The sequence below is a fragment of the Lemur catta genome, chromosome 5 (genome assembly GCF_020740605.2).
Source record: "Lemur catta isolate mLemCat1 chromosome 5, mLemCat1.pri, whole genome shotgun sequence".
Taxonomy (NCBI): domain Eukaryota; kingdom Metazoa; phylum Chordata; class Mammalia; order Primates; family Lemuridae; genus Lemur; species Lemur catta.
The window spans coordinates 38,627,039-38,699,127 of NC_059132.1; positions in this window are offsets into that span (position 1 = coordinate 38,627,039).

Below are 72,089 nucleotides of genomic sequence, written 5' to 3' on the forward strand. Positions count from 1 at the left end.
TTTTTATAACTGCTTGTTATTTCTTATACTAGGATCCAATCTAGCTCACACATAACAGCAACTTGTTATGTCTCTTTAGTCATTTTTTCATCTAAACCAGCACTGTTCACATATGCAAATATTCTAGTAGCCACACAAAGAAATATAAAGAAACAGTTGAAATGAATTTTAAACATATATTTATTCTAGCCTATCCAAAACGTGATGATTTCAACATATAATCAATAAGAACACACTACTAGGGGAGTGTACATTTGCTTTCTTACGTGGTCTCTGAGATGTGGCACGTGCTTTACCTTTGCTGCGGATCTCAGTCGGGCCCAGCCACGTTTCCACGCCGACGGCCCCTGGGCCAGCGATGAACGTATTGAACATGCAGCTCTTCCCATCTCCTTCTTTTCATGATATAATCATTGAATTCTTAAATGGTGTTGGTGTTTTTGCATTTTACTTTTCCAACCAAATTCAAAGTAGAAAAGTAGTGCTCCCTTTAGTCAGAGGATTGGAATCACATTTTAATTTCAGGATCTGAAAGCTCGTGCTGGCTCTAGGCTATTAACAACAGCACATTTTGAGTGAGCCACTCAAAATTTTTTTCATTTTTTTTATGTCATTATTCACAGACCCTTCACCACGCACTTACGTGGTGAATAGTGATTGTTGTATGAGATCACAGCCAACAAACGGAAAACAGTGTGGCTGCTTTACAAATCTGAGCCCTAAAGAGGCACAGTAAATAAACAGAAAGTTTATTAAGTAATTGATAGTTTTAAAAGAAATGCAAAGTAGGAAGTATGAAGTTTCTTTTAAAACTTACCAAATGAACGGTTTTTAAAATCTTGAGACATTCTGGCCTGATAACAGCATAACAAAATTAGCATATTTGCACACTGCCCTTGGCATTCATTCATTCATTCATTCAACACATAATTATTGAGAACAAGAAACTACTCGAGGCACTGGGTGTAAATCAGCGAACACGCAAACCCCCTGCCTCATCTATCTTACGTTATGGTGGAGGTGGGTGAGCAAATTAATGTGACTCCACGTCATATGGAGGAAGCCTGGTGGAGCACTAGAACATGCCAAGGCGTGGGATCGGGGGGCCATAATTCCAAATAGGGCTCTCAAGGAAGAACTCATTGGGAAGGTGACATTTCAGCAAAAATTTGTAGCCAATGAGGGGGAGGGGCCGTACGGATGTTTGGGGGATGTCTGGGCCCAAGAGGAGGGGCCCCTGTGGGCACAGACCCGGTGCATGGAAGGAACAGAAGGAAAGCCAGGGTGCAGGGCAGTGAGGAAGGGGATCTCCAGGTGGAGGGCCAGGCGACGTTTGGGAGACGACGCACACAGCGCGTGTCGAGAGCAACAAGGCAGCGAGTGGACGCCCAGAGACGGAGCCCCTGCAGTACTGGGGTGGCGGGAAGATAAAGGCCCAGGAAGAAGCGGAGAAAGACTGGCCGGGCATAGGATGACACCAGCAGAGTGTGGTGTCCTGGGAGCCACAAGAAGAAAGCGTTTCCAAAAAGCAGAGAATTGGCAAATACGACTCAACGCTACTGATAGGCGATTACTGTGAAGGCTATCGAGGGACCATTGGGTTGGCTCTGTGAGGACCTTGACAAAGGCCATTTTAGTGAAGGCAAAGGCTTGGTTTGTGTGAATTAAAGGAAGACGAGATGACAGAGACTTGAGACCGAGTACAGAAAACTAGAGACATTTTCTCCAAAGGAGAAGAGTAAGGAGTCGGTAGCTAGAAAGGGAATTGAGGTAACAACAACAAAAATTAATGGAAGAAATGACTGCATGTTTGTATATTGCAGGGAATGACTGCTGATGGGGAGAGGGGGCTTTGCTGCAGCGGTCTCCTCCAGCAGGTGAGCGGGGCTGGGCCGGGGGCAGCTCGCCAGCGGGGAGAGGGGCTCATGTGCCCCACGCCACGGGGCTGGCCGGTGTGGAGACAGGGTCCGGGACGCACTCGGACCTTCTCTCCTGAGCTCTTCTGTCTTCTCGGTGAGACGGGAGACATGGTCACCGTCTCAGCCCAAGGAAGGGACAGGAGCTGTTGGAGGTTGATGAGAGCACCAGGGAGAAGTAGTTGTTAGGAAAAAGGAGGGTGGATGACAAGGGAAGTGCAGCTGAGGGCCCAGGTGCCAGAGGCCACCGGCCGTCTGTGGCCAAGAGCTCCAAGCGAGCCCTTCAGCGTCCCTGTGCCACGTCCTCCGCCCTCGCCTGGCCGCGGGGCGCGGCAAAGAGCAGGGCTGAGCTGCGCTTCGGCAGGGGACGGGGAGGGGACACAGGGGTTGCAGGGAACGGGGAGGAGACACAGGGGTTGAGGGCCGGCGCAGGGAGGGGACACAGGGGTTGAGGGCCGGCGCAGGGCTCAGACCTCTGGCAGAGACGGAACTCGGCTGCACACGGGGAGGAGAAGGCCACGAGGCCGCGAGGGGCAGAGAAAGGGGGCAGGTTCTCTTTCGCTCCTGTGAGGTTGGAAAATGGTTGGCATCGTGGTGTTGGAGGCTGTTAGGAGGATAGTCCTGGGGGGAGAATGGAAGCTTGAACCTGAGATGATGGAGGGGCAACTGTCGCTACGGCGTGGTCTGGCACATAATTAGGAGTTAAGGTCGAGGACAAGGCCATCGGGTGGGAAAGGACCAAGGAGCCGAGGGACCAAGGCTTGTCTCCGCGGACGCTGACACCGCACAGAGCCAGGACGCGAGTGGCACCGGAGAAAGGGAAGCCACCCAGGGGCTCCCGCGTTCAGGCTGCGGGGCCTGCCCTGAGTGTGTGGCTGACCCGTGAGGCTCGGCGTCATGCTTGCTTGTTGGTTTGCTTGGTTTTGTTTTTAGAAAAGAAGAAGGCACTATAAATGGAAATGAGGAGCAGAGGAGACACGCGTTCTCCTGCAGTCCAAGGGCGTGAGGGGTGGAGGAGAAAAAGCCACCCTGAGAAGGCCTCGCAGGCAGCAGCGTCCTGGGGGCAGGGCCCGGCTTCCCGCACAGGAAGACGGAGGGAGAGTTCAGTGTGGGTTTGGAAACTGATCTTGAAAAGCAATACGGCTTGTTTATTTGTATTGTTTTGTTTTGTTTTGCATTTCAATGAGTTTTAGGATATGCACACAGTTCTGCCTACAGCTTTACTCCAAAAAGGAACCCCAACTCACTAGCAGTGACTCCCCCCAATGGCCCCAGCCCCAAGCAACCATTAATCTACTTCCTATCGCTGCAGATTTGACGATTCTGGACATTTCACATAAATAGAATTATACAGTATGTGGTCTTTTGCAACTGGCTTTTTTCTCTTAAGCAGTGTTTTTGAGCACAATTTCAGAACATCTGTTAGGTTCAGATTTTTTTCATACCCTTTAATGCAACATCTGTGGATTCCACTTACACACTCACCACCCACAGAAGTGTGATCACACACACACGTGGGCACACACACACATCTATTGTTTATAATGGCAAAGAACTACAAACAATTATCAGGGGAATGGATAAATAAATCACGGCCTAACTACACAGACATCTTACTCCTTCATTGAGAATAAAGAATTTATATGTAATAAAATATAACCAAAATTTCATATAAATTAATAATAATATATGTCAGTGCATGCATAGAGAAGGAAAAGTAATTTGGAATATACAAATTATTGACAGAGATTATTTTGGGGAGCTTAGATCATGGAGAATTTTCTTTTTCTTTGCTTGGTAATATTATGAAGTTTGAAATTTGTACACAGTACATGTAACTATTTCATAAACAGAACAAAATAAAAATAAAAGCAACATGGCAACTAAGAATTGCAATTGGGGCATGGTGACTCATGCTTTTAATTCCAGCACTTTGGGAGGCTGAAGTAGGAAGATTGCTTGAAGCCAGGAGTTCGAGATTAGCCTGGACAACATAGCAAGACCTTGTCTCTACAAAAAATAGAAAAATTAGTCGGGTGTGGTGGCACATGCCTATAGTCAGTCTTAGCTACTTGGGAGGCTGAGGTGGGAAGATTGCCTGAGTCCAGGAGTTCAAGGCTGTAGCAAGTTATGATAGTGCCACTGCACTCCAGTCTGGGTGAGAGAACAAGATCTGGTCTCTTAAAAAAAAAAAATTCGTATTGTTTACAAAATTCAATTTGGGATCCTGAGAGTTTGTCCTTAAATGAGATAATTCAACAGAAAAAAAATGGTCTACATATGACAGTGTTTGATGGAGCACTATCCATAGTGGAGCACCATCTATAGAGGAAAAAAATTAGAAAGACCCAGTTTGATGGAAAATTATGCTGCTGTTAAAAATGTTTTTGTGAATACTGTAGAATTAGGAGAAGCTGCTTGTGAGGTTATAAAGGAAAAAAACAGAACACAAAATTCCATACATGATTATTGCAACCATACACACATACATAGATGCAAAGACTAAAATGGAATATGAAAAATGTTAAATTTTTTTTGCATGGTAGAATTGTCATCTCTCAAAATAAAATTTGTGTTTCTTCTTACTTTCTCAGCCCCGAGTCTGACAAACTCCAGGACCACATTAACCAGAGTCTAATCTGCTGGGTCGAATCAGATATCCATGTTTTCATCCCAGACTCAGTATGTTCCAAGCCCAGTTCACTTCTGCCACACTGACTTCTTCTGGGGTCTGCAGATCCCTCAGCACTAAAAAGAAATATGAGACCCCTTCCTCCCCACTTACCATATGTAATCAAAATAATTTAAAAGATTAAACCATAAAGTAAACATAAGAAACTATAAATTCTAATGTTTCCCAATATAACAATTTGGGTGCTTTTTTCCCTAAATTATCAAATTATTTTGTAAAATGTTGGTGCCTTCACTTTGCTGGTATCCTAAACTCATAATGAGGCTGCAATAGCCTTTCTCCAACTTCTTCATTTAGTTTAATGAATCATAATTGCCTGGGGAAACTCTGAAAATTGGAAGTATTTTCCCTACTGCCTTTTCTTTATTCCCTGTATCTCCGTAAGTCACTAAATCAGCTCATTCTTCCTTTGAACTGCCTCCTGGTGTTATGCATTGTCTTTATTCACATGGCACCATCCTAGCCTGTACTCTCCTCATCCCCACCCTAGGTCCAGAGGCAAGTCTTCTCACTTTCTTCCCTTCCTCCCGTCTTTCTTGGTTCCAGTTCCACGTACTTCTCAAAAATGCTGTCTTTAGCATTGTACTCCCTTTCTGTAGCTTCCCAATTGCAGACTTCTCAAGTCCAAGGTCCCTGCTTCCCAGCCTAGAACACCTTTAAAGCAGAACTAGTTTGCTCTCTCAAGTCACTTGTCCTGCTCTAGGACAGAACTCCCTGCCCCAGGGGCTGTCCAGCAGCAGCTCCCCTGCCTCTGAGCTTTGCTCCCTGCAGCTCTGCGACCTCGCATGACTCCTGGCTTTCCCACATTCTGCCCATAGTGTGCCTTCCATTGCTCCTTTAGCCTCTATTTGTACCTCTCACTCTAATTTATTGCACAAAATACCTATTTACTGTGTTACATATTTTGGTGTTGCATTCATTCATTTCTTCAACAAAAGTGTACTGAGCATGCTGTCAGTAGAAGAAGGATTTTTTAAGTACTTGGTTAGTTTTATCACACATGGTTCTCTAACTGCTTAGTATCCATATCCATGCCTCTTTAGTCTATACGTTCTTGCAGTAAGTGTAAACTACATAGTTTGTTACTTGTTGGATTATAAAGAGAGAACAAAACCCAAGAGGAAAGCAATTGCACATGATATATCATAAAGGAGATACAATATCAAAGAGTACTTGGACATGTGACTATAAAACATAAGAAAACTGTAAGCAAAAATAAATCACTCCATTGTATCGGTTCAGTTCCTTTTAACGTAGTTTGGCGCCACTGATAGTAAAAAATAATCAGATTTTTTTAAGGCACGGAAAGGGAAACTTGATCCAAATCTTAATGTTAAATTTCCTCAGACAATTTCATTTTATGATATTTAGGCACTGGGATATTATCAATTTACTTAGCAAATAGTGAATGAGATAATTTGTCAATATATAATCAGCAAATGTTCACCAGTCTTGCAATTAACAGTGGCATTAACAGTCATTGCTTTATCCCCAATAAATATGCTTCATTGCACATCTTTTCTTTTATTCTTGTTCTTTTTGACTCCAAAATGGCAACTTGTAATTATATAATGAGGAGTATTAATAACTTCCACAGATGTGTAAGCAGGGTCAGTATATTCTTCCTATCATGAAGTTCATTAGAATCTTTCTTCTTTCTTTCTTTCTGCAACAAAATCTGTACTTTTGAAAATATGAGAAAGCTTAGGGAAAAAGTTAGACTTCTACCCAGTTAGCAGCTCAGTTTTGTTCTGTTGCCTTTTTGCCTAAGTTTCTTTGTGTTCTCCTTCATTCTTCGCATCTTTTCCAAGGGCATTTCCTTCTGCTCCACCCATGACATTCCCCGATACCTACTCAGGTTTCTCCGTTTATTTAAAAAGTGTTTTTTCTGCTAATAAAAGTAATGGTACTCTTAGAAGAAGTCCTGATCATATTGTTCTTTAAGGCAGAATTCCTAGAAGACCCAATATATTTTGGTAATTTTTTCCCCAGAAATTCATACTAAATTATTCCCTCTAGGAATTTCTAAGTGTTCCAGGATGACATATTTTTCACTACACTATGTTCCTTTCTAGTATTAGGCCAAGAAACATGAAGCCATGCAGAGCTGTGTCTTCAGTGTGTTTTCATTTGCCCCATGGTCACGGCCCCTCTTTTGGCTGGTCCACCCAGGTCCACCCCCCCCTGCTAACAGCAAAGTCCTTCCCTGGATGCCCACATGTGTCGTAGCTGCAATTCGCTCCCAAAGGAATTGTCTTTGCCTTGGAAGTTGTCTTTTCCTTCTGCCTTTCCTACTCCTCGGTCATTGGTGCTGCCACCCACCGACTTCTCCAGACTGAGGACTTGGGACCCTCTTTGACACCTGCTTTCCCTCACCCTCCTCTGGCCCGTCCACCCCAGTGTCTTTGCGTCTTGCTCTTCCCGCCTCCTTTCCCTAGTCTAGTGTGTCTGCACTCCTGCATTCCAAACTTGTTTCCCATCACCAGTCTTTTTCTCTTCTACTACCTTTTCCTTCTTCGAATCCCGGGATGCCTTTGAAAGGTGGACACGAGTGTGAAACCCTCCTGTTCTCGCTGGGAGAACCGGGGCCAGCTGCTTTGGAGCAGGGCGAGGTCTCCTCACACACACATGGTGCGTGAGCCCTGGTCACCGTGGAGTGCCAGCCCCAGCCCTCCTGTCCACTCGCACACGCCAGCCACACACCGAAGGCCGTGTCCCGCACGCCCTTTTGCTCGGCCACTCCTCGTCCCTTGGTGGAATTCCTGGCTGTTTCTCTCATCTTTCAGTACCCGCCCAAACGCTGCTTCCTGTCTACAGCTGACCCGACTCCTTGGACCAAAATAATTTTAATTAAATTTTCCCGTTGCTGTAGTACCTACCATACTGTGTTATATTTATTTGTTGATGTGATTATTTCCTCCTCTGAGCTCGTTGAGGTTAGAAACTGAAGAGATCATCTCTGCGTCCCTAAGGCCACCGGTTCCCAGCCTGCAGCCTGCGCGCCAGTGTCCTGGGCACTCTGCACTGCTTTGGGGCCGCATGGGGTTTCCTCTGTCTTGCCCAGAATGCGACAGCGTGCACCGGCCTTTGTGGGCAGTGACTGACCGTGTTTGTAAACTACTCATAGCATTTGATTTAATCCTGTACAGATTATTTAGATTGTCTTAAAAACCATATCATGCAGTAGCCAGGAAAAACTGAAGCTTGAATATGTTCTGTGCAGAGGATGTCAGAATAGGGACAACTGAGATTGCTGATTATTCATGGTCAGTGGTTGGATATTTTGTCTCGCTCTTAAAAATGTTCAGTACTCAGAAACAAGCAATTAAGTTACAAACCCTTTGGAGAAACTGGAAGTATCTAGAGATAGGAAAAGACTGAGCCAGGCACACACCTATAGTTCCAGCTACTTGGGAAGCTGAGGCAGGAGAGAAAAAAAAAAGTGCCTTCTAGAATAATAATAAAGATTAATAATTGATCCATTGAATAGTTTCCATTATATTTGTAGGATATTGTGTAATCTCTTACATTTTAAACTATTAGCCATTGATTTGTTGGTTGTGGTCTTGCTGTTGTATTTGAAATTGTTTTGCAAATGCTGACCTTAACAGTTTTTCTTTTCTTTCTTTCTCTTTTTGATCATAACTGTAAGTGTTCTAGAATGGATAAGTTAATATGAAACCATCTTGCTGATGGTTTTACAACAGGAAAAAAAACTTAATTTTTTTTTTTTTTGGCCAGAATCTGTTTTTCTCTTACTGGTTGCAGCAAGGCTTCAGATTTCATTGTGTGGTGCAGAACTAGTAAGGTTCTTATCAACTTTAATTCTGGTGAACAGATCAATGACTTCCTGGATACTAATATCCTTTTTTTAGATTAATACTCTAAATGTATGAACCTATCTTATCAGATAACTTAAACAAGCAATCTCTTTGTATGTTAATTGCTATTGAGGGTTAACATTATTTATAAAATGAAATCAATATCATCTCTATTGCTCATTAACTGAGATGTTCAGGGCTCAACTCTGTTTTATTTTTCAATTAAGTTCTAGTATTTTTCCTTATTGGCCCTTGAAAACTAGCTGTGGAAACAAACTTTATGGTTCTGAAAATGTCAGTCAAGAAAATGGCCTCATGAAAAGCCCTATAATATATGAATATAAGAAGGAATGCAATGTTTAATCACTGGAAATCATGATATAGTTTATTTTTACACATCTATCCCTTATTTTAATTTTTTTCAGTGCATGACTTAGAATCTATAGGTCAGATAAAACTTTCTTTCAGTTTTTCATTTCATTCTCAGTGAATAAAATTGGCAGCCTCATGGTGCTTTTGTAAGAGCTGGTGGGCATGGGACTGATGGAAAGGCAGCCCCTCCGCGGTGGGAAGGGCCACTTCTAGAAGCCCTGGCTGCTGGGACCTGGGGGCCAGAGTCTTCCCTAGGTCCAGCCTTAATCCTTCTGCCTGTGGGGCCTGTGGGCAGCTGGTAATGACCCCAGAGACATCCATGTCCTACTTTTTGGAAGCTGTGGCCATGTCACTTTACATGGCAAAAGATACTTTGCAGATGGGATCACGTGAAAGATTCTGAGATGGGGACTTGACCCTGGGTTATCCCGGTGGGGCTCATGCAGTCACAGGCCCTTATGAGAAGAGAACAGGAGGGTCAGAGAGAGGGGAGCTGTGACAGTGCCAGCAGACCGAAGCAGCACATCGGGGAACGCAGGGGCCTCCAGACGCTGGAGCAGGCAGGGACAAGGCTGCTCCCCTAAAGCCTCCAGAAGCAGCTAGCCCTGCCAGCAGCTGGATTTTAACCTGATCAGACCTATTTTGGACTTCTGGCCTCCAGAACTATTAGATAACAAATCTGTGGTTTAGGCCGTCCAGTTTGTGGTAATTTGCTACAGCAGCAACAAGAAATCCATGCAGGGCAGGCGGGCGCTGGAGGTGGCGGGATTCTGACCCGAGTGCCAGAGCTGGTCAAGGGAGAAACCCTTCTGGCCACTAAGGCGGCCCGAGTGGTGCCTTGGAGGGGATCATTGGCCTGGGGAGGGCAAGAAATGTACTTCTGAGGGCGCCTTTAATAACCTGACTCATAGCTTCCGAAACAGAGGCCTGAAGAACAGGCCCCGGTTCTGCTCTGGCTGAGTGTTCTGGAACCTGCCTTTTCCCAGGCTCCTCCTTGGAAGCGTCCACTAGTGTAGGCAAGAATAACGGAATGTTAGAACCAGGTTTACCTGGGCCCTAGCTAGGTTTGCTCAGTCTCTTCCAGGAAAATGTTTTGGCCTTTAGGAGGGTTTTAAGCCAGGGGAAACGAAGGGGTCCGACTCAAGTATTACTATCACTTTGGTCAGCTACAGATTCATTCGGACATGCAGAAAAAAATTAAGTTGACGTCTTTGATTGGCAGAAAATAGCTCACAAAAAAGCTTGTTAGTTATGTGTCAGGCATAAAAATAAACCTTTTCTAATTTTTTACAGCAATGATAGTTGACTCTATTGCTATGCCCAGCTCACAGCTCTAAGAACTGAGGCTTAGAGAGGTCAGGCAATTTGTCCAAAGGCACACACCGACTTGGTGGCACAGCTACCAGGGACGCTCCTAGCCACTTCCCTACCATACCACACACCACATGGAGCAAATGGTGCCTGGGCCAGAGTGGACACCAATCCAGTTTGTTACTTTTACACAAACCAAATTAGTTGGCAGAAGCAGAACCACGGCTTCATAACACGCATCTCCCTCCCAAACCTCCCCTGCAGCTTGGTGCACCTCCTCCTTCACGGGGAGACATGACTACAGTCACTAGTAGACTGCACACCTGTCCTAAGACAAATCCTAGTTATATTTTTCAAGTCAACCTGGTAGAAAACGGAAGGAGGGTGGTGCATCTCCTTAGGTGCTGTTGCATTTAAACTGTCCCTTTACCCCAGCTCACCACCATTGATAATCAGGACAACCTGCTGGCCATTGCTCCTGTGGTTTGGGGCAGCAGGACTCACACAGAGGCGTGCGGTGCTGAATGGCGAGGCCTCCACCTGCCGTCCTCTATTTGGATGGGCAGGCTTAGTGGGGTGGAAATCTGACGCCCGCCAGTGCACTTGTCCTTAGGAAATGCCAACTTGCTTTTCATGTAATGGCCCCAGGTGCTTGCTTTCCAAATATCGAAAGTGTCAGGACACATCCACATGCATCCTTCCCAGGCTTCCCCTGCGACGTGGACGTTAGATATTCCGAGATGGCACTGACTAAACATGGGAACGGCACCAGGCTGCCCAAACTTGCATCTTTGGCAACTTGTCCAACACTAACTGTAGAGTGAGCAGCAATGCTGACAGTCAGTTCTGACTGGTTTGTTCCAGTTGGTTTGACTTTGTTTTTTGGTAAATAGCCTTAGTGTGTACTTTTTTTTTCCAGTATGAAAATGAAAATAACTTTTTAAGGCTCCTTGGGCTCATTAATCAATTAATACTAGTTGTTGCCATTTATCTGCTGCCTACTTTGTGCCAGGCAGTATGTTTGATGCTTTACATGTGTCATCTCACTTAATCCTTCTAACTACTCCCTGACATAGATGTTACTTCTGTCTGTGGATTGGAAAGCCAAAGGTCAGGCCACACTGAAGCTGAAAGTTGTGCGATTAGTAAATAAAAGAGACAGGATCTGAGTCTAGTTGTTTAAGTTACAAAGCTGAGCTGTTCCGCTACTACAGCGCCTCTCATGCCATTTGTTGTTTGAAATACTAAGGGTTGGGGTTTTTGAGGAGCCCAGACTCATAGTCTCCTCTGCTTACTTGCTCTTTGGAACATCTGTGGTCACATCATTGATGGGATTTTTTCTTTTAGGTCTAGTGATCTCTAGAAACATAAGAATTTGAAATGCGCTCAGGTATCCAGAGAAACCCAACCACCCTGCTCATACTACAAACAGCCCAAGACCTTTAATAACATGTGCAATGGATTCAGGACCAGTTTTCAGAGCTTTGTCTGAAAAAACTTCTATAGGAAACAGATGGGAGGGATGAGTCAGGGCTCAGTCGACCTCACAGAGGCTGCATCTTTGGCGTAAAACCCACTAAGCCGTCCCCTCAAGTGAAGAGATTATGAACCAGATGGGAGTGAAACTCGCCCTTCTCTCATTCAGGGGCTGATGTGTTCTCCGTTAGATCATTGCTCTACTTAGTGGAGGCCTCGGAATCAACTCCTTCCAATTTAGCATTGAATGTGGTTAAATACAAAAGAGGGGCAATCTTGCCCAGACATTATTCCAAAGATTATGTTTTCCTCATGTATAATTTAGTTTTTATCATAGTCTGTAATTTTTTCCATGTTGATATGATGGTGTCTAGCATTTCTCAGGGCTGTATCTTAAGGCATGTATCACAAGAATATCGCTGACATTTACTGTCTACAAATTATTTCCCATTAAGTTGTAGCTATCTCAAAAACAGATCAAACTGATGCTTTAAAAGAATATTGCATGCAGATCTTCCTGATCAGATGCCCCCCTGCATGGCCCATCTATTTTTGTATGAAAGGCAAGTGACAGCAAATGCTATTGCCAATGAATTATTTCTATTAAGAGAACTTTAATACTATGTTGTATTTCCAAATATGGCCATACTCTGAAGTAGTAATTAAATAACAGATTTAAAAGTATGTTTGGTCATATCATCACCTCAATCTACTCTTTTTGTTTTCCCTACAGTGAATTTTTAAAAAATGAATAAATAATTGTAACAGGGATGTAATTTGTATGCCTATTTTTGAAAGCAGATGGTTGATCTAGAGCTAATTTGTCCAATATGGCAGCTACTTAGGAATATAGCATTACAGTAGCTATTGAGCACTGTAAGTGTGGCCAGTTTAAATTGAGACGTGGTGCAGCTGAAACATACATGCCAGATTTTGAATGTAAAATGTATCAACATTTTTAAATTGATTACATGAAAAAATGATAATATTCTGTATATATTGGGTTAAATAAAATGTATAATTAAAATTAATTTTACTTTTTTCCCTTTACTTTTTAAAAAACGTAGTTACTAGAAAATTTAAAATTACACATGTGGCGGTAGATTTGTGCTCTCGTTCCATTTCTGGTTTTTCAGCAATCTGCAAAGTCAGAGTAACATTTTAACCCAGTTTGACTCTCAAGAATTCAGGGCCACCAACACTTACTATACTGTACCTTCGTGGCAAAAAGTAGTCAATTCACCTTCCAAATGGATTCTTTTTACAAGCAAAAAGTGACTTTCTTTGGAAAAGTCTGGCTATATAAGTTTTAATTGATAGTCACAATAATTAACTAGAGTATAATTAATTTACAATTATGATTTATAAATAACAAGCAGTAGAAGACTCTGAGAATGTATTTATATGTAAATTTATATATACCATAATATACAATGCATGTGACTTAATACTACATTATAATATACAATAAAACTACATGATTATATATCTATCTTCATGCTTACCTTCTTAGCTATTGGTAAATTGGCAGAACTTTAAAATATAAAATTAACTTCTTAACAGCTAGGCTTAATTATTTAGAAATTCTTCTCCTGTCAAATTACTAAAATATGAACACACAATGACTTCTAAAAATAATTCGTTCTTGTTTGTTTCCACGTTGGTAGGTATGTATCTCTTTCTTTCATCAGTTTCCCAGATTAGCCTCAAACAGCAAGTGTTCTTTGAACTGAAGTGAAGCTGGCTCTTTAATTCCAACAACTGCTCTGACAAGGTGATACAAATGTTCCTCTACCCATCCAGATGCCTGGAGGGCCAAGTCAGTGTGTTTGTGTACACTTGTCATTGACATAGGATGCTAATTTTTGTTATAACACTGATGGTTTGTTTTCATGCTTGTACAGACCAACAAGTTATGTTGCTGGTGACTTTCTCTCTATTCTTTGTGAGTTTTGCCATCATTTGTCTCTGCCCTCTATATAATGCTCCTGAACTTCTTTTTCTCCATTAAAGACAAAGTCTCGAGGGGGTACTCTGTCCCCTAGGCAACATTAAATCAAAACAGAGGAAGAGGAGAAAAGCTAGATCAGTTTAGTCAACATGATTAGTTTAAAAAATTAATATCAAGTGTGGAATATCCAGTGACAGTTTGGTAAAGAGTGGTTTTGTGAAGGATGTGCTTTTGTGATTAAAACAGCCATAAATGCTCCATTAAACAGTAGCTATGCTCATTATAGGCTAGAAACATTATGGCAATGGATTAGGCTTATTTACAAACTTAGATTATTTTTGGCTCATTAAAAAATCATGTTTGAAGTAGCTGGAGTATTGTACATGTGGTTTACGTGCCAAAGTGTTGGCCCGAGAGGGTATAGTGTTGCTTTAAGTCAGCACGCTTTAGCTGACCACATTGTATGCTCTGTTTCCACTGAAAAGAGGAACAGCCACGCTCACATGACTTCTCCAGATATGGACTCAGAGGTGACAGCTTTCCAAGAAGGCCACTGGCCATTGGCCTGGAGTCAAGCCCCTTTTGAAGTGTTCCACTGACCACAGCTCCAAAAGTTTCACTGAAATACTGCACCCCAAGAAAGAAGGTCTGGACTCATTTCAGGGAGGAAAAATCAGCAGCTTTTAGCGTGCGTGATCTCTGCAAGGTCCCCCCTACCCGCAGCCTGTGAGATGCATGAGCGTGGCAATCTGGACCTCAACTCTCCAACACGTCAGGTGATTCCCTTCCTCTCCTTGTCCCTTTGGCTTACTCTGCTTGCAGGACCCCAGGATACCCATGGGGAGAAGCTGCTCAAGGAGCCGGACTTGGCCAGAAGGAAGGCACCTGCAGCTCCGCAGATGCCGCAGGGACCACAGGCACAGTCCCTACCCCTCTGACCTGGAATCAGAGCCCCGAGCCAGGGGCTTCCCAAGGGGCCTCTTTCCCAGGCTGGGAGGGGCACCCCAGATACAAGTGGATCAGCCAGCAGGAAATCTCCAGGTTGGGATGGTTCGCTGGGAAGGGAGAGGCTGAGGAGACAAGCTGGGGCCTTCCGCTCTGACGTGTGTTCTGGCGGTGCCTGACTTCTCTTTCTCACTTTGCAAACTCTCTGCTGCACATATCTGGTATCCAGCACCCCACATATCAACTTTCTCCCCAGACACGGTCCCTGTCCTGCACCACCTCGTCCAGTCGGGCTGCTGCCGTTTTCACTTTCACCCGAGGATTGGCTTTGACACTTTCCTTACTTCTGCACTTCCCCACCACACATCTAATCAATTGCCACATCTTGCAAATTTTCCTCTTATTTTTTCTGTTTCCTCTGCCACCAGTACCTGGATCCAGCCCTTCACCAGGGCCAGCTTGGAGCACTACGATCGCCCCCGTGCCCCCTCCCTGCCCTCTGCAGGGTCCAGCTCCAATCCCTCCTGCAACCTCTGTCGCCAGGACACCCTTCCGCTGCGTGAAAACTTTGATTTCCTACCAGGTGAGCTCCAGCCTGGCGGTCAAGATTCCCCAACACAGGGCTGCAGTCCCAGTGCTGCCCTGTCCCCAGGCACCATCTGCACCCCAAATGCTCTGTGGCCATTCCTCCTGCCCCACGCTTCCTCACCGACATGCCACCCCCAGGTTGCTATCCTTGCTTCTACACGAGCAGTTGAGGCCTACCTGTCCCGTGAAGCTTCCCAGATGGTTCCAGCCCATAATGATCCCTTCTTACTCCTAACTCATGGCTCTTAATGCTTAAACCCCTCTTTGGCAAGTATGATACTTGGGTACTGGTTTTTGGCACCTCTCGTATTTCTGTCTTGAGAAATCTTCGTTGTCTCACACACATGTTCTTTTACTTTTCACCTATGTGCATCTTTCTTCCCCTACCAGATGACACATTCATGGCAGAAATTCCTTGTGATTCAGGGATTCGGGCGTCTTCAGGGCTTGTTCTCTGAGGGCTAACTTGGCTCCCTCTCACACCCTTGTTTGTGTTGCTTAATTTATTTCGTTCCTTCTTTGAACACCAATTAATAGTTTGTTTATGGAACGGATTATTTGCATAATTTTCCACTAAAGTAGTAAATGTTCTTCTAGAATTTCATTTTCTATTTAAAGCCCCTTTTAAATTTATTTTTTATTAGCTATTAGATTTTGCTCCATTCTTCCGACTGCTTTCCAAAGAGAGCGCATTCCCTAATGGGAAGGCGCGAGGCTCCTAAGCGTCTTGAGAGAAGCTGTTTGCGACCCTGGGGTGGTGGCTGAGAAAGCAGGATCTCCGTGCGGGCACCGAGAGCAGAGGCGGGGAGAGCAGAGAGGCCCGGCGAGTCTGGCGCTGAGTGAGAGGCGGGTGGGCCACCGTGAACGACAGCCCTGGGGACAGGAGTGCTGAGTGGAGCGTGTGACTCACCTCTGTCTTCACATCAGGGGTCTTCAGTAAGGCCACACGGCTTCCAGACGCTCTTGTAAGAATGTAAGTTGTTTGGGGGAATTCAAAGGAATGCTGACTTTCACATCTGGGTCAACAGAGTGCAGAGAAGCTGGGGAGGCTTGTCCATCCCCTGCGTCTCCCCCGAGGCCTCCCCACGCCGATCGCTCCAGAAGATCCTTCTGTTTTCTGACAAGAGACATGAAAGCGACTTATATTTATAGCGCACTTCACAGCTTACAAAATATCTTCATTGCAGCAGAAACTGTCTAGCAAACGGGGTGGAACTTATTAATTCCACATTACAAATTTAAAAATGGAGACTCAAAAGTCATCAAGGCTAGTAAGCAAAGATTCAAGGCCATGATCTACTCTTTCTATTTAAAATCCAATGCTATCTAAATAGTTTCCGTTCTTTCTCCTTTTTCCTCCCTTTGCTAGCTGGGCTGTGCAGGCAGACTTGTTCTGTAATTCGTGGCATTACTCTTTGAGTTGTCAATTTGCTTTTGGGAAAACCACTGCCCTGCCTTTCTCTGGCATACAAAATTTCACACTGATACTTCAGGCATTAACATGTTTGGCCATCTGGTCACCCTCTAGGTTTCAGGATGTGTGTATCAAACCTGAACTATACGTCCAAAATTATCTACACGCTAGCTCACGTTCTGCCTCTTGCTAAGTTCTGTTCTATGATCTCTCATTACTTAGCCATTTTTCATTATTTTTCTTTTTCTTTTTCATCAAATATACATTTTATAAAATATTGTGATATTTTTATTATTACTGTTTGCTTTCTGAACTCCATTCCACTATATTGGTTTGTAGATTGTCACTGTTCTTCTACGTCATTTGCCTTGATGTGTTTATTAAATCTTCTCACTCTTAGAAGCTCTTCTGAATCATAGACCTATGGTTCTCAGCATCTGTTTCTAGCTCCTCCTTGAAATGCATTATTAGATAGATATTAATATTTAAAAAATTTTTTATTCACATGATTTAATTATTTTGGCTAATCATTGTGGTTAATATTCTCATTGGAAATTTCTAATTATCTTTTAAAATGGAAATTATTACTTCTCTTTTAATTTTTTCTCAAGTATGCTGAAGATGATCAGAAATGGATCCTTAGTTATTCTATGCTCTATGATTAAAATAAATATGCTTTAAAATTAATACCATTAAAATCACTTGTTATTTGCAGTATAAAAATTTGTAAGCACCGAAATGCTCAACTTCTAGTGGAACTGTCAAATAAGTTATTAAAATCCATATCGTAAAGACTTTAAAACAGATAATAAGGACTATAAAGAAGAATTTGGCAATGTTTATACTGTTTAGCATGCCCGGTCCTAAAAGTCTAGTCTATGGAAATTATTGGAAATATGGGCAAGAACTTATATTCAAGGATGTCACCGGAGCATCATTTATAAATATAAAAAATTGGAAAGAGTTTAAAGTATAATTGTGTAATTAAATGCTATACAGCCATAAAATCATGTCTTTGAAGAACAGGTTTAAAAAAAGTGCTCATGATACAATGTTCAATGAAAAGATTTCAGGATACAAAAATATACGTATTATTTGATTCCAAATTCCTTCTATCCTCAATAAATGTGATTAACTTAGTATGAAACAAACTACTTCTCATTACATATGTGTGCTTATTTTGCTTAAGTGAGAATTATGGTATCATTCTAATTCTTTTGGTTTTCATTTTTAGTGTAATAACATAAATGGTATCTGTTTTATAGCATTTATTCAAACACAGAAAAATACATGGAAAAGAGATGTTATCTATGGTACCCTATAACAAATCCCCTGAGCAAAAGAGAACAGGTTAAGCATGGAGAGAGAAGAGGGTTTTGGGGTCAGTGATTCATTCCTGCTAAAAGGGCCATGCCCCTCCTGGACTCAGCTACGATTAGCGTCCCACCGGCGAGCAGGTGTGCAGTCCCAGCAGAAATGGGGAAGGCATTTCTCCAAAACCAGGTGTTCCAAAAGGAACTTGGATCTACGGACCCTTTGGTTGTGAAGTGCTTCAGAGAAGGGTGTGGAAGGCTTAAGGAGAAGTTTAAAAGACTTCCTGCACTCAGATAGTTTCTACTAAAGAGAATTTTGTGTAGTGAAGCCAATGAAACAGAAACAGATGGTTCGAAGTTTCTTTGAAATGTAGACAGATTGAAGAGAAGTTTGGCAAAAATACATTTGGGCTTTGGCCAAACTGAAAACATTTGGGAAATGGAATGAAACACTGGAAAGACGTTAATGTGCCCGACACACTCCCACCAGTGCGCCGTGACGGACGCACAGAAAGCACCGCGCTCGGAGGGCCGGGCCGGGCTTTCGGGTCCTGCCCCGGCTCACCCCGAGGGGGGACCCACCCGGCGGCTGGCAGCTCTGCCTCGGGGACCGCGACTTCCTGCGGGACCGAAACACCCTGGGAACCTGAAACCACCTGTGCAGATGAAATGGCCTGCGTGGCTGAAATGACCTGCGCGACGGTCACAGCAGTGTGGCCGCCATGACTTGTGTGACTGTGGTGACCTGAGACTCGCTGTGCGACTCTAACCACCGCGTGACTGAGATGGGCGGCGTGGCTGTAAGGGCTGTGTGACTGAAACGCCTCTGGGATGGACATGCTCTGCGCAAGCGGCCTGACCTGTGTGGCTGCAGCCACCTGCGTCCCCGTGCGGCTGTCCCGGGCTGGCCTTCCTGCTCATCACCTGTGACCGGACGCTTGCAGTGAGGACCCAGCATTCTTCATCAGAACAAGCCGCCCGCCGCCGTCCCCTCGCCTCTGTCCAGAGGGCCGGCGTTCAAGCCACCTCCCGTGGAGAGCGAGACGTCCCGCACACCAGGCGCTGCAATCTTCGCTCTCAGACTCGGGGACCTGGTGTTCAATGGGCTTTTCTTAGGTAGAATCTAAATGCGACAATGTAATGTATGGTTATGTTAATGACCAGGTGGAGAGAAAACAGTGCCCACGGAAAGGCATGGAAAGACAAAGTCCTGCTGAGGTTTCCGAGGGCCGAGCCGGGCGAGGAGACAGGAGAGCCTGGGCAGGGGCAGCGCGTGAGGGGCTCGCGGAGGGGAGGGGAACGCGGGCGAGCTACCAACACGCCGAGACACAATGACCTTCAGGTAACGAAGAAAACGTGGCAAACAACGAAAAAAAGATCCTTATGATTTAAAAATTCTTTTCACTTTTAAGTTGAGGCTATTTCCACCAAATTTGCCAGGTTTTAGAACATGGGTGGGGGAGGAGGAAGATAAAACTTTATCAGTAATAAGCAGCAGCTTCAGAGTCAGCTGACATGCACTCTGCTCCCCGGACTCTGCTCAGCACCGAGAAGGGCAGGACGGGCGGAGACAGCCACGTGGGGAAGGATCGGAGAGGCGGAGCCCTGGCGGTCGGAAGGTCAGTCCCCAGACAGGCAGGGGGCAGGGCGGTGGGCTGCCCAGAGGTGGCGAGCCCTGGCGTCACCAGCGCTTTCTGGAAGCGGGATGAAGGGATGCGGCCGAAGTAAGTAGCCTGCGAACAGATAGGGCCCGTGTCCCCACACCGACTCGCATGGCTGCCTCTTCCCTGACTGCGCAGACCCTGGAGGGCTTTTCTCCAAACACAGTCGCCGCGCTGGGCTCTAGGCCCAGGTGTAGCATACCCAAAACAAGCCATTTCACTGACAGTGTGGTTTAAAAATAGTCATATAATTTAGTGATGAGCATGTGTACAGCTTTTATTTCAAACTTACTCTAAAGAAAGGAACCTGAAACAGACCTGTTTAAATATTAACTCTCGGTAAGAACATCTTAGAGGAAAAGGGAAAGTAAGATATCTCTCTCAGCCTGGCTACCGGTAAAGACTGTCTGGTCAGAGATCATTAATCCTGTTGACAGACAGGTGAAAAGCCAATGTCCTAGAAGAGACCTCAATTCCATTAACATTTATCAGCTAACTGCTTAAACATTTGATTAGGAATTGGAATTCCCTCCAAGAGGAAGGTCGTGAAACATTTTGTCCCAGACAGGTTTGGGGTAACTTTTCTCCGTCAGTGCATAGACCCAATGCTGCAAACTGAGACCCCAACTCCCTTGTCCTGCTCGGCTCACAGAAGTCTGGTGGTGAGACTTCTGCCCCCAGACCGGATGTTTTGTGGGGAAACCTGACCTGCTGACCAGTTCAAGAGGTATGATGGGAAAACCGCCATCAAAGTTTCCCTAAAAAACAGATAAGATGTTAGATCTAAGAAACAAGAACAGGATGCTAAGGGAACTTTCGCAGAATAAAAGTATGATCTTGAAAAAAACAAAGTAGGAAAAATGAGTAAAAATAAAGTAATGGAAAGGAGGGTTCTGGGAAGATAGCAGAGAAAGAAGCTCCAGGAATCTCTCCCCACCTGGACGGCAACTGCGCTGGCAGGAGCTGTCTGGCACGAACTCTGTTGGAACTCGGGAGTCCATTCAAGGCTTTCAACTTCCAGAGGAAGGTCTGTCTGGGCGACCCAGCCCTCGGCTTGGCAGCAGCTACACACACCCACCGCTCAAGTCCCGCCGCAGACAGCTGTGCCACATCCCCAGGGCAGCAACATTGAAATGTTGGACCTGTCATCTTCTTAACCTTTCTCTGGCTCTCTTTTCCCATCTCTTTGTCATTTGCTCCACTTTGGGTACATTTTGCTCTACGTGATTTCATTTTTAAAAATTTTTTTTTTGATTTCAGGAAATTACAGGGGTACAAACATTTTGGTTACATGTTATGAATTTGCCACATCCCAACCATGATTTGAGACATGCCCTTCCCCTGCTACAATGCTCACCACATCCATTAGTTGTGAGTTTACCCACCCCCAACCCCCTGCCCCCAAAGAATATTACTACTGTGTGAGCACCTTAGTGTTGATCAGTCAGTGCCAGTTTGATGGAGAGTACACGTGGTGCCTATTTTTCCATTCTTGTGATACCTCACTTTGGAGGATGGGCTCAAGCTCTATCCAGGAAAATACAAGAGGTGCTAGATCACCATCGTTTCTTTTAATTGAGTAGCATTCCATTGTATACATATACCATATTTTAATAATCCACTCATGGATTGACGGGCACTTGGGTTGTTTCCACATCCTTGCAATAGTGAATTGTGCTGCCATAAACATTCGGGTGCAGATGTCTTTATTATAGAATGTCTTTTGTTCCTTTGGGTAGATGCCTAATAGTGCTATTTCTGGATCAAATGGTAGTTCTACTTGTAGCTCTTTGAGGTATCTCCAAATTCTTTTCCACAGAGGTTGCACTAATTTGCAGTCTCACCAGCAGTATATGAGTGTTTCTGTCTCTCCACATCCTTGCCAGCATTTGTTGCTTTGGGATTTTTTGATAAAGGGCATTCTCATTGGAGTTAGGTAATATCTCATCGTGGTTTTGATTTGCATTTTCCTAATGATTAGAGATGTTGAGCATTTGTTTGTATGTTTCCTGGCCATTATTCTGTCTTCTTTTGAAAAGTTTCTGTTCATGTCCTTCACCCATTTATTGATGAGGTTGTTTGATTTTTTCTTACATGATTTCACTTTTAAGTTTTCTCCTACTTGTTAAAATAATTCTTTCCTACAGCCCATGTTTCTGTTCTCTCATGTCCCTCTGATCACCATTGATCTGTAGGACTCGAGAATGAAGTCAGCTTCTTCAGAGAAAGGTGCTGGCTACTTTGTCTCTCTCTCTCTTCTTATCTCTTGTCATTAGTTTAGATAATGAGTTTTATTTTATTTCTTTTTTGATACTATGATACATTACCTAGTAAAACGTCTAAAGGAACAAATAGGTGAAGGATGTGCTGCCTGTGACAGCTTTCCCCAGCCATGCTGTCCCTCTGCCACAGGGCACCTGGTATCTGCATGTTCTTCCAGGGGTATTCCATTTATGTGTAAACAATGTCACCTATCCTGATAGCTTTGAGTTTTCATCTTCACTGCTGTCTACAGAGATTAGAAAGCTCTTGCCAGCATGGGGTATCTGGTGTGCATGTGTAACTGTTCATATTAGGAATGTGCTTTTTGTGTTTCCATTTGGTCTGAGCCATGCCCCGTCACCTGTAGGAATCTCACCAATTAAACAGGGGGTCTTCTTGACTTCCGCCATGTCACATTGTTCCTCCTGCCGGGTGGCTAACGATACAGAGTGCTGCTCATTTCTCGACCGCCTGTCAGAGCCAGTCCAGTCTGGGCTGCTTGCTCTCCATTCCCAGCACACAGCAGTCATTCTTGGGACCCAACTCACCCACCCCCTTGGCCTTTGTTTTAGCACAGCCCGACCTTGGATCTCCTGTTTTCTGAATCCCATGCATTTGTTTTTGTTGGTTCATTGATCTTATTTGCTGGAGCACATCTCCATTACCTTCTTGAGAAAGGCTCTAAAAAAAATGTTTTTCTTCTACCTTCCCATTCAACTGATAGTTTGGCTGGGAATAGAATTTTCAATTGAAAATGATTTTCCTTCAGAATTTTGAAAGCATTATTTCTTTGGAATCTGCCTATCAGTGTTGCTGCTGGGAGCAAACAAAGCTGAATCCTAGTGCCTACCCCTTTCTTGTGACCTGGCGATCTTGTTACTGCAGTTTTGGTTTTCTTCCAGAAAGCTTATAGAATCTTATTGTGTAATCGTTGTTTTGAAATTTGAGAATGATTTGACCTGATATGGAACTATTTTCATGAATTTGGGCTTAGTGTCTCCTTCAATCTAGAAACTCATGCACTGTGAAGGGACCAGAGCAAGGTGGCCGAATAGAAACCTCTGGGGACCGATCATCCCTCCATGCGAACACCTAACTCAACAACTGTCCACTCAAGCAAGCACCTTCAGAAGAAGCAAAAGTCAGATGAGTGATCACACTACCTGCTTCTAACATTATGTCAAGGAAAGAGGCATGATGAGGGCAGAAAGACAGTCTTGCATTGCCCACGCCACCCCTCCCCCACTGCTGGCAGTGCCACCACAGCGCACAGAGTGGAGACAATCTGTGTGCCCAGGGAAGAGCGAGTGAAGTGGTTGTAGAACTTTGCACTGAAACTCAGGGCCGCCTGGCACAGGGGAACACAGCACAGGGCAGAATCCTGCCAGTGCCTACAGTGAGAGCATTTTGACCAGCCTGGCCAGAGGCAAACCCTCCGCCCTGAAGCCTGAGTCCCCAGCACCCGTGGACAAAGAGCAGCCTGGCCTGGCCTAGGTTCATAGGGCAGCTGGGCCACAAGGGCTGCAGTCCTAGGGCAATACCTGTGGCTGTGCTGGCTTGGAGCCAGTGAACTTGGGGTGCGTGTGACCCAGCAGTGGCAGCCAAGCCAGTGCCTGTGCCACCCTTCCCCCAACCACAGACAGCATGGCTCAGGGAGAGCCTTCCTCCACTTGAGGAAAGGAAAAGGAAGAGATCAGAGGACCTTGTTTTGCAACTTTGGTACCAGCTCAGCCACAGTAAGATAAGTACGAAGCAGACTCCAGAGGCCCTTGAGTCCAGGCCTTAGTTGCTGGATGCATTCCTGGACCCACCCTGGGCCAGAAGGAAACATGTTGCCCTGAAGCGAAGGGCCCAGTCCTGGCAGGACTCACCACCTGCTGACTAAGAGCCTTTGGGCTTTGAAGAAACATCAGAGGTAGCCAGGCAACAGTCACCCCTGGCTTTGGGTGAGACTGGGATGGCTTCAGGTGTAACCTAGTGCTGGTGGCTATGAGGGAGTGCCCACATCACGCCTCCCCCAATTCCAGCAGCCCAGCACAGAAAGGGAGCAAAGAGAGTGAGAGATTTTTTCTGGTAATCCAGGGAATTCTCTTGTATCTCACCCAAGCTCACCAAGGTGACACCAACAGGAGTCAGACAGAGTCACAGCATCACTAGACTTGGGGTGCCCAGTGCTGATACAGCTGCAGTGACCACAACACTTGGTTCCATATGAGTATCTAGAAAGCCTTCTCAAACAAGCCCCAGACTGTGAAGATTGAAATAAATGCCTAACTCTTTAATGCCCAGAGATTGACAAACATCTACAAGCATCAAGAGCACCAGGGAAGAAACGACCCTACCAAAAAAACTAAATGAAGTACCAGTGACCAGTCCTGCAGTGATGGAGATAGGTGACCTTTCAGGCAAAGAATTTAAAATAGCTGTCCTGAAGAAGCTTGATGAACTTCAAGGCAACACAGAGAAGGCGTTCAGAAGTCTATCAGGGAAAATGAACAAAGAGATTGGAATAATGAAAAATACTCAAGCAGAAGTTCTAGAGCTTAAGAATTCAATTGACAAACTGCGAAATGCATCAGAGTCTCTCAACAGCAAAATTGACCAAGCAGAAGAAAGAATTAGCGAGTTTGAAGACAGGCTATTTGGAAATACACCATCAGAAGAGAAAAAAGAAAACGATTAAGTAAGGATAAAGTGTACCTACAAGATCTAGAAAATACTCTCAAGAGAGCAAATCTAAGAGTTACTGGCCTTAAAGAGGAGGCAGAGAGAGAGAGAGATTGGGGTAGAAAGTTTAATCAAAGGAATAATAAAAGAGAACTTTCCAAATGTAGAGAAAGATATATTCATAGTAATTCAGGTACAAGAAGATCATAGAACATCAAGCATATTTAACCCAAACAAGGCTACCTTAATGCATGTAATAATTAAGCTCACAAAAGTCATGGATAAAGAAAAGGTCTTAAGGGAAGGAAGAAAAAATAAAAAGAAAAAAATAACATATAAAGAAGCTCCAATATGTTTGACATCAGACTTCTTACTGGAAATCTTACAGGCCAGGAGAGAGTGGCATGATATATTCAAAGTGCTGAAGGAAAAAACCCTTAGCACTAGAATATTATATCCTGCAAAGATATCCTTTAAACATGAAGGAGAAATGAAGACTTTCCCAGGCAAATAAAAGCTGAGTGATTTCATCAACACCAGACTGTCCTACAAGAAATGCTAAAAGGAGCTCTTCAATTTGAAAGAAAAGGACCTTAATGAACAATAAGAAATCTTCTGAAGGTATACAACTAACTGGAACAGTAAGGACATAAATATAGAATTCTCTATTGCTGTAACTGTGGTGTATAAACCACTCATATCTTGATTAGGAAGATTAAAGGACAAATATATCAAAAGTAACAACTTTTTGAGAGAGAGATAGTACAAAAAGATATGGATGGAAACAACAAAAAGTTAAAAAGTGAGGAGGATGGATGTTAGATTTATTTTTGTTTGTTTGTAAGTAGAGTTCTCATATGTTTAAAATAATTGGTTATGAAATGTTTTTTGCAAGCCTCATGGTAACCTCAAATCAAAAAACCTATAACAGATACACAAAAAATAAAAAGCAAGAAATCAAAACACACTACCAGAGAAAATCACTTTTAACATAGAAAGGAAGGAAGGAAGGAAGAGAAAGAGGACCACAAACAACCAGACATCAAATAAGAACGTGGCAACAGTAAGTCCTTACCTATTGATAATTACATTGAATGTGGTTGGACAAAACTCTCCAATCAAGAGACATAGAGTGGCTGAATGGATAAAAAAAAAGCAAGGCCAATTATGTTGTCTATAAGAAACCCACTTCACCTATAAAGATACACATAGACTGAAAATAATGGGATGTAAAAAGATACTCCATGCAAATGGAAACCAAAAAAGAGTAAGCATAGCTATACTTCTATCAGATAAAATAAATTTTAAGACAAAAAGTGTAAAAAGAGGCAAGGAAGGTCCTTATGAATGATAAAGGGGTCAATTTAGCAAGAAGATATAACAATCCTAAATATATATGCACCCCACACTGGAGCACTAGATATATAAAGCAAGTATTATCAGAGCTAAAGAGAGAGATAGACCCCAACACAGTAATCATCGGAGAACTCAACACTCCATTCTAAGCATTGGACAGATCATCCAGACAGAAAATCAACAGTGAAACATTGGACTTAATCTTCACCATAGACCAAATGGACCTAATAGATATTTACAGGTTTCATCCAACAGCTGCAGAATTCACGTTCTTCTCTCAGCTCATAGATCATTCTCAAGGACAGACCATCTGTTAGGCCACAAAACGAGTCTCAAAAAATTCAAAAAGTTGAAATCAGATCAGTTGTTTTCTCTGACCACAATGGAATGGAACTAGAAATCAATAACAAGAGGAACACTGGAAACTATACAAACACACGGAAATTAAACAATATGGCCCTGAATGACCACTGTGGCGTGGGGAATCTTTCCATGTTGGAAGACCACATTAATGTAGCTTGAAAAACAAGGGCACACCACACCCAAAATTAGTAGAAGAAAAGAAATAATAAAGATCAGAGCAGAAATAAATGAAATTTAAACAAAAAAATACAAAAGATCAACAAAACAAAAAGTCATTTATTTGAAAAGATAAACCAAATTGCCACAACTTTAGCCAGGTTAAGAAAAAAAGAGAGGAGACACAAATAAAGAAAATCAGAGATGAAAAAGGAGACATTGCAACTGATACTGCAGAAATCCAAAGGATCATTAGAGACTATGAGCAACTACATGCCAATAAACTGGAAAAGCTAGAAGAAATGGATACATTTCTAGTCACCTACAACCTATCAAGATTGAACAAGGCAAAAATCCAAAACCTGAATAAACCAATCACAAATAATGAGATAGAGCAGTAATAAAAAGTCTCCCATCAAAGAAAAGCCCAGGACCCTATGGTTTTGCTGAGGAATTCTACCAAACATTCAAAGAAGAACTAGTACCAATACTACTTAAACTATTCCAAAGAATTGAGGCAGAAGGTATACTCCCAAAGTCACTCTATGAGGCCTGTATCACCCTGATACCAAAACCAGAGAAAGACGAAACAAAAAAAAACTATAGACCAATATCTCCGATGAACAGAGATGCAAAAATCCTCAACAAAATACTAGCAAACCAAATTCAACAACACACTAAAAAGATTATTCATCATGATCAAGTGAAATTCATCCCAGAAATTCAAGGATGGTTCAACATACACAAATCAATCAATGTGATGTATCACATCAATAGAATGAAGGACAAAAACTGTATGATCATTTCAATCAGTGCTGAAATGCACTGTGTAAAAGTGAACATCGCTTTATGATAAAAAACCGGGTTTAGGAGGAGCTTACCTCAACATGATAAAAGCCATATATGACAGACCCACGGCTTGTATCATACTGAATGAGGGAAAACTGAAAGCCTTTTCTCTAAGATCTGGAACAAGACAAGGATGCCCACTTTCACAACTATTATTCAGCATAGTACTGGAATTTCTAGCTAGAGCTATCAGACAAGAGAAAGAAATAAAAGGCATCCAAACTGTAAAAGAAGAAGCCAAATTATCCTTATTTGCAGATTATATAATCTTATATCTAGAGAAATCTAAAGACTCAACCCCAAAACTACTAGAACAGATAAACAAATTCAGTAAAGTTCCAGGATACAAAATTAACATACAAAAATCAGTAGCATTTCTATATGCCAATAGTAAACAATCTGAAAAAGAAACCAAGAAAGTAATCCCATTTATAACAGCTACAAATAAAATACCTAGGAATGAGGCCAGGCGCGGTGGCTCATGCTTGTAATCCTAGCACTCTGGGAGGCCGAGGCAGGTGGATTGATTGAGGTCAGGAGTTCAAGACCAGCCTGAGCAAGAGCGAGACCCCATCTCTACTAAAAATAGAAAGAAATTATCTGGCCAACTAAAATATATATATAGAAAAAATTAGCCGGGCATGGTGGCGCATGCCTGTAGTCCCAGCTACTGGGGAGACTGAGGCAGTAGGATCGCTTAAGCCCAGGAGTTTGAGGTTGCTGTGAGCTAGGCTGATGCCACGGCACTCACTCTAGCCTGGGCAACACAGCAAGACTCTGTCTCAAAAATAAAATAAAATAAAATAAAATACCTAGGAATGAACTTAACCAAAGAAGTGAAAGATCTCTATAATGAAAACTATAAAACACTGATGAAAGAAATTGAAGAGGACACAAAAAAATGGAAAGCTATTCCATGCTCATGTATTGGAAGAGTCAATATTGTTAAAATGTCCACACTACCCAAAGCAATGTGCAGATTCAATGCAATTCCCATCAAAATACCAATGGCAATCTTCACGGAAATAGAAAAAATAATCCTAAAATTTACATGGAACCACAAATGACCCAGAAGAGCCAAAGCCATCCTGAGCAAAAAGAATAAAACTGGAAGAATCACATTATATCAAATTATACAACAGAGCTGTAGTAACAAAAACAGCACAGTAGTGACACAAAGACAGACACACAGACGAATGGAACAGAATAAAGAACCCAAGATAAATCCACACATCTCTAGTAAACTTATCTTTGACAAAGTTTCCAAGAACACAGAGTGGGGAAAGGAAAGTCTCTTCAATAAATGGTGCTGGGAAAACTGGATATCCATCTGCAGAAGAATGAAACTAGACTCTTATTTCTTGCCATAAATAAAAATCAAATCAAAATGGATTAAAGACTTAAATATAAGACTTGGAACTATGAAACTACTAAAAGAAAACATTGGGGAAATGCTTTAGGACATTGGTCTGGGCAAGGACTTCTTGAGTAATACCCCAATGCACAGGCAACCAAAGCAAAATTGGAAAAATGTGACCACATCAAGCTAAAAAGCTTCTGCACAGCAAAGGAAATAATCAATAAAGTGAAGAGACAGCCCACAAACTACTTGTCTAACAAAGGATTAATAACTAGAATACATAAGGATCTCCAACAACCCCATAGGAAAAAATCAAATAATCTGATTTTAAAAAATGGACAAAGGATCTGAATAGCCATTTTTTGAAAGAAGACATACAAATGGCCAGCAGGTCTATGAAAAAATGCTCAAAATCATTAGTCATCAGAGAAATGCAAATCAAAACTACAATGAGATATCATCTCACCCCAGTTAAAATGGCTTTTATCAAAAAGACAGGCAATAATGAATGCTGATGAGGATGTGGAGAAAGGGGAACCCTCGTACGTTGTTGGTGGAAATGTCAACTAGTGCCAGCACTGTGGAGAACAGCATGGAGGTTCCTCAAAAAACTGAAAAGAGAACTGCATGTCACCAGCAATCCCACTGCTGGGTGTACATCCAAAGGAGGGGAATTCAGTGTATTGAAGAGTCATCTGCACTCCCACGTCTGCTGCTATTCACAGCAGCCAAGATATGGAATCAGCCTAAGTGTCTATCTGTGGATGGATGTATAAAGAAATTGTGGTAATATACACAATGGAATATGATTTAGCCACAGAAAAGAATGAAATCCTGCCATTTGAAACAACATGGATGGAACTGGAGAACATTATGTTAAGTGAAATAAGCCAAGCACAGAAAGACAAATCTCGCATGTTCTCACTCATATGTGGGTGGAAGCTAAATACTAAAAATAATCGATCTCATGGAGACAGAGAGGAGAATGGCAGTTACCAGAGGCTGGGAAAGGTATTGGGGAGAGGAAGATAAAGTGGAGATGGTTAGTGGGTGCAAAAATGCAGTTAGGTAGTTAGAATGAACAATATTTGATCTCACAACAAAGTGACTATAATAAACAATAAGTTAAAGTATACTTTAAAATAACTAAGAGAATGGAATTGGAATGTTCTAAACACAAAGAAATGTCCAGTACCTGAGGTGGTGATAGCCCAATTACGCTGATTTGATTAATGCCCATTGTATGCCTGTATCAAAACACCACACGTACCTTATAAATATATACAACTATTTGTACCCATAATAATTAAAAATTAAAAAAATTTTTAAAAAGCGCTAGGGGCAGACACTGAACAAAGCATAGTCGATACAGTCGTGGTGCTCCTGTGCACATGGGTCACTGCAGTGCCCAGGAGGCCGCAATCACCACAGGGAGAGGCGGGGTGTCTGCCCACCCGTTCCTCTACAGGCCACAGGGTCACACAGAGCAGTGTGTGCAAAACCACTAAATGGCAGTAAAATAAATTTTCCACACTCAGTAAACAAACAAACACAAACAAACTCATGTTCTGCAGTTTTGGACATTATTAAAATTCCTACATTGATTTTTTTCTCTGTTTTCTCACTCTGGTTTTTAGAAATCAGGGCAGTTATTAAGAATATGAAGTAAGGATGGATGTGATTGAATAATACCCAATAAAATTCCACTACAGCCAAAAAATAGCCTTTCGGACATTTTTCTACATGTAGATACATATCTTTTTTCAAAATGAGATCATAATAAATATCCTTCGTGTGTGTGATCTTCTTTCTTAGCTTAAGAGTATACGACAGACTTACTGGGAAATATTTTTAACCTTTTAATAAAAAGATATGATTTTCATTAGGAAATTTGCATTACGTGCCAGTATAATAGCATGCAATGAAAACTTCCGAAGGTGACTTCACTCAATACTATTTTCCAGTGAGCAGCCATGTGGACGAAACAAGCCAGATAAGTCACACTTAGAGGAGTGACATATATACATACTTTATGAACGACTGCACAGTGTACAAGGGCAAACATGTCCCAAACTAAGTCCCGGACAGTATGATGTGGGGCCGTGATGTACAGAAAGCTTGCATTTTCATTTCTAATGGGCGTTACATGGAAGCCAGTACTTGAAATTGGAAAATGCAGTAATACATCTAGCATAGGTTCTGGAAAAGAAAAAGCAAAAAGAAACACCTGATTTCTATTTAGGAAAGCATGTCCCAGAAATCATGCCCTCCAAAATTATAAGAAATTATGTGTTCATGAGTTTAAGTTCTGCCATTTCTGTAAGCACTAAGTAGATGCTTGTTAAAAAGATTTTTAAAAAAGAAACGTGTGTTAGATTGCTGGGGCTGCCGCACCAAATACCACAGGCTGAGCGGCTCGAGCAGCAGCACTGTGCTTCTCACAACTCTGGGGACTACACGCCCAGATCAAGGTGCCGGAAGTTTGGTTTCTCCTGAGGTCTCTCTCCTGGGCTTGCAGACAGCTATCCTTTCCCCACATCCCCACAGGGTCTTCCCTCTGTGTGTGTCTGTGACCCAACCCCTCTTCATGTAAGGACATCAGTCATATTGGATCAGGGCCCATCCTAAAGACCTAATTTTAACTTAATTAGCATTTCCATAAAAGTGATTTTGGATTCCATGGTTTGATGAGAATAGGGCAAATATGCTCAGGATAAGTGCTGGTCTCCCCTGGGATTTCCAGAACACAATCTGGGGAAGAATATTGGGGACACTTGCTGCCCCGGGCATGTCTGTGCACGGAAGGCCCACCTGGCCACACAGACCATGAAACCAGGCCTCCCGGACCCTCTCTGCTGACAACATTGTGCCCAGGCCAGGAGAAGTCAATGCACTTACACGTCTTGGCCTGTAAGCCCCATTTGATATTTAGGTGACAGAAAAATGTCTTTCCTGTCATTCGGCCATTGTGTCAAGTGAAATAACACCGTATTTGGATTTTACCAACCTGGCTGCTTTCTGCGCATAGAGGCAGAACTTGTACCCTGTTCTCAAACTCGGCTGTGTCCTGGAATCACTTGAGTGTTGAAACATTTCTGCTGTCTGCCTCTCACCCCCAGGCACCCACCCCGTTTCAATCAGTCTGGGCTGTGGCCTGGACACCGGGATTTTCCAAAGCTCTGAGTTTGAGAACCTGTTGCAGGCTCGACTCCATGCCCTCTCTGCCATACTTTCTAGAGCGCTCACTCTGCCACCGCCACTGCCCTTTAATGGCCAGCTTACCGACCATCGCCCCCAGCACACGCCAAGCTCTCTCAGGGCAGGGGTGGCGTCCACCTTCTTCACTTTTGGGCAGCTGGGGCCCCACATTGCACCTGTCCCACATAAGACATGAGGATGATTAAGACAAAGACATTTGTCCCCAGCCTTCTCTTCTGCAAGTGGGGCATGTGGTCTGAGTCCCAGGTAGCGTGTCTGACTTCAAAGCTCCAAATCTTCACACTGTTACATCCCACTTTTTAAAAAATCTGGTTAACCATTTAAAGTTGGCTGACCGGTATTTTGGTATGCTTAGCAGGAAGGAACATGAAATTGAGGAATTTTTAGATCCTTAGATACTTGGTGAAAATCATCCTAGACTGTGGAACTCTAATTTCTGAACTCAATCTCAAACCTATATTTTACCTCAAAACCATGATCCAAATCTATGCAAATTTAAGATCTCTCTCACTAGAATATTCATCCGGGTTTTTATTTATACAACAAGCTTGTTTTCTAAAGGATTTTCTCCTTAAACATCTCCATCCCCACAATTCTGAAGATGAAGTATAATTGTTCCCCTGTGGATGGATATTTTCACTCAGCCCACGCCTGGGCTGCCACCATCAACTTGGGAACAGACCTGTTTCTTCAATAAACCTGCAGTAACTTTAAGGTTTGTGATATTTTCCTCCTTTTATGTAGTAGATACCACCAGCTGATTGTTTACTTTTACATAAACAATATTCAGTAAATGGAAACATATGAACACAGTGCACCAGAACGGGTGTCCCTGTGGGATGCTGAAGGGAGAATGTGGAACCGTTTGCATGGATGGGCACTTCCCGCCTCTCACCAGGCTTCGGGAGAAGGTGAAAGTCGGGTTGCTTCTTGATGGGGAAGAAGGAGTGACTCCATCTGAGGAGGGTTTCCCAGGCCTGAGAGCAGCCTAGGGAAGACTGAGGTCAGGGTATTGACTAGAACAAGAGCAGGAGAAGGTAGGTGAGGCAGAAAGGGTCCAGCACAGCCTGGAGAAAGGTTTTCAGACAGAAGATGAGAGTGATATGTGGTGCCTGAGCCCAACCCAGATATTCGTGCAGGACGAAAAGAGGTTAGGAGACCAGCACCCCCTAACTCCACCCCAGCCTCACACTGTCACACTCGGGAACAGGTGAAACATTGAACTCTAGGATGTAGCTATGAAAAATGGATGGCACTGTGGTCCCAACTTGGATTCATCTTGTTGTCCTATTTATATCCTTTAAAAGGCAGATTGAAAGAGATGAGAACTCTATTCTTCAGTTATTGATTAAGAGTGCCATAAATTATCACTGTATTATTATGAACTAATCAGCTATTGATTACTTAGATCCATCCATTATTCCAGAGATTTGCACTACAGGCACATTAATTTGTATTGAGTATTTTGGAGGAGAAAAACTGGGGCAAATAATCCTGTAAGATTTTAACTAGAAAACTGGCTGAACTCCAATAGGTCGTTGGATTGTGGGTTCTCTAAAGGGAAAGATCACGTTTTATTCACCTCTGAGTTTCCCACACAGACCAACATGGCAATGGGCACAGAGCTTAATCTTGTGTGTTAAATTGAAGTGATTTTACTGAGGAATGTCGGATTTGCACTGCATAAAGATAAAGGATCTCATACCTCATCATCCTACATCTTCACAATGTGTGTTAAGTTGCTTCATAGGGTAAAGTGTGACAGATGTTACGTCTCCATACAAAATCTCTGCCTGGGCCTTCTAGTGATATAAGATGGGATCAAACTATGGTCAGTTCATATTCTAATTCTTTAAAGGATTAAGGTTTAAAATGGTAGACTTATTTTTGAGAGAATACTTCGTTTTAAAATTTTGAGTTGGTAAAATCAAAAGACAATAGCTCCCCAGGTTCCCTTAATTACTCAAGGAAAATATACATTTTTAAAAGTATTTTCTCTTTTAAAATCTCTGTCCCCATAATTCTGAAGATGAAGTATAATCATTTCCTCATGAAGGAACATTTTCATTCCTCCCATGCCAAGGCTGCCATGGTCAGCAATAGGCAAAAAACAAAATTTAAATGAATTCTTAAAACCAAGTTAGACACTCAACTTTAAGATGTACTGTAAAGCCACAATAGCCAAGGTAGTGTGGTGCTGGTGAAAGAATAGACAGATGGAAAAATGGAACACAGTAGGGAGCCCAGAAACAGACCCGCACAAGTACAGCCACAACTGACCTTCGACAGAGAGCAAAGGCAATTCCACCAGAAAGGACAGTCTTGTCAACAAATGGTGTTGGAACAACTGGACATCTACGTGCAAAAAAAAAAAAAAATGAATTAGACATTGACCTTACTCTTTTTACAAAAAATAATTTAAAATGGATTCATTATGGACCTGAATGTAAAATGCAAAGCTATAAAAATCCTAGAAGATAACAACAAAGAAAATTTTGGTGACTTAGGCAATGAATTCTCAGGTCTATCAACAAAAGCATAATCCATGAAGGAAAAACTTGACGAGTGGGACTTCATTAAAAGTAAAAACTTCTGCTCTGCAAAAGAGACTGTTATGGATATCCAAAATATATAAAGAACTCTTAAGACTCAACAATAAAAAATAAAACAACCAGATTAAAAAATACATGGCCAAAAAATCTGAATAGATACCTCATAAAAAATACATAGATGGCAAGTGAGCATATTAAAAGATGCATATTATATGTCATTAGGAATTGCAAATTAAAATAATGGGATGCCACTATACATCTACTAGAATGCCTAAAATCCAACACACTAACAATACCAAATGCTGGCAAAGACATGGAGCACCAAGAACTCTCATTCATCACTGGTGGGAATGCATGATCGTACAGCAGAGTACAGAAATGTTTTTACCATGTAATTCAGCAAATAAATGAGTTAAAAACTTATGTCCACACAAAAACCTGTACATGGATGTTTCTAGAAGTATTAGTAATAATGGGCAAAACTTAAAAGCAGCCAAGTTTCCTTTTAATACGTGAATAGACAAACTGGTACATCTAGCCAATGTAATTTTATTCAGCACTGGGAAGAAAGGAGCTACCAAGCCATGAAAAACACACGGAGGAACCTTAAATGCATATTACTAAGGGAAAAGCCAATTTGAAAATACTGCATGATTCCAACTATGGCATGCTAGAAATTTAAAAACTGTGGAGAAAATAAAAATACCAGTGGTTGCCAGGGGTTTGGGGAAGGGAGGAAGTGATGAATAGATAGTACACAAGGGATTTTTAGAGCAGTGAAACTGTTCTGTATGATATTATTATGGTGGATACATGACATCATGCATTTCTCAAAACCCATAGAACCGTACAACACAAACAGTGAGCCCTAATGTAAACTATAGACTTTAGTTAATAATGATGTATCAATATTGAACCATCAGTGGTAACAAAGGTATCATACTAACGCAGATGTTAATGATAGGGCAGCTATGTGGGGGAAGCGGCGGTATGTAGCAGCCATCTGTGCTTCTCAATTTTCTGTAAGCCTAAAACTGCTCTGAATAATAGCTTGGTGGCACACGCCTATAGTCCTGGCGACTTAGAAGGCTGAGGCAGGAGGATCACTTAAGCCCAGGAAGGAGTTCAAGGATACAGTGAGCTACGGTCATGCCACTGTACTCCAGCGGGGGAGGCCAAGGGAGACCATCTCTCTTTCTAAGAAAATTAAAATAAAAAGCTTATTAATTAAAGAAAAAAGTCAGCAGAAGTCATTTGCTTTATTTTCTGGTGTTGAGATAAATACTATACTTAAAATAATTTAATTTCTTCTCTTACAATACAATGTAAAAGACAACTTATTAAAATTAAGTATTTTTCATCTGGGCTTTGAAAATTAGAGTAAGTCTTAACTCTAGATCTCCAGCATGAATAGTTTGTGTCCCACCATTGCAGCACAAAGTCCAAGAAAGAGCATATCTGCTTTTATTTTCAACCCTTAGTGTATTTTTGGCATATAGATTAATTTTCCAATAGACATTTATACATACATGAAAAAAGGTACTAGAAATTTATATTGGAAACTTCAAGATATGTCAATGATGTATGATGAATGTCTACCAGAAACTAAAATGTTCCAGATTGTAGCTGAGATTATTATAGTCCTTATCTCCAAGATATCTTATGTGGATTAAAAGAGATAATGCGAATGGTTACCTAGCACAGCACCTGGTTTTACAGAGGAGTGAAAGGAAAACCACTGGACTCTGACTAGAGCAAATGGAATAAGATTCCGTAGGCCTGAGGGGGACTTTGAGAAAAACCCTTCCTCCTCTCTGCACACAACCCCCTAGCTCCCTGCTCACGGGGGTTAACAGGCACTTCTGTCTGCTTCCAGAGACATCACGGGCCCTCTCCCTCTCCTTAAGTAATGGGGTTATACAGCCTCTGCATTCCGTTGCAATGGGCCAGGCACTCTTTTGGGGAGGAGCTCTATTTCTTTTGTGGTAAGTTAAAGTTTCTCCTTTTCTGACATCAGTTTTTGTGTTTCACGTATTCAAAAAAAATCCATTTGTGTTTTTCAAAATTATTTGCATAGAGTTGAGGAAAGTAACATTTTATAATTTTCTGGATAATATTTTATTTATTCTTGGGAAGGTAATTCCTAGGACATGTTATATATCAACAGATATAAAATGATACATTCTACAAAAATAAGTCTCCTTCTAACATTGTTCCCCAATCACTTACAAGCCCTTCCTGGGAGTCTTCACTGTATGCAGCTTATTTTGTAAACTGACAAAGACATTCTATTTAGCTGGCTTGCAATATCCCCGTAAGTATAGTTGTAACATCGTATCTTATGTCGCAGGTTTGAGTTCAGAAAATGTATTTACTTTGTTATTCACTCTTGTTTTTCTTTTTCTTTTTTTCTTTTTTGAGACAGAGTCTCGCTGTGTTGCCGGGGCTAGAGTGAGTACCGTGGCATCAGCCTAGCTCACAGCAACCTCAAACTCCTGGGCTTTAAGCGATCCTACTGCCTCAGCCTCCCCAGTAGCTGGGACTACAGGCATGTGCCACCATGCCCGGCTAATTTTTTCTATATATATATTTTAGTTGGCCAGATAATTTGTTTCTATTTTTGGTAGAGACGGGGTCTCTCGCTCTTGCTCAGGCTGGTCTCAAACTCCTGACCTCGAGCAATCCACCCGCCTCGGCCTCCCAGAGTGCTAGGATTACAGGCATGAGCCACCGCGCCCGGCCTGTTATTCACTCTTAATGAAGTTGCCAATCCACAAAGCAATTGCAGGTCTGTTTTGCCCTTGAAAACATTCAAGTATTATACTAATTCCTTCCTATTTTCCCAGTCCTGTTCCCCAAGATAACCAGCAACTTAGAGGGCTTCTAATGTAAAGACTGAATCTCAGATGGCAGTGAAGGGAAACTAAGGAAGTAGAGATGCAAAACTCCTAACCTGATCTGCTCAAATGTACTTTGTACTGGAAGTTCAGAAAAGCCAAAGCACTTCCATGCTGTGTAACATTTTCTCAGCTAGGTAAACTGCAACTTAGGAATGAGAATTCCTGGAACACTTAGGAATGAGAAGCCTGAAGGAACACACTGTTGGCAGGCAGCACTGATTATGAATAGGATATATACAGTAAATAGCCAGGATGGAATAGTCTTGTTTGTTTTTTAGCATTTATGAAAAATATACAAATGATGCCTAAATGCATATAGCACTAAGGAAAAGATATTTTTAAAAGCTTTGTAACTACTGGCATGGTGGGATTATTTGTTTTTGTTAATCCTTTGGCCAAAAAAAATCTTTAACAAAAGATTTAATATTGAAGAAAGAAGAATAAACAAGTAGCTAAGAACAGTGCGCTAAGGATGTTCCTTAGTGTTAGTGAAAGTTAGATCATATTTTTTGCTTATGAATAATTGACACACACTGTTATATAATAAACTCATCTGCACCAGAGATTCCAAATTGTTACGTGCAGGAGATTTGAGAGTCAAAGGCTTAAATAATAATTAGTTAAAATTTAATATACTTTAAGAAATTCAACTTGAAGTAGAGAAGGAGGAGAGGTGGGGAGGGAAGGCCGGTGAGAGGCGAGAAGAGATATCCCTGGTTTGACCAGTTACTGCAGACTCTGAATTCTGTTATTTTAGCAAAGTTTTAGTGGAGTTACTTGGTGATTCAAACAATTCCAGTGGTGCCTTTCAAATCCTTAAAGAACAAGCTGGAAACCTTTGCACTTCCCTGAATACATAGCAGGTTACTCTTAGCAACAAATGTTCATGCTTATCATCTCTCACTGTGGCAGTGCACACACTGTGCACCAGGAGTTGTCTGCGTATTTTTTTAATCCTGCAGCCCGCCCCCCTCCCCATGAGGTTAGGCATTATTATTATTTTAGAATTGAGGAGAATGAGGCTAGGAGGGATAAAGTCACTTGCTCGGATTCACACAGCCTGGGAACGGCAGACCTCAGAGTAAAACCCAAAGCCCTCTGGTAAGAGTCTGTCCCCTGCATTTTGTCAGGCTGGCCTGCTCGCTCTAAAGAGCCACCTGTTTAAAAGGCATGTGGTGGAGAAAAAGGAAGACACTTTAAGGCCAAGGAGTAGCCATTGTAATAAAGACGACAGGAATTGGGAACTTTCACTCTAGGCCACAAAATGAAAAATAAGTAAGTAAAATGTTTTATGCCAGAGATGGTGACGCAATCCCTCCGAAGACAGCGGCGGGCGGAAAGAGAACCGTCTACTCGGGAGTTTAGTTAGCTTTAAGCAGGAGCTTCCTGCTGTTCGGTTGTGGGTGCTCCTCCCGTCATGACCACTGAGCAGAATTTTTATTCTAAACCTGAAAGGGGAATGGTGGGCTTGGCAGCAGAGTTCATTTTTAATCCTACTCAAAATATGACTTTGGGCACAGTTTGTCATGTCTCAGTTTTCTCATCTGGAAAACAGAGAAAATTCTCCAAATGGGGAAAATGATTGTTTCAAGGAAACAATGAAATCATAAAAGGAGAGTCCCTGGCATGTGAGGGGTGCTCAGGAAACGTGGGCTCCCTTCCTTCCCGTTGTGTGGAACAGCTTGCAGGACCTCTCCAGATCCCTCTCTCTCTTTAAGAGTTGGTTCTAAGATTTTCTGGAGGGAGAATGAGTCTTCTGGCAAAAAAATAATTTTGAAAAGATAATATAAAGAATACAAAAGAAAAACTGAAGGAGCATTTTTAAATAATCATTTTGTAGGAAGATATAATGCATGAATGCACAAAGACTGCTGGGAGTGAAAACCCAGATGGCACCCACTGGAGAGGCTGCAGTCCCGCCCACACAGGAGGGCAGAATTCCACGCAGTACAGGAAGGCTCACAGCTCGGCGAGTCCCAGCTCCCACCCACGGGCCTCGAGCTAGTGATCTGAGTAGGTGCTGTGGACGTTCTCCCCGGATCCTGACCTCCCTCTGTCTATGGCAGTCTATTTGGCTCTTACCAAGCTACGGTGGCCCTGGTAACTTCACTTAATTCAATATTTTGGTGTTTTTTTAAACACACAGAACATGTTCTAACAGTAAAGATTTGTGATTCAGGCACTCTTCCCCAGAACCTTGGGCGAGCTTTTGCAGGTAGCATGAGCTTATGAAGATGTAGCTGACGTAGCTCCAGAGCAGAGTGGGGCTGGGCCAGATCAAATCTAATCGGGTCTGCATGATTGGATAGCTTCATTTTGTTTAAGGAGAGGGTTTCAGGCCAGGTGATAATGATAGCAATCCATTTGACTTATGTAGAAAAGTCTTCCGGGTGTCATTCTAGAAATAAGCAGTGTTTGCATTCTGTATTTGGTGTCCTGCTCCCTGTGGAGATTCTGAGATTGCTTGCTGCTCTTCTCTGTCCACCTGGAGCCAAAGTAGGACAAGTCAGTACTTCAGATACACTTTGGCAGCAAAGTTTCTGAGCATTATGGATTTTTATATTCCATGGCAGCCGTTTCAGTGTTTCTTGGGGTTTTAATTGTTACTTTTTGGAGTGCTGAATAAACTCAGGTCATCCTCACTGGAGTACAAAGTTAAACACAGCTATGGTAAGCCTCAGTATCACGTGTCCACTTGCCCCAGGATGTTACCAGAAGCTTTGGAAGTGATCTGCAGACAGAAGCTCTAAATTTCTTGGTGAAAATAAAAAGCACACACCTACCATCTGGCATGAGGCAGATGCTCAATGCCTGAGCATTGAATGAAAAGAATCCAAACCAGCTGCCCACCTGTAAATCCCCTGCTAATCTGCTACATTCCCCTTTTCAAGAAATTTACTCATTTATACAATTTTAATTGGTTCTTCCAAATTTCACCATTAAAATGACCAGTGTGGCTCCCTGTGATGGGTTGGGCTCTCCATAAGCAGGCTGCCTCAGGGCAGGCGGACCTTGAAGGAGCTGGCACCTGGAGGGCATCTGTGCCCTCACTCCCCACAGTGGGCAGCAAGTTCTTCCTCGACAGAGGGTCTTGCAGGGCGTCGCTGCTGCTGCTACACCATCTTACTCCTTTACACCTACGTCCGAGGAAGAGCTGTAGCTCTCTCTCTGGAGCTCATAATTTTCCACCTACTTTTTATTTTGTTGCTCATGCATTTGGTGTCATATCTAAGAATCCTTTGTCAAATCCAAGGTAATGAAGATTTCTCTTTATGTTTTCTTCTAATATTTCTATGATTTTGGCTCTTATATTTGGGTTGTTAATCCGTCTTGTGTTAATTTTTGCACAGAGTGTGAAGTACATGTCCAACTCCATTCTTTTGAGCTGAGTATACAGTTGTACCACTATCATTCATTGAAGAGACTATTCTTTTCCTCACTGAATAGACATGTGACAATTGTCAAAAAATTTTTGACCATAATGTATGGCTTATTTGTGGACTTTCAATTCTACTGCATTGATCTATGTGTTTACCTATGAATTGAGGGAAAGAAGACAAAAGACGTAGAAAACAAAAAGCAAAATGACAAAAGGACCTACTTCTTTATCAGTAAATAAATGTGAATGTAAATGTGAATGTAAGTGTGAATGAACTAAACTCTCTACATTGGAAAGGAAAAAGTAAAACTATCCTATTAACAGATGACATGATCTTATATATAATAAATTCTAAAAAATATTCACCAATGATTATTAGAGATGGTTAGCAAATTCAACAAAGTGGCAGGATACGGGATCAACATACAAAAATCAGTTTTTATATACACTGGCAATGAACATCCGTAAAGAAAATTAAGAAAACAATCCAATTTAAAATAGCATCCAAAAGAATAAAATACCTAGAAATAAATTCAATCAAGAGGGTGAAAGACTTTTTACACTGACATTGTTTGGCTACAAAACATTGCTGAAGGAAAATAAAGACATAAATAAATGGAAAGATATTCCATTTTTCTGGATTGTAAAATTTAATACCATTAGGATGGCAATACTCCCAAAGCAATCTATAGATACAATGAAATTCCTATTAAAGTTACAATGGCCTTTTTCTGGGGAAATGGAAAAGCCAATCCTTGAGTTTATACAGAATTGCAAAGTACCCAGAATAGATACACACGCACATGTGCACACACACACACACACACACACACACATATCTTCAAAGGGATTACACTTTCTGATTCCAAACTCACAATAATCAAAACAGTGTGGCACTGGCATAAGGATAAACATATAGACCAATGGAATAGAATAAGGAGTCCAGTAAACCCATACATCTAAGGCAAATTAATTTTCAACAAGGATACCAATACAATTTGAAGGGGGAAAAATAGTCTCTTCAACAAATGATGCTGAGACAACTGGATACCTAATGCAAAAGAATAAGTTAGACTTTTACTTCACACCATTTACAAAAATTGACTCAAAATGATCCAACAACCTAAATGTAAGAACTAAAACTATAAAAGTCTTAGAAGAAAACATAGGGGTAAATCTTCGTGACCTTGCCGTTTCTCCACCTTGCTGGTTTTCTAACGTTTGTGCAGATCCTTCCCAACTCCAAGACTCAAGGGGAGTGCACCACAGATCCGGAGTGTATTCTCTTTCCCTCTGCAGCTTCCTGCATTCTGGAATTTAGCTTCAAAAATTCTAATTGCTTAAGAGGTTGGGGGTGGGGAGGAATCAAGCTCCTGTTAGTCCATAGTGACTGAAAATGGAAATCTCTAAATTATGGTTTACCATACAGTGGAATACCGTACAGTCCTGTCAAAAGAACAAGAAAGCTCTCAGTAATGATACTGAGCACTCACCAAGGTCTACTGCTAATTGTCAAACAGCAAGTTTCGTAAGTCTAGTAAAGAAGGAAAATGGGAATAGATTTTCATGCTTTCCTGCATTTACATAAGGATGCCCTAGAAGTTTGTAAAAGAATTACTAAAAGTGGTTTTCTCTATGGGTGTAGGTGGGGAAATAGTTTGTGAGGCATGGTAAAGTAAGGATTTTTGCTTTATAACATTCGATATCACTTTGATTCTTTGATCCATACGAAAGCATTATCAATTCAAAAAATTAAAAAAAATTAATATTGTTGTTTATCCAAATGGAAAAGTATAATAGTGAATTTCTATATCACACTACTAATAGAAATCAATTCCATATAGAATAAATATGTTATAAAGGGCAAACATAAAATTTTAAAAGATTATATAGAAAAATATCTTTACAGATTTAGAACATAGATTTATTATACAAGACAAGAATGTACAAATATTAAAGAAAACTACTTGATAAACTAGATCATATTAAAATTTAAGAATTTAATTTTAACCTCTCTCATCCATTTAATTACATACATTGATCAAAAGACACAACAAAAAGAGTGGGGGGAAAGATAAAAACTGGGAGAAAAATGTTTTTATTACATAAAACTAATAAAGAATTTATGTACAGAATATACAAAAAACCTCTATGAATTATAATAAAAATATAAACAGCCCAATAGAAAAAAAAATGGGCAAAATCCACTATCACTTCCCAAAGGAGGAAGCGTGAGTAGTTAGTTCACCACCATCTGAGGGTGATGGGGTGGGGCAGGTCGAGACCACAGCGACATTCCATCTCACTTCCGCAAGACTGGCAAATATTAAAGTCAGGTGGAGCCAAGTGTTAGTGAGGGTGTGCAGGATACAAACTGTCATCCATGTGTGTGTGAGTGTAGATTAGTACAAATGTGGGGAAGGTCTGGAATGACTTGTTAAACTTGAACATTCTTACACCCTATATACTGGTACCTCTATTCCTAAGAATGTGCCCAGAAAAACTGTAGCACAGTGTGCCAAAAGGCATGAGCAACGACACCCATGGTAGCACCGTAACAGTTGGGAATCAATAGTGTGGAAAGCGAACATAGTTAGCAAGATGGCAGGATCCACCCAAACGTCTGACAATAGCACAGGGCCTAAAATGCCTAAGTAAATTGTGGTAAATTCGCACGTGGAGTGCTATACAGCAGTGAAAGTAAATGAAACAGTGGTGCATAGCAACACAGGTGCATCTCAGTAATCATTGAGTAAACAGCAAGTCACAGAAAATATACATAATATTAATATAAAATTCCAGTTAAATAAAATACAGAAGGAAAAGAAATAAACAAAAACTACATTGTGTGTACATGTTTATATATCCCTATTTATCTATCTAATTATCCTCTATCCATCTTCCATCTATGTATTTATCATCTATTTATCATCTGTCAGTCATCTACGTATCTATCATCTATCAATCATACATCTATTTATGTATCTATTTGTCACCTATTTGTCATCTATCCATCATGTATCTATGTGTCTACACATCTGTCATCTCTATCCATCTACCTATCTCCCTGTCCGTTACCTCTCTATCTGTTGACTGTCCACCATCTACCTACCTATCTATCTGAGAGCTAAAACTATAAAAGTCTTAGTAGAAAACACAGGGGTAAATCTTCATAATCTTGATATGTCCTGGCCTTGCTGGGTTTCTCACATGTATGTGCAGATCCTTCCCCAGTCCAGGACTCAAGTGGAGTCTGTCGGTCTGTCTATCTATCCATCCATGTATCATCTGTCTACTAATCTATCATTGCCCATCATCTATCTGTCATCTGTCCATCATCTGTCTACTATCCATCTCCTTATCCATCTTCTAAAAGGAAAGCAAGGAATTGATTACCAAAAACCTCAGCCACTTGGTGGGAAGGTCTCTGGAGCTGGGGCAGCCCCTCAAAGTTGTGCTGAACCGAGGGGGGCAGGATCCTCCCATCACACTGACATCACTTGCCGCCAGCTTCTCTGGTGACCTTGGTAGGGTGGGTCCTTTCAGCTGAGGGCAATTCCTGGAGAGAGGGATGGCGAGGGTGGTGCTGGCAGCAGTCCCTGCAGCGGAGACATAAACCCACCAGTCCTTCAGATCTAAGGGGAAATGGGGTGGCATGCCCAGCTCCACACCTCCTGCGGGGAAGGACATATGCCAAATGCCATGGGGTGTCAAGGTGAATAAGGTCTGCTTCTGTCCTCGGGAAGCTCATGCTCTGGGACCACGGGCTGGAAGTGATGGAGACTATGCTGGGGCTGGAAGAGAGGTAGAAGGAGGCTCCAGATGGAAGCTCAGGAACTGCCGCACGAGCTGGAAAGGGCCACTGTGGGAAGGAACTGCGGGCTGGCTTTCCTGCCCACAGGGAGGAGAGCGCCGCGGGCCCCACACGCACCTCGCGCACCTGCGTGGGGCCTGCATGCACAGCAGCCGGGCAGGAGGAGGCCAGGTGTTTCCAGGTGTAGTGTCGGTGAGGGAGGAAGAGCTGATGCCAGGGAGCAAGGGTTCAGGAAACTCGGGGTCTCACGGGTGCGTGGGAGCCCCCACCCCGGCCAGGTTCTGGGCGGGGCGCGTCCAAGACAGCCTGGGGGGCTGAGCAGGCTCCAAGGCAGAGGTGGGCGCGTGGCGCCCGAAAGGTGGGGATTAAAGGAGGCCGCCGGTCCATCAACTGAGGGGGACAGCCACCTGGCGGCGCGTGGAGCACGAGGGAGAGCCCGGCGGGCAGGGGGACGCGTGCTGTGACGCGGAGGGACCTGGAAGCCGTGAGGGACAGAAGCCCGCCACGGAAGGCCACGGGCTCGGCCGCCAACCTCAGAGACGGAGAAAGGCAGCCGTCGGCCCACCCCACGGCCTCTCTGTCGCGAAACTGACGGCGGGATGGTCGCGCCGCTGGGGATATACTAGAAACCGCCGAACTGTGCAATTAAATGGGGGATGAAGCGGCCCTACGCTTGTTATTGAAAAGACGGCGAGGCCGTGGGCCTGAGAACGCGGTCCCTGGTGGGGATGCGCAGAGGTTTCTGGATAAACTGTTGCCTTTTCTTTCGGTCCACTCTCGGGGCACGTCGCTCTCCCGCACCGGGCGCGTCCTCCGTGTTCTCCCGGAGACTTCCCCGCAAGTTACCCCAAAGAAACGCGGGGTCGGGAACAGCCTGAGTGCAGCGAGAGCGTCAGAGCGAGCAGGTGTGCCCAGACCCACTCCCCTTGGAACGTGGGGAGCTGCCTTTGCCCTCAGGGCCTCGCAGGTGTGATCTAGGCTCCGTGCTCTGCAGCATCCCCCAGTTGCAACCTTGTGCCCCCGGCCCGACGCCCCGCACGCCTGGTCTGCTGCACGCGCCACCTGCCGCTCCGGGCCGTCTTTGCCCGCCTGCCCCTGGGGGGCCACTGCGGCTGGACACTGCCGGGCTCAGGCGGGGGCTCAAGGAACACTTGCTGAGGAGGTGACTGACTCCTGCCATCTCGGTGTCCCAGAGAGGCATGACGGATGCGCAGACAAACGATGTAGCACTGACGTGACCTGGAGGCACTAATGTCTGTACAGGAGATAGAGGGATGTCACCAAGAAGCCATGTGGCACTGACTCTTAGTGCTTTCTGTGTGCAGTAATTTGTTATCTGCACCATTTACACAAAATCTACCTACTGAAACATACAACAGGAACCTTGCAAGTCATGTGAGGCTGGTTTGGGGAATCTCCCTTGTATTTAGTGTACATTTACTGAGCATTTACTATGTGCTAGACATGCACTATCTCATGAGGTCTTCACAACACGCTATGAAAAGCACACTATTGTTATCCCCATTTTCGAGATGAGAAAATTGAGACTGCAGGTTAGGAGAGTTTCCTTGGATTCCACAGCCAGTAAGGGCCAGGGCCAGGGTATCCCAGGTTTCCCTACATTTGGAAGAAGGAGAACACCCTTCTCATGGTACAGATTGCCATTTCCCTCGCGCGTTTGACTTCCAGGTGTCTTAGTACTCGACCAAGGGCGCCCGATGTGCCTGGGTGTCCCACTGCACTGTGGGCCACTGTGCTGCACTGGAGTGCCCTGCCCAGTGCCACTGCCCTGCGGCCTGTGTCCAGGGCACCCCCTTTCTCTCTCAGGCATTTGGAAGGGGCCCACCTGTCTTCTCCCCTGCCAGCGACCTTTACCTTCTCTTTCCTTTTTCTTAGAGTTCAGTGGCTCTGGCCCAGCCTCCAAGCCAGACCACTGCTTGGCGGCCCTGGAGGAGAGACTCCTTCCCCTTCCCCCCGCCCCCCAACAACAGTCAGGCCCCCACCGACCGCTTTCTTCTCTCTCAGGCTGTGCCCTCTTTTCCCTTCCAGATTTTCACCAGCCACCTCTCCTGTTAGTCCCTGAGTTCACGTGGTCTAGAGTCTCTCTATGCATGCACACTGAAGAATAAAGGAGAGAAGTTCAGAAACATATATTAATATTAAATATATGAGTATTAAAACATTGGTTTAACTGGCAAGATGTTTTTAATACTAATGAATTAAGTATCATATCACTTTGCTCTGGCTGCCATAGCAAAATACTGCAGACTGAGTGGCTTAAACAATAGAAATGTGTTCTCCCACAGTGCTGGAGGCTGGAAGTCCAAGATCAAGGTGTTGGCAGGGTTGGATTCTTCTGAGGGCTGTGGAGGAAGGATCTGTCCCAGATAGATGGCCATCTTCTCCCTGTGTCTCTTCATATCACCTCTCTCCACACATGCCTGTCTCTGTCCAAATTTTGCCTTTCTACAAGGACACACATTGCATTATGGCCCACCCTAATGACCTCGTTTTACCTTGCTTACCTCTGTAAAGATCCTATTCCTCCAAATAAGCTCACATTCTGAGGTACTGGGGCTCAAAACTTCAACATATCTTTTTGGGAAAACATAATTCAGTCTATAATAAATATCAATAAAAAATTCCCTTCAGTTAGGCTCTATTGTGCTTCATTTAGAATTGGTTTTGAGGTAGCTGAAAAAGATGCATTCATAGACCTCTTCATACACAGATATGCACAGAAATCCAGTCCTGCCACACCTCTTGCTGTCTTGTCCTTGTGGCTGTTGGCTCAGAATCTGGCTGTAAATCAGAATGGGGGAGCTCTGGGTCACTAGAGGCCACCTGCAAATGTGACAGGTTACATGTGGGTGAGTAAAGACGGCAGCTTTGCCTCTTTCTGGGACAAAATGTGATGCTGCCTAGGTACCACTAGATTTTCTCTACTTCTGGTCAACAGATACTTGTAAAAACAGCAAAAGCACTGACACGCGTGAGGGTCGGGCGGAAGTTAGGCAGTCCCCCAGACCTGGACGGCTGTGGCAGAAGAGCCATGATATTTCCCACTGTGGGATTTTCTCAGTTTCCTATAGCTTATGCATTTCTTCAAGGAGAACCCTGATAGGAGCTTCTGATGAAGCCCTACCCCTGAGCAGCCACAGAGACACATGACCACTGGGCCCGGGCACTGCCTGCCCCCGGCTCCCCAGTCCTGACCCCCAGATGAGGCAGGGACATTTGTTAGCAAGGCTTTTTGAAGTCTGTTCATAGTGAAGCTTGAATGAATGTCTTTTGTGCTATGCTTTCTGGGCGGTTCTATGCTGTCTTCTGGGAAGCTGCCCACTGACAATGGGATTGCTTTAGAGAAATGATCAAAGAAACCATCTCAAATGGTATGGTCTTCATTTTTGAGAGCAGTAATGGGCGTTCCTGCCCACGCTATTGTAGGAAGCTGTAAATCATGCTGTGTTCCTTTGATCACCAGCTCTTAATTCTGGTCTTACTTACTTTTCAGAAACAAACACTTGACAATGATGCTAGGATTCTAAACTGCTTGTGTTGGTAGAAAATCCACATTTTACAATGATATTTTAGACTGAATGGGTCTATAGGTTTGCCCCTGAACTGAACTGTTACACTTTTTTGAAACCGTGTTCATGTTTTCAGAGTTGTACCCACAAAAGCACTGAAATCTAGAGGGAAAGCACTTCTGAAAGTCAAATTCTCCCGGCAGGATTGTGACCCACATAGCAATTCCCAGGGGCTGTTAACGTTGTTTCTGGCATAAGACACAAATAACCCTCTGAACTCTGATCTTTTGCTGCTTTTGCAAATTTTGATTGTGAGGTTGGGAGTAAGAACATTCAAAAGCCCACAGTGGGCTGGAGACGGTGGCTTATGCCTGTAATCCTAGCACTCTGGGAGGCCGAGGTGGGAGGATCGTTTGAGCTCAGGAGTTCGAGACCAGCCTGAGCAAGAGCGAGACCCCGTCTCTATTAAAAAAAGAAAAAGAAATTAGCTGGACAACTAAAATGCATATATAGAGAAAATTAGCCGGGCGTGGTGGTGCATGCCTGTATGTAGTTCCAGCTACTCAGGAGGCTGAGGCAGGAGGATGGCTTGAGCCCAGGAGTTTGAGGTTGCTGTGAACTAACGCCACGGCACTCTAGCCCAGGCAACAGAGTGAGACTCTGTCTAAAAAAAAAAAAAAAAAAAGCCCATGGTGAATCTATATGCTTTCATAACAGTGCACCTATTCTCATATCATGAGCCTCTAAAACACTGTTAGAACATACATAACACTTTCATGCATAAACTATACAAAGATATATAGTTATATGCCCTCATGATTGGTCCTGTGATCTTCTGTGATAATGTATTTCTGTTTTATAATAATTTTCATCAATCACTGCTTCAAATAATTTTTTTGTAAAAATCAGGCAAGTTTGTCTTTATCTTATGTTAGAGACAGGGAATATACTAAATTCATCATTCACCTGCCCTCTGAGTAGCCAGTGAATCTCACTCCCATCCTTCTGGAAAACAACAAAACCCCCCAAACCTGCTAAAACCACTGTATGGTATTTTAATCAAATCCCACCTCGTCCTCACCTCCCATTTATAAAATGTATTATTTTATTGCGCGTCTTTTTCGGTTGCATTATATCTGTGCTATTGCTAGGTAAAAAATGACCCAGTCTCCATTTATGAGTGTGCTGTGGTTAGAAGATTTGGGGGGGGGCCACCCTAGACAAACGGCTGACCTCTTGCAGGTGAGGTACGATTGGCAGTCGGTCCGGCCTTCACCTCTGTCTCCCAGGAGCAGCATGAAGAGACAGAGCCTCAGCTGGCACTCCACGGCCCCTGTGCACCTCAGGCCATTTGCTCCCTGCACCCCAGCTAGCTCTGGGACCTCTCTTGACTCTCCCAACACCAAACATTACCCGATCTAGTCCCAGTCTATTAATACTTTCATCAGGGAAGGGATTCCAGAACAATTCTTGAAAACAACAAACCACCAACTACCTTCTTAAACAAAAGACAAACAGGACAGGGCTGGAAGCAGGGAAGTTGAGTACGAGGAAGCGGCTGGGTCTGTGGGTTCTCACCCTCTACAGAGCTGGGGATGGCTCTCACCTGGATCGCAGGAACTGCATCACATGGGGCCCACGTCAGACCCAATGTCACCTAAATACATCTCATGTGGCCATTCACATTCTTTGTTGCACTGAGATTTGTGCAAAAACTGTTAAAAATAACTAGGGTATTGGAGGTTTGAGATGCCTTTGTCAAGTGCAGAGATTGTTTCACTTACTGTACTGGGGATGGCTCTGGGAGACCATGGTCTTGGTGCTGGGGGGAAGCTTCGGGAAGGCCCACCATGGTTCCCACAAAGTCCTTGTATTCAGGGATCACTTGAAGCTTTAAAAACATACAGATTTCTTCTGAGGTCAAAATTAGCAATGTCAAAAATCCTCTGAGGTGGGCTCTACTGCTGTTTTCAAGAGCTCAGGAGGGAGAAGTTTCTTCTTCCCAAGAGGCTTGCAGTCTAATCTGGTAGACCAGTGATGCTGGCATAAGCTTCCGAGAGTCAGGGTGGTGGCACTGGCTCCTGCCTCCCGCAGAATCTTCTGATGTCTACCCAGCCCCCAGTGCCGCACGGTGGAATGCCTAGCATAAACTCCACCACGAAACCCAAACGAGTGGTTGGGTCTGCAGACCGGAATGTCAGACCAAGAGTCTAAAGAGTGGGCTGTGTGACTGTCATCGCGAGTTACCGGATACACTGCATCTTAGCTGAACCGTGCTGGACGAGAACAGCTGCCCAGACCCACACTGTGCACCCCCCGACGCTAACCTCACATCACTTTCAAAACGGTCTGTGTTCTCCCCCATGCTGATGTTAATTTAAGTTCAACTCCTGAGAATTACATGAAACAATGGTTCCAGAGGCCACAGATGATCGTTATTTCCAAGTTTACAACGAATTTTGCCCCACAGAATCCACACTAGTGAGCTCTCTCTAAAACAGGAGAAAATGTGGTGAGCACTGCCCCTTTGCCCCAGGCACAATTTCCAGCCATTTAAGTAAATCTACGGTCTGAGTCAAAGTAAGATAATGCATAGGATACAAAACAAACTGACAGTCTCACTTTTTTTCTATGTACCGTAATTTTATGAAAATTTATGCTGCTACATTTATGCTATCATGCATCGACTTACATATCCTTTGGGGCTGGGAATGTGATAACCAGATAAAAGATGACCAGGAAGAGCAAGGCTTTTGAGCAAAACTAAAACGAGACCTGAGACTATATTACATCCAGTACAAGATGCCCCATGATGTCAAGTAACATTATTGAAGAAAAGAAAGTCTTTAGCATTAGCACTTTGCATGTGTAGTTGAGAACATTAAGAAAGGAGCCTCAAAGATGAGGAAAGATGAAGGAACAGGAAAAAAAATTGAGGAACTAGAAGTGCAGCCAACTCTCTGCGCTGGGAACTTGCTGTCCCAACTTCAAAGCACTCGTTACCCCTTTTCCCAGAGACAGTGGGCACCCCACTAACTCACCCCTCACTCCCTACCCAAAACTTTTGTTTCAAAAACAAGATTTTCTTTAAAATGATGCCTTCATGCCACAAGGAGCAACTAGGAATTCAGAAGCACTATATACAACATATTTATTTTTTAAGCATACTCAATCTTAGGATCTTTTCTCTGCTACCAGCCAAGACTAGCTTGCAAAGCGTTTTGGACTCTTTAAGAGAAAAATAATATTTTTAAAAAATTGGCTAGGCAAAGATTATATGAAAAGCATTATTTGAGGGGCTATAAATTTTTGGCCTAGAAAAATTATAATTTTTAAAATTTTGTTATGCTTTACTTTGAAACTATTTCAGACTTATAAAAAAGTTCCAAAACTAGAATGAAAAATTCCCGTTTGTCCTTATCCAGCTCCGCAAGTACCAGCACCAGTCAGCACAGCACAGTCATCAAAGTCACAAGTTAACGGTGAGTACGATGCCATTAGCTAACCTGTGGGGGCCATTCTCATATGTGCCAGTTTTCCCGCCAGCGCCCTTTGCCGGCCCAGGACCCAGTCCGGGGTCCCACTCGGCTTTAGGCACGTGTCTGCTCAGGCTCCTCCCTCTGGGAGGGCTCCCTGTCCATCCTTGTCTTGCGTGGGATGGACGCTGGTGGAGGGATGCTGTGGAGTGTCCCTCAGCTTGGTTCTAACTGGTGTTTCATAGGCTGTGTCAGAAGAAGCTGTGGTTCTCAGGAATTCCATTTCCAGACAGCACCCATGGTCTGGGAGGGAGCGCAGTGCTCCCAGAACAAGGACTTGGACCAAAATTGCAAGAGGCCAGTTGCTCCCTGCTTGGGGCTGGGGGACCTGCGATCAGGACGCAAGGCTACAGGTCCTGCCCCCTCTTCCATCCTCGGTCCCTTCTGGCCTTGCTCCCTCTCTCTCCGTGTGTAGACGCGTTCCAAACTCTCCCTCTTGGGATGGCCCTGGCATGCCCTCCTAGCCACCATCCTAATTGTCTCCTTTCTTTCCAGGTTAAGATGAATGGATGAATGAAATTAGTGAATGTAGTGTATGCTCACAGCCATCCACGCTGTACCTGCCATTCACACGCTGACCAGCACTCACCTGGCCTCAGTTGTCCAATCAGGAGCCACCCTGATCCATTTCCTTGTTGACACCACTTCCCAGTGCTCCCCGGTGGCCGCGCCCTCTCTGGCACTCCTCCTGTCTCTGAGAGCCTTCGGGCCCTTCCTAGGCGCCTTTCCCCCTGGGAGGAAGGAGCTCTCCCCGAGGCTCGGCCCCCCGCACAGGGCTCTCCCGCGCCTTGCCCGCTCGCTCTTCCCCCGGCGGGGGCTCTCCCGCGAGTGAGGGGCTGTCATTGCGGCCACACGGCTCGCTCGCGTGGGGTCGCTTCATGTCGGTGACAAGGCTCTCCTGGGGACCTGCGTGGACTCAGACAGAGTGTGTCTGCTCTTCCTTCTGTGAGGACCTGGCGAGTGGCGCGGGGGTGCACTCACGCCGCGGCAGGGAAGGCGCCGACCCCTCCGCACACTGGAGAGGCTGGTGCCGGGGGCCATGGAGCTCCTGTCTGCTTGCGACACTGGCACATGGACCCTCGTGTGGCTATTGGATGCCTGGCTCGAGGCTCCGCTGGTCAGAGCTGAGTGCAGCGCAGCCCCCGAGCCGGCAGAGCCCCCCGGGCCGCCTCGCTCTGGCGCCGAGAACGCGCGCTCCTTCCCCGCCGCCGACTTGCCCCGGCAGAGCCCTGAACGCTGAGGCCGCACGCAGGCGCTCCTGAGCTCCAGATCTGTACCTTCTTCCGCAGGGTGGGCGGATCTACCAGAATGTTCCACAGGGGTCTCTAAATCAGCTTGTCAAAAACCAACCTGTCTTATATAGAATTCTTCTGGGTGCAAGTAAGAGAAACCCCGTTCTACCAAGGAGAGAAAGAAGAATGTCTTGCAAGGAGGTTTGGGCGCTCAGTTAACCGTGGGGAGGGGTGGGAACTGGAGCAAGGCAGGAGTCAGTCCCTGCCCTGCCCTTCCCCAGCTTCCTCCTGCGCTCCGGCTTCACCTTCTCCTGCCAAAGACCACCTTCCTCAAGTCCCTGCCCGGACTGGCTCTCTTCCCTAGTAGGGCTTCAGAAAATCCCGCAGAGGGACTCTGCTTCACAGATGAACACTGACCCGAGCCAGGGTCCATCTGCTACGGCCACAGGAACAGTGCGGGGCACAGCCACTGCCCTGGGGCTCCTGGCCTTGCACATGGGAGAAAACCAGCCCTCGGGTGTCAACTACACCAATCGTCAGCTTTCCCCTCAAACCTGCTTCCAAACTGTGCTGGATATACATGGTCTCCAGGCCGAAAAATGCTCAATTCATAGCTTAACTCTAACTGCTAATGTGGCCTCTATTTGGGTTCAAGAGGCACAGGCCCCAAACAAACCGACTCATTCCTCCTGTCTTCATATCCACTTATCAGCAGGTTGGGCAAGTTCCACCCCCAGTACAGCCAGGCATTTCCCCCCACCACCTGGTCTAAGTCACCCCCTTGTCTGGACGAGGCGGTGACCTCCTCAGTTGCCTTCCTGGGCTTATGCTTGTGCCACCGTGTCATCCCCCACACAGCTGCAGAGGTAACTGTGGAAGTCAGTCAGTCAAAGGACATCGCATTAGGCATGAGGGAAAATGCAGCTTCTTACCCAGGACGGCGGACTGGCCCACTCCTTGGACTTCAGCTGAGCCCCCAGCACCCTGCAGGACCTCACGGGCCCACGCGCCGCACCCACTGTGGTCTGGCCGCCCTGGCTGTCTTTCTGTCCCTGCCAAGCTGGTTTCTGATCCCTCGCTTGTTTTTCCTGTGCTCAGCTTTGCCCGGCCCTTCGTCACCTCCCCTGTGGCCTGCGACCTGCAGGAGTTTGTCTCTAATGGGGATACTTTGCTCAGCTTTTGTTTACTGGTTTATGTCTCTGCAGAACTTTGAGGTTTGCAATGAAAATACAGAGGAAGAAGAAAGAGAAAGGGAACAGGTCAGGAAGAGAGAGTGAGCCAGGGAGGCCCCAGGTAGGGACTTCATTTCAGAAGTTCCTCATAGAAATTGAGAATAAGGACTGTGTAACAGTATTTGAAATTCTTTCACGAGTTCAAAATAGATTTGAATTAATCAGAAGAAAGACTGGTTCTTCAAAGAAACACTTCTGCTAGAAATAGCTCTACATCTTGCAGTCCTTATTTGTGTTTAACAACAGATTGAGCTGATTCTTTCACATTAACTAGTCATTGTTCAGAAAGGAAAAATGAACTGAAAAGAGAGCTTTAAGAACTTGACCTTCAAATTTGGGAAGAGGAAGCAAGTTAAGGGTATCATGGTCTGGTGGGGATTAAGGAGGAGTCTTATTTTAAATGTTGATTGTAGAGAACAAACAACAGCAATAACAAAGCAAAAGCCCCACATCCAAAACTTCTGTCCTAGCAGATATTAGTTTTAAATTCAAAAATTTCCATGATAGCTAATATCTAACCTGTTAGATATTTCCTCACCTCCTCAAATCCCATTTCTCTCTATCTTTTGTCTCTCTCTGTCTGCCTGTCTGTCTCACACACATTCACCAGGCACTTACTGGTAAGGGTACAAATGACAGCTGCTTGCAGACGTGTGTTAGGGCCACACACCGGGCCTCTGTTAGGAAGGAGGTGACCAGCACCACAGAGCAACACTGAGCACAAGTTTCCAGGCTTGAGGAAGTTATTAACAAGATGCAGCACTTTCCCCCTTCAAGAAACCAAAGTAACAAATGCTTTCTCTTGTCTGAGGATACATGAACATTTTTGTCAAAAAGTGGACATGTGAGATGGGATTTTTCTTTTATATGAGGAGAAAAGCAAGTTGTACTCACAGACTTGATTCTGAGACAAGTCACCGTGAACTTGAATTCTTCTGGTTTCACTGAGTTTGTACTGGAGCAGGGCTGGGTTGAACTGTCTTCTCAGGGAGGGCTGTGCGCTTTCCCAGAGGAAAACATGCAGGGCCTAGGACATGGTCGATTTATGGATAAAATCCACTGCATGTCAAGAAGTTCACCTGCTGCCAGGTACTTTCAAGACTCCCTTAAGTGAAGGATTTGGGTGTTCAAGTTCCCTACCTGCCCGCTCCTTCCTTCCTCTGTTAAAAATGAGCCAAACCTACACAGGGGAACCAGAGCTCCCTAGAGAAATGGCTAACTCCAGGGCTGGAGCCAGAAAGGTACGACATGAGCCCCAAAGTAAGGAATTGCTCAGAAATGATGGAGACAAAAGGACACAAGGACTATTTTGAAGGGGCTGCCACTGGCCTGATCTAAGACAAATTATCATGAAAATGAATAACAACAGTAATGGGTTATAACACACTGAAAAAACAAACAAACTTGTGAGTACATAATGATGGCAGAAAGCAAACAAATAAATAAAGGAGTGGGGTAAGGCAAAGCTCTTCCTTATATAATGCAGCCGATAAATGAGGAGGGAATAATGGAGTTTCGAAAATTACTGCTTTGCAACCATCATAACAATCATTAGTTCAGGCAAGAATCATCACTGAGCATTAATATCACTGGGTGGGATTGGGAGGAGTGACCTAGTGTCTGTCCATAGATTATTTACTAGTCCAAGGGTAGAGGTAGTTTCCTAGTAGGTAACTCTGCATGACACCACCTTACCTAAGCACCACCCAGACTGAGCCCGTCAACAAACAAAGGCTCTGAGCACTTCAGAAATATCAGCTGCAAGGAAAACAATGAAAGGCTAAGGATTGTTCCTGATTAAGAGAGTCTAAGAGGACAGGACGCCTAAATGCACTGAGTAACCCTAGACTGGATCTTGGGCTGGGGGAAAAATGCTTTTAGGGCAATTTGGGGGTAATCAGCAAAATTTGAATTTCACTATATACTAGATAATTGTATTGTATCAATGTTAGATTTTCTAAGTTCAATAATTGCACTGTAATGATGTAAAATATTCTTCTAGATATTAGGTGATACACACTAAATAATTATAGGTGAAAGGTTATGATCTCTGGAACTTACACAGAATACTTTTTTTAAAAAAGAAGAAGAAAAATGATAAAAAAGAAAAGGAATCAAGCAAAGGGATGACAGAGACAGAGACAGAGATGGAGAGACAGGGATGACTGAATGTTAATGGTGGGGGAATAGAGGTGAAGGGCATGTGGGCATTAACTTGTAATATTCTTGCTATTTTTCTGAATGTTTTGAGTGTTTTCAAAATAAAAAATAAATAAAAACCTTTTTGAGAGAAGTTGAAGGAAGAAGAGTTTCTTTCTGAAATTATGACTATTTAACAGTAATATGTGCTTTTTATAAAAATATTTGAAAACATAATTCAAAAAATGAAAGTTACCTTTCTTTTACCACATGTATTTTGCATTACAAAATAATGAATTTAGAAGTAAATATACTTTGTTGTGCTTTTTTTCACTTAGTATTTATAAGCAAAATTTCTCAGGATTTAATTTTTCCTAATGATTTGAAATTATTTATTGTTTTAATTTATTAGATATATTTCCCATTTATTGTGTTCTTACTATAAAGATCAATAATTTGATATGAAGGAAAATGGTATATAGTTCTTGCACTATTTCTTTTGCTATTTTGAGCAAGGTGCCAGGTCTGGAACAGGCACTGGCATCACGTGACAGAAGGTTCAGAGCCTGCCCTGCTGGGACACGAGGTGGATGGAAGCAGAAGGTCATATTTGACAGCAACAAAGAGCCGGATGTCACTCTGAACTATACCCACGTGTGTTCTCATCTTCGGATATGGTTAAGTGCAGGTGTGCTCTCTCTCTCTTAAAAAGTGAAGGGTCGATGTGGTTTTAAACCTATACGTATCCTATCTTTGCATCTGTTTAAAAACAAAGAAAAACAGAGGCCCAACTCTAGTGTTAGAACTTTCCTTTATTTTCAATATTGTCAAAAATAAGGAATCGGTCCAGGCTTTAAGTCTCTCAGTTCCCTAGCAGGTCCCCAACCGGCTCTCCAACGTGCAGTTGTCCCTGCGGTTTCCCAGCCCAACACTCGTCCTCCCTGCGGTTCTACACGGGGGTCCCAGCGGGACCGTGGGAGCACTTGACAGAAAGATGCTGTCCACGTGAACAGTAAATTAACAGCTAAAGATTTCTACTTTCTTTAATGCCAAAGTCGGGGGACACTCAGTGAGAGAGTTACAGGAGATAAAAGGTAGTGCGGGGTCTTCCCAGAAGTGTCTCTTCCCGGGTGTTCCCGATCTCAGCAGGGGCCTTACAGCTGCGAGTGACCTCACCCAGGAGGGCTGGGGCGACACCAGGCACAAGAAGCGCCTCGTACAGGCGGGTTCCCTCGGGAGGTTTTCTGCCCCGCAGCTGCCCTCCGGCCTCAGAGCAGAAGACCGCGGCCTCCCGAGCACCCGCGCACACCGCGCGCAAGCACCCGCCTGCCTCCTGCCCGCACGCTGCTGAGTGTTCCCGGGAAAGGGAAGAGGAAGAGCAAGTTTGCCTAGCAAAGGCAGGCTCGAGAGCGCGGCCGAGGTGCTCCTCGGCGTTCTCCAGGGCAGCCAGACATCTTAAATTCGAGTGGTGAGCTAGAGCCTTAGAGCAGTCCTGACGCCCCCACGGCTGCTGTTTGAACCGTGAGTGGGGACGCATGCAGACGGGGTGCGCGGCTCTGCGGGCCCCCAGCCGGAGGCACGGTCGGCAGCGCGGGCTTCAGGGTCCTCACGAGCGCGCCCTGCTCTTGGGTGGACAACTCCAAGATAACCTAGTTAATTATCACCAGCTGCTTACTGTGTACAAGGGAGAGACAACAGCCAGTCTTACCGATGTCACCTCACAGAGGAAACGAGAGATGTCGGTGAGAACAAAAACAAGAGGGAAGTCAGCGCAGACGGCTCGCCCCTGCTGGGACCAAGCTATCTGCAGGCAGCGCGGTGGCTGCGGAGCGGGTCGGCGGGGACGCGGAGGGCACCAGGGCTTCCACTCTGCTCTGCCCGCCTGGCAAGCCGCCCCTGCGCGCCAGCGCCAACCAGCGCCAGCACTCGTGTGAGGACGACTCCGCCTCATTTCCCTCGTCAGGATTTCTCACTATAAACCCGAGGCCAAGCCAGGAGGCTCCATCCTACGGGGACAACGAGAGTGTCGTCGCTGTCCTCAGGAGGGTGGGAGCCTGCGCTCAGAACCCAGTCACACCAGGACGTGTGACTCTAACATGATCTGGCCCATGCTGAATTTCAGGACTAACCAAAGGTGCTCTTTGTGGATTTAAAAAGAACTGCATTTGCTGCGAGGCCATGCTGCCCAGAGTCACAGAGAGCGCTGCCTGGGCTCAGGCCGTGGGGAGAATTTTCCCAACTGCAGATGGGCGGGACGCAGGCTCCCGGGGAAGAGCAAGCACTGGTGCGGACCAGGACACTGGCCCCCGGGGCTGGGCTCCGTGGGGCAGTCCAGGTGCTGGCCACCTGCACAGGCTGCCGGGGGCAGAACTCAGGGCATCAGGGGCTGAAGATTTCCTTGGCCACTGAGGCAGGCTCAGGGCTGCCAGTGTGCTGAGGAGGAGAAAGGACTTGGGGACTAGACGTTCTGCAGCTTTCCCAGATGGGGACCTGGCCAAAGGAAATGCTTCTGACACCCACACCCATAAATAGCCCTCAGGTCCAGAAGAACCTTCCAGAGCCAGGGTTCTTAGCTGATTTGACCTGAGAAAATGGCTTCATTATTCTAGCAGGCATTTTAGATTTTGGGCTATTAGATCACACCATCTCAAACAAATTCTTTGTTGGAAAAGAAATGTGCTCAAACTGTAACCATATCAGTCTGAATTAGAAATACACCATTTGTCAGCCTGGCCACAGACCATCTCTGGAACACAAAACATCAGGATTGGGAAAGGCCCAAAGGCTTATTTAATTCAAGCCCATGTTTTACAGTGAAGGCAAGGGAGGTCCAGAGCCGGGCAGGGAATGTTGCTCCTAAGTTACTTGATGGGTTCAAGAGTGGAAACCAAAGCTGGATTCCAGATCTTCAGATTTTCAGGTAAACTATCTACCAGCAACATGTGGCTACCTCCCAGTGTATTGTGAAATAATTGTCTCCTTCTCGGTACATGAGTGTGCTTGTGACATTCATGCATTTTAGCGTGTCTTTAAATTATTGTGATACTATATATTAATATAAGAAAAAATTACCATCTGAACCATTTCTATGTGTGCAGTTTAGCGGCATCATGCACATCATTGTGCAGCCATCACCACCATCCATCTCCAGAACCTTTTCATCTTCCCAAACTGAGACTCTGTCCCCATTAAACACCAGCTCCCCATGCCCCCTTGCCCCCGTCCTTGGCAGCCACCATTCTACCTTCTGTCTCTATGAATTTGGCTACTCTGGGTACTTCAAAAAGTGAAAGAACAGTGTTTATCCTTTGGTAACTGGCTACGTTCCTGAGCATAGTGTCCTCCAGGTTCATGTCATCACAAATGACAGGATTTCCTTCTTTTTCAAGGCTGAGTAATATTCCATTGGATGGATACACCTCATTTTGTGTGTCCATTCATCTATTGATGGACACGGGTTGCTTCTGCCTCTTGGTGATTATGAATAGTGCTGCTGTGAACATGAGCGACCAGTGTCTGTTAGAGTTCCTTCTGTGTCCTCTCTTGAGTATATACCCAGAAATAGGATGGCTGGATCACGTGATACTTCTAACAATTTGAGGAGCCCCCTCACTATTCCACAGCAGCTGCACTGTTTTATTTTCCCTCCAGCAGTGCACAAGGGCTCCAACTTCTCCACATCCTCATCAACACTTGTGATTTTCTGTTTTCTGTTTTTGTCTTTTGACAGTGGCTGTCCCAATGGCTGTGCAGGACTGACTTGCGTTTCCCTGGTGACTGGTGATGCGGAGCCTCTTTTCACCGCTTCCCCCTGTTTGCGATCCATTCCCACTGGCCCCTTCCCTCTTCCTGCCCAGCTGGCTGCGTGTTCGCAATGGAGCACTATGACATCCTTGGCTGTGAGGTCTCTGCATGTGAACTTTCTGAGGGGAATTTGAAGTTGAAAACCCAAAGTTGAAATTGGTCCCCTGTGGCAGAGATCTGGTGGGAAGAGGTTCAAGACCAGAAAGCTGGTTTGGGTGAGTTTTGGCCGAATTGCTGAGTCCTGATCATCCCGTCTCCACCTGCTGACACCCAGGCGCTGGCCCTCAGGCTCACGGAGTCACTCAGGACTGAGAGCTTCTCGCCGCGGGCCCAGGCTCCTGCCCAGCACATGGGATCACGCACATGACAGCCCGGTGCAAGCGCACGGCCTTACCAAACAGAAGGCATGCATGTCCACAGGCCTCTCCAGAGCCACACTGTCACTCCCCGTGCCCCGCAGGGAACATCCCTCCCACAGGTGCGGGCCCAGGCCGAGCCCCCCTTCCGAGGAGTCCAGGCCTCTGCCATTAGGCTTCCGTGCCTCTACCCACTGCGTCCTGTGCCTGTCTCACAGCCACCCTCCTCTCCTCCCTCCTCCCTCCTCATTTTCTCTGTCCCTCCTTCCCTTCCTTCCTTCCTTCCTGTCATTTTTCTCCGGGTCCACTGAACGAGCCATTCATTTCCCCGCTTCTGGCCGCTCGTGCCTTTCCCCAGTACTGAGGCGTCCCGCGCCTTCCCCGTCACACAGCCCTGACCCCCCTTCGCATGCCAGAGTCCTCCCCCTCTGGTTCCCAGCCTTGGTGGTCCTGGGAGCTGCCCCCCCAGACCCCTTGGAGCTAAGTGCCTGGGCTCTCAGGACGCAGAGGGTGGCTCTTCCACCTTCCCCTCAGGTTGCTTTGGCTCCTGCGTGAGACGGCCACTCTGGGGCAGGGACCACGTCTCACACATCGAGAGACCCGGGAAGCACAAAGGGCCTTGTCTCGGGGCAGATGCCCGACATGGACCCGCTGCCTTGCCATGTGGCTGGCTGCTCTTCTCGTCCGCTCAGTGGGAGGTGCTCCTCGGTGGTCCTTACTGCCGTTTCCTGCTCTCAGAATATGGGACGCTGGCTTCAGAGACCTGTGTCGTCTGACGTGGTTCTTGGCTTCTGTCCTCCTGGACTGCTGGCTACAAAGCACACACGTGACAATGTCAGCTCTGAGCATTGTCACTGCAGAGCTGATGTCCCATGTCCACATGCATGTTTCATGTAGTCTCTGCCCTGTAAGTAACCCCAGTTTCTGGTGCTTAGAGCAAAACAGTCATAATCTATGTCTTTTATTGCGCAGTAAACACCCAGACGTAAAGAACATGTGCTTCCCAGGGACAGTCAAGGACCTTTTGTTCCATTGTTAAATGTATGCATGGGTACTCCTTAAAATGGTTTGGAGTAGGTGGCATTTCAAATAAATTCAGTCAATTAATTTTACTGACCTGAAAATAATATAATTCAACCCTATTTTCCAGGTTTACTCTAGGGTGATTTCTTTTCTTGCAAATAATATGCTTTTCTCTGAAACTCTTATCTCTCAGTAATTTGCTCAATTCCTGAAGAAATAATAGAGTTTCTGAAGTTTCTTCCCTTGTGTGGGCTCCTGCAGGGGCTTGCAGGGCCACTTACCTGGTGGGCTTTGTGCGCTCGCCAGTGTCAGGGACTCCAGGTCCCACCTGGGTCCTCCAGAGCACTCTGCAGCACTCACTGCTGCGGATCCTGCGGATCCCCATGGACACCTTGCTCCAGCATCCCTGGGCATTGGCAGCTTGAGTGATTCTTAGACGGCAAGGAAAGTTCCAGGAGTCCTGGGCTCCAAGGACCAGGCCCATATTGCCCTCAAGGGTCAGTTTCCCAAAACTCTCCATCTGGTGATGAGGGTGTGGTCAAAGGTTTTATTAGTGTCCTATTGCTGCTATAACAAATTACCACCAACTCACTGGCTCAAAACAATGCACATTTATTATCCTACAAGTCTGTAGGCCAGAAGTCCAAGAAGGGTCTCACTGGGGTAAAGTAAAGGTATCAGCAGGGCTGAATCCTCCTGGAGGCTGAAGGGAGGCCCTGTTTCTTTGCCTTTTTTAGCTCCCAGGGCTGTCTGCATTCCTTGGCTTGTGGCCCCTTCTTTCAAAGTCTGCAACTTCACATCTCTCCCACCCTTTGTTAATTATTTCACCTCTCTCCCTCTGAACACAGCAAAGACAGAATCTCTGCTAGCAAGGATGCCTGGGCTCATACCCAGCCCACCTGGACCATACGGCATAATCTTTCCTTCTCAAAATCCTTAGTCACCTCAGCAAAATCCCTTCTGCCTTGTGAAATGATGTTCGCAGGTGCCAGGGAACCAATGTGAGTGTCTGTGGAGGTGCTATTCTGCACAGCATGAAGGTGAGGGGGTGCGGTGGGGCTTCTACTTGCTGCTGCTGCCCCTGTGCTTTCTGCGGGTACCCAGATCTGGTCTGGGCTTGTCTTCTATCCAGAGCTTCTTGCTGCTATTGCAGTCCATGCTTTTCCTTAAAACAGTTGTTCTCCTGCCTTCTGGGTGTGATTATTCTCTCTACAAGCTGCTTCAGGTCAATGTTGTCAAATCTGCAGTCCCCAAAGGAGAGAGCTTATCATTCCCTGGGGCTGGTTATCAGTGGGTTGTTGCCCCAAAAGACAGAGCTCAACCAGGGTTCCTCAAGCCCTTTATCTGTTAGGAGGAGAAGAAAGAACTTGCCTCTGTAATTTTATGCTCTGGAACACTTATTTCTAACTGTTATAAGTTAAATAAGTTTGCTTTAAAACCCAGAAATGAGTCCACAAGTGGTGGTGCCTCACGTCTGTAATCCTGGTCCTCTGGATGGACAAGGCAGGAGGATTGCCTGAGGCCAGGAGTTCAAGACCAGCCTGGGCAACACAGCAAGACTTGCATCTCTACAAAAAATTTAAAAGTTAGCTGGACATAGTGGCATGCACCTGTAGTCCCAGCTACTCAGGAGGCTGAAGTAGGAGGATTGCTTGAGTCTGGGAGTTTGAAGTTGCAGTGAGCTATGATGACACCACTGCACTCTAGCTGGGGTGACAGAGCAAGACCCCATCTCAAAAGCAAACAAATTTTAAAACCCCCAGAAATTTCAAGGACATTTTCCCTATATAATTATCTGCAACTTTCAGAATATGTTGATTGTTTAAATACATAATGACTCCAAGGTACTGTGGATTCAGTAATGATTTAAAAAGTTTGTATTTTATTATTAAAAATGGTGTCCACATAATTTGAAAGACAATACAAGCAGGAGCAAGGGACATTATTTACTTGATTTATGGACCATGCTTGCTGTGTGCATGGATTTGCAGGCACCGCTGTGACTCGGTGGCCTTACAGGCAAGGTGTTACCTGAGGGTGGCTGACAGAGTTCCTGGTGGCATTCGTTCTCTTGGGTCCTCATGAAATGATCCTCACACTGCAGGCTTTCCCAGACACTCTCCACGGAAGAGCAGCCAAGTGCTCGCCGTAGGAGTGATTTCAGACTCAGTGGCTGCGTGCTGGTCCCCTGGGCCTGTGGAGGGTGGATGGGGCAGCCCACCCATGGAGGGCCACGAGGCCTGCCCCTCAGCTCCCCTCCTAGAAGGAGGGACTCCGTCGCACCGTCAAAACATCCAGCATGGCCCACAATGAGGAGTCTGCTGGCCTTTCATAAGGAGTTATCCAACCTCAGACAGGTGACTCCCACACCCAGATGACGTGCTTTCCTTGGTGGCGAGCCCCTGAACCCCCAAACCCACCATGGCCTCTGCTCCCACTCTCCAAGTCCTCCTCATCTCACGCACCCCTTAATCTCTCCCTCTCATTTGTAAAACTGTCAGCGCAAGGCACTTTCTGTGACCTGATACTTTCAAGAAACCTGCAAGAAATGTTATGAGTACTTTCCTTCAGTCTTTTGTGCCTTGGTCAATTTAGCCTTTTTTTTCTTTTGAAACTTCAACTCCACCCACTCTGTTCTCAGAACCCATTATGGGCTTGACATGAAAAATGCACTTTGGTTAAAGCTTATGAAATCATGCTATATTTATGATTTTTTTCTTTTGATGTAGTTAACCATTAGGCCAAGTAAAACTATAACAGACTCACAACTCATCTTATGAAAACAAGTTATGTTTGCCTGAGATTATTTTCTTGCCTCTACAAGACAGGTTTTCCCCGAGCCTTAGCGTTTCATGATAAACACATTCCTCTCCGAGCTTTCTCTTCCCACTTGCAGCACTGACTCAGGGGCGGGTGGTTCCAACTGAAAAGATTTTCATAGACTTTATTCTTAAAAATGTTTCCCCTCAGACGTAGGGCGTACCCCTTAGCATCTCAGCCTGTATATTTTTAACAAGTGGAGTACCGGTGGTAGAAGCCTATCAGCGAAGCAAAATCTCCCCAAGGATCTACTCATTTGCCTGTTTCTGCTGAACACCCATTGCAGAGTTTTCTGGGCATATTTTAAGGGTGCCGGTTATTTTTCACTCGAGTGTGCGTCCTCAGCAACAGTGCATGTCAGTGAAGTCCCACCTGGAAGCCATTTGGGAGGCTTGTGCTCACAGACACATTTCACAAGGTGCCCCACCTTGGGGGTCTGCTTGGAGCTTTCGGTTCCTAAAACAATCCTGAGAGGTTTGTCAGTGGAAAACTGACATCCAGCAAAGTGAAATGACTTGTCCCAAACATAGTGAATGGATGGGAGTCAGGGCCGGTAGGCCTTCCGGAAATGAGTTCAGTCCCTGCTGCGGTCTGAATGTCTGTGTCCTGCTCCCAAATGTACCTGTTAAAATCCAGCCACTAATATGATGGGATTAGATGGTGGGGCCTCTTGGAGGAGATTAGATCACGAGTGGGATTAGCAGCCTTATAAAGAGAGGTCTGAGGGAGTTAGCTGGCGCCTTCCAACATGTGGGGACACAGTGGGAAGGCACTCTGCTATGCAGCAGAGGGTGAGCCCTCACCAAACACTGAATCTGCAGGTGCCTTGATCTGGGACTTCCCAATCTCCAGAACTGTGATGAATAAATTTATGCTGTTTATAAATCACCTAGTCTAAGGTATTTTGTTATAGCAGCCCAAGGGGACTAAGACAGCCCCTTTCCCATATAACGAAAGGGCCCTCCAGGTAACGGAACCCACTGCCTTGAAGTCTCAGAGAAACTGAGCCCAACCAGCCTTCCTTGGCCTCCCAACCGCCAGCACCTCCAGTGAGAACATGCACTGTGCAGTGTGAGAGGCGGGTGCTGCACAACACCAGCGCTGTGTGTTTGGAACAGATTCTGGGGCTGCTACACTCGGTTTGGGAGTTTGAGCTTCATTGGCTGTGTTCACCTGAGCTCTTTCGTGAACAGTCAAGACAGGACTGGGGGGGAATAAATCAGTCTGGCTTTAGGGAACTGCCTCCACCCACTTCAAAATCTATAACTGTGACAGCCAAAGCTCAGGGGACACAGTGAAAGATGGCACGTCCGTGACTGTTAATGCTTGGAGAACCATGGGGAATCTTGTTAATTATTTATTTGATTAGATTTTTCATTCCTCATTTTAATACCAGGGAGCACAGACACACACTCACACACACACACACAGATACACACTCACACACTTAATTAAAGACCAGCACAACAACTCCCTCCGAAGCTTCTGATACAGAAATTAATCTAAAGACAGAAGACAGAGCATAAATAAAGAAAATAAACAGACTCGTGGTTGTCACATTTGTTTTCCTCATTTCTGTTTACTCACTATTTATGGCAGGCCTATACAATCCCCTCCTAAGAACTCCTCCTGTCAAAAAGCTCTCATGTGGGGCCAGCATGACGGAGACCAAGTTTTCAAATCTCCTTTGAACAAAGGTTCCAGAAGACTTCGGTGTGTAGCGTAAAACTCCAGTTTCCTGCTCTGCAAAATTATTTAAGAGAAAAAAGACTGCCCTGAGACTTATTACATCTTCAAGTATTGTATGTTTATTCAGCCATTTATTTATTCATTCATTTGTTCAATAAAAATGTACAAGTGTCAGGCACTTGGCTCGTGCTGAGGGGAACGCAGAGGCCAGTTCTAGTTGCCTGTCGGTTTACAATCTAGTAGAACCCATAAAACAGTTTGCAGATGATCAAAACACAGCAGACTATGATGACTGCTCTTACAGAGGTACAAGCAACAGGCTCTGAGAAGACAGAAAAAACAAATGAATACAGCTGACTTTTGAACAGCATGGGGGTTGGAGTACTAGCCCCCTGCACAGTTGAAAATCCACATATAACTTTCGACTCCACAAAAATTTAACTGCTAATAGCCTATTGTTGATGTGAAGCCTTGCCGATAACACAAAAAGTCAACTAACAAATAAATACACTAGTATCTGCATATCTTTTATGCATTATGACACACCTTTTTCTAAATTTTTTCAATATTTCTAGGCTATGCATTTTTTCTGCTAGTTTTCTCAAATTGTTGCAAACCTCCAAAAAATGTTCCAGTGTAGTTATTGAAAACAATCCACATATAAGTGGACCTGCGCAGCTCGGACTTGTGCTGTTCATGGGTCAACCGCTCCTCACTGTGCTGGTCAGAGAGAGAGCCAAGGCTTCACGGTGCAAACGGCCGCGAGCAGGGCCCGGATGAACACGTTCCGATGCGTCAGCATCTCGGAGGACCAAGAGCAGAAGGCAGCGAAGAGGCCCCCGCAGTTGCAAGAAGCCTATTAAAGGCACTGGAGCAGAGAGAAGGCACGAAGCCCCAGCCTCTCCGAGTACACAGAGGCAAGGCAACGGCGAGCCCTCAGCTCCCACTCCTTGGGGGTAGTTTTGCACATTCTGTTATTCTGATCTTCTCTCTCTCAGACAGGTGGTGGTTGCTTAACATCGAACGGTAGAGTGTGCCCACCACAGGCTCCGGTGTTCACGGCAGTGCAGGTAGAAAACAACAGAAATCAGCTGGATCTGGCCCAAACCATGCTCCCTCTGTGAGGCCAGAAATGGGAACATGAACCAGACTTGGCAAAGAATAGAGACAAAGGGACTTAGCAATTGCAACACCAAAGGGAGGTGAGTGATATGCTAAGTCTCACATTTAGAAAACAAGGCGGTGATGAATATCCTCAAAAAGCTTAATTTTTAGGTTGAACTTTAACCAAAAGCTTTCCACTGAAGACCCGGAAGAAGGCATTCTTAAGTAGCACAATCAAGGATGCCGAAAGAATGGTTTCCTGTATATTCTTATATATTATCTTTTGTCAATAAGTTAAAGTTTGATAATTTAGCATCTTATAAATAATATGCAGGTTCAAGTATAGTATGATTTTTGTTTCCATTAAAAATACCCTATCATTAGGTATTAATATTTGTATATATATTAAAAATAAAATCTGCAAGGGCATTTACAAAAATGTTAATAGTGGGTAGAAGAATGGCCGGTGTTTTTGTATTTACTTCTTACTGCTTATCTGACATTCTAGTTTCTAGCAGAGACAGAAATGTCTAGGACCCTCCTTTCCTCAGTATAATCCCAGGCTCTGGATTTGAACCCTGGCTCTGTGGGTCCCACCGGCTGTGTGGCCCTCGGACACATGCTGGGTCACTCTGCACCTCTGCTTCCTCACCTGTGAAGGGGGATGACTGTGCGGGGTTGTGACGAAGACTATGAATGAACACGCACAGTAGGGCCTGGTGCACCGTGAGTGCCGTTGCTTTTATTCCCTCTGTCTCCAAATATCAGTAGCAGGACAGTAGGACCTGTCAAAACTTGGATTAGGTCATGGGTTGGCTGTTCAATGACTTCACCTGCACGTGTCAGTGAGGTTGGGCCCACACGGCCCTGAATGGTGCCAATTTCCACAGTGCCCACAAAGTTGCAAGGGAAGATCTGTGACACACTCAGACCCTTCAGAATGCCAGGCCCTGGGCGTGCTGTGGGCACCCGGTACGCGATGGCAAGGTAGAAGTGAGCCTGCTAGTTTAGATTCGGAAAAGGGGAACAAGTCAACCAAAGACTCAGGTTTGAGGTACCTGAGAAACAGATCAGTTGGGTGGTGGCTGGCTTTAAATAACTGTTTCTCGAAACAGAACCAAGTGGAGGGCTCTGACAGTGATTGGCAAATGTCTGCAGTTCACCGGAGGTTGGCATGGCACAATGGGGGGCTGCAACGCTGGCTGCACAGTCCGCTCTCCTGGAAAGTGAGAACCAGCATACAAGATGCTTCCCGCATCATCTGGAGACGTGGGTCCCGTCAGTGTGAGGAGCAAAGGGACGGCTAATCTGTTCTAAGGTTCCCTGTGCAGTCAGGGATGAGAATGCAGGGGCCAGGGAAAGAACACAGGCTTTCACGAATCTGAATCCCAAATTCAGAGTTAGGATTATTCATCACTAACTCTGTAACTTTGGACAACTCATTTAACTTCTCTGAGACTTCATTTCTCATTTGAAAAGAGAGAAAATATAGAGTATGTATCTACCCACGTGTTGTTGTGAGAATTAAATGCAATAATAATGAAAAGTGCTTAGGAAACTCTTTGTACATAATTAGTACTCAATAAATGCTAAATACTGTTATTAATAATAATTTTTTTATTAACTTGAAAGCAACATGTTATGGGAAGAATGAAGTCCTAATTTATAAGAACCTATTCTTTCCTCTACTTAAAAAATAATCATTAATATAACTTCTATGGAAAGTAGTATGGAGATACCTTAAAGAACTAAAAGTAGAACTACCATTTGATCCAGCAATCCATTACTGGGCATCTATCCAAAGGAAAAAAGACATTGTATAAAAAATACATCTGAACTCAAATGTTTATAGCAGCACAATTCACAATTGCAAAGATGTGGAAACAACCCAAGTGCCCATCAATACATGAGTGGATTAATAAAATGTGGTCTATGTATACCATGGAGTTCTACTCAGCCATAAAAACTGGTGAATTAATACCTCTTGTATTAACCTAGATGGAACTGGAGACCATTCTTCTAAGCAAAGCATCACAAGAATAGAAAAACAAACATGACAGGTATTCACCATTAAATTAGAACTAATCGATCAGCACATATGGAAGTAACATTTATTGGAAATCTAGCAGGTGGGAGAGGGAAGAGAGATGGGTAAATTCATACCTAACAGGTACAATGAACACTATCTGAGTGATGGACACACTTTTAACTTTGACTCAAATGGTACAAATGCAATTTATGTAACCAAAATGTTTGCACCACTATAATATTCTGAAATAAAAAAAATTAAAAAATAAATAAAATAAAACTTAACCCACATGGTAAAAAAATGCATTAGAAAAACGCTGACATGTTTCATTCCTTAGGCTAACTTTAGCTGATTAGCATTACCGAAGTTCCTTCGTGGTTAACCCACATCTTCAACATGTAATACATGTTCAGAGGTTTGTCGTGGATTTACATTTTAAAAACAAATAACATTACCAGTAATAATGCATGATTTTGATTTAAGAATTAAAATATCTGCCAAGAAAAAAAATCATTAATTGAGCAGACTAGAACTAGCAAAGACATCTCAGAATCAAGCAAATATCCCAACATGTTCTAGGAAGAATTAAAATTATACTAAGGGTGCACATCTGTTTGATTCAGAAGAAAATATGTGTTAATTGAATACTTGGCAACTTTGCAAAGTTTGTACTATGAGCATTGAGCACAAAAATTGCATCTGAGATTCTTAAAGTATTCAAAGACGGCTTCATTGGTAACAGCATCATTGAGGCAGGAGTTAAAATCCGTCCCTGTCAGGTCCAGAGGGCAGGACAGCCACCTGTGGCTGTGCAGTGCTTGCCGTGGCTGACACAGAGGAGCCACTGAGCTGGATGGTCAGGACGCTCCTTTCAGGTGGCCCTAGGATGACACACACCGCGTCTCCAGCCCAGTCACTCCGTAGTAACAGGCAGGGTACAGGGAAATAAGCCTGCCCAATTAGAGACTGTCTGGCTTGACTTTGTAGGTAAAAATCCAAAAAGCTCTTTATTCTTTGGGGAACGTTCTAGTCTTTCTCCCTCAGGATGCTTGTGTGTGGCAAAGGATATGGTTCCCACTAAGTGTTTCCACCTGTACATCCCAGAGCTAAACCCCATCCTGTTTCAGTTTCAGGCTCCAATAATAAACATAAACACTATATACATCAGGCTAATTTATGTGATCTGCTCTTCTGGCTTCCCCCAAGAAATTCCACTCCAAACACATTTAGAATGGGAAGAACAAATCTGTCCTTTGAGTTACCATGAAAAGTGTGCTATTGATTTAAGAAATTCATATTCTCTAGAACGAGTGATTCATGTTTGTGTATATGTCACACTGCCATCCATACTGATGAGAACAGCTGGCGTGTTTACGAGGAAGAGCTGCACTGACTCCTTGCAGCCGGCTACAGTCCTTTGTGTGAACATTGCTTCTTGGGCTATGTTAAAATTTTTTTGTGCCAGTCTACAAACAGCACACGTGAGTTTCCATGAAATAAGTTTGTTTTCCAATTCATAGCTAATGTATTAATAGTTCCCATACTGACATTTATAATCAAAGTGTTAAATTTATCATTAGTAACTACTCCCTTAAACCACTGGATCAGGAGAAGTTCAATGAATTTCTTGTTTTTTCTTCTTGTGCACAACCACATGATTTTCAGCTTTCATAGTCCGTGTTACTTAGTTTTACAGACCTTTATAGCTGAAAAGGGACTCAAAGATTACTTAGTGAGACCAAATTGTCTTCACTTTACAAATGAGGAAATGGAATCAGCTTCGATGATTTACCCGAGATTACACTGTATCATAAATTAAACCAATCTCCACTCTCACCCATGCATTTACTGAGTAAGTATCAGTTGTGCACCTTCTGTGTGCATAGCGTTGCGCTGCAGCCCAGCCCCTGCCGGCGGGGAGCCCCCATGAGGCTGTGGGGTTAAGACAGGTAAGCTGTCAGGTGATCACAGAGCTGTGACAAATTCACGCAGGGTACACCCACTATGCCTAGAAGCCTCAAAGAGAGGACATGATTCCAGCACCGAATGTTCTGGGAAGGGCTCATCTGATTTTCAATGCTTGGTTATCAAAATGGTATATACAATGGAAACATGCTTCGACTCAGGGAAATCCAAAAACCTACATCTGATTTCAAATTCCGTTCCATGCTTGTTCCATTGGCAGTGAACAAGTGACTTAGTCCTTCTGCATCCCGGCATCTTTAAATGGGGATAATAATGTGAAGCCCAGGCAAGCTGAAGGGATTATACAATGAAGATAAAATTCTAAGTTCTCAGTAAGTAGTCATTGCTGTTCTATACACTTATTGAAAACTGATCCTCTTTGGGAAATAACATGGTGAAATACAGGCCTCCTTTCCTCGCCAATCTGTCTTCCAGGAGAAAATGGCAGGGGGCTGAAAGGCAAGGCTTGTGCCCCACAGAGCTCCACCCTGAACACCCTTGGGTGTTTCCACCCAAATGCCCTGAATCAAACCACCACAGAGGCAGAACCCCGGGCAGAAAAGGAAACAAAACGCAGAGGTGCTGGGTTCGAGTGAGTGCAGGCACTGCGCGGGCAGAGGGCGTGGGGCAGGAGGGAGCGTGTGGTCGTTGTGAGGAGCTGCAGGCGGACGAGTCACCGCCAAGGAAACCCATCTTTCGGATTCAACACCCCATTGCTGGAAGCACTTCCACCTGCAGCGTCACTCGTGCGCACCAGTCCCTGCCGCAGCAGGCACCTGGGGCCACCTGAACTGGGATTCTGATTAGATGAGTAGATGAGTAGGAGTCTCTCTAACAGCACCTTGGATTCTTAAATTCTAACTGTAAATGTGCACTTGAGAAATCAGGGTCTGGAGAGGTAAGCACCCACCACCATTCAGAAGACACAGAGAAGGGATTAAAAGGGCAAGGACTTTATAAATCCAGCTGTGAGACCGAATGGTCACAGAGTGGGGTGAGGCCTTGTGGCACGTCTGATCCCAGTGAAGGGGGGAGGGACATGGATGCAGGATTAGGTGGGGGCAAACTAGGCAGCCCCTCCGCCAGAGGAGGGTTTGGAAAGGCTGTCAGCGAGTTCTGAGAGAGGAGCCCTTGTCTTCCGGAGCATTGCCTTGGCCCGATGGAAGGCACAGGCGTCCAGGGCCAGCAGTGGGGCCTCCTGGTCAATCACGCTCTGAGGCTGGAGCTCTGTGGGGCACACCCTCTGCCGCTGCAGCAGAGTGGGGGGCACAAGCCACGCTCCCCACTTCCAGA